General features: G+C 59.3%; 1 protein-coding gene across 2 annotated transcripts; it reads right to left on the bottom strand.

Moving 5' to 3' along the window:
- Nucleotides 1-22418: 22418 nt before the first annotated feature.
- SLX9 (SLX9 ribosome biogenesis factor) lies at nucleotides 22419-51375 on the bottom strand. 2 transcript variants are annotated; one of them, XM_082625541.1, is made up of 6 exons: nucleotides 51122-51375; nucleotides 45970-46078; nucleotides 36228-36296; nucleotides 29203-29338; nucleotides 24368-24436; nucleotides 22419-23347 (listed from the first exon to the last, which is right to left on the bottom strand). In XM_082625541.1, exons 1-6 carry the CDS (start codon nucleotides 51257-51259, stop codon nucleotides 23224-23226), a joined length of 645 nt encoding a protein of 214 aa, XP_082481667.1. In that variant the 5' UTR covers nucleotides 51260-51375; the 3' UTR covers nucleotides 22419-23223. The 2 variants fall into 2 exon arrangements, with proteins under 2 accessions (XP_082481667.1, XP_082481668.1); XM_082625542.1 differs by having other exon boundaries at nucleotides 24368-24433; nucleotides 51122-51367.
- Between the last annotated feature and the right edge of the window lie 2996 nt (nucleotides 51376-54371).

Raw genomic sequence — 54371 nt, 5'->3', positions numbered from 1 at the left:
AGGCGGGAGGAGGGAGCCCGGCCAGGCTCCCACCACGGGGCAGAGGTGGCCTTGAACTGCCTTGAATCCAGGCTCCCAGCTGCTGCTCACGGGAAACTGGGCAAGAAGACACTGCAGATTCCCGCATTTAAAAATCATCTTTATGACTCGTAAATACTAGGGCCGCACCGCTCCCTGGTGCACCCATCCATCCAGAGGGCGTGTGGCTGGGGAGAACCAAGAGGGTTCTGGTTCTGTGACCCTCGCTCTCCCCTCCCAGGAGGCGCTCGGGCAGGCTGGGGTCTGTCCATAGCCCTGCCTGGGCACACAGACATCGGGATGGACAGACACGACTCCTGCTCGTTCCAACATCTCCCAGGCCCCCAAGTGCACCACCTTCCGTGCCGGCCTTGCTGAGACCCACCAGGACTCGCTGATCTGCCTGTCGAGCTCGGAGCCAGAGACCAAGGTCTGGGGTACAGAGCAGCGGCCGTGGGTCCTGACCCCCCAGCTCAGCACCGGCCAGAACCGCCAGCTCCTGCACGGGCGGCTGCTGGCTTCCGAGGCGTCTGCAGGAGGCCAGCCCTCTAGGCCCCCACCTCTAGGAGCCCCCGCCATGCTGTCAGCTGGATCTGGGGCCTCCCCCTCTGCAGAAACTGTGGGGCGGGGGTGGGAGCTCAGGAGACCTGGGTTCCAGGCTCGGCTCAGCCACGTGCTAGCTGCATCCCAGCAAGTCTTGTACCCTCTGCCGGGCCACGTGGACAGGATGACCTCAGAGGCACGACCGGCTCCGAGTGTCCCAGCCCTGACCCACTCGCTCTGGGCTTCCCACCGCCATCTCCGGTGCCAGCCACCCGGCAGAGCTACCGAACCAGGCATCACGAGGTCCCCAAGCCCCGGAGCTTGTGCCGGCTTCCCCTCAGAAAGATGGCTTCTAGAAAGAAGAGCCTGGAGCTGGGATGGTGAGTCCAGGTGCAGAGCCCGCAGGGCTGGCCACTCACGCACGAGCCCAGGACGAGTGGACGGCGCCCAGGGGTTGAACTCGGGCTCCGAGCTGTGGTCACGGGGTCTCTGGTCACAGGAATGTCTGCAGCTCCAGGTTCCAGCTCACTCGGGGTTGGGCTGTCACAGGACCAACCAGCAGACGTGAGCCCCCATCGCTCCACGGGATGTCACAGAAACGGGATCTGACAGGAAGTGGCCTCTTGGCTCCGGCTTCTTCCACTTGGAAAAACGCACTTAAGGTTCGTCTGTGTTGCGCGAAGACCAGCGTGTCCCTTCCCATCCTGCGAACGGTCCCACTGCGTGGACGTGCCACCCACCATCTGCTTACCCACTCACCGGCCGGACACACCCGAGCTCTGTCCAGGTTTTGGTCCTTGCAAAGCAGCTGTGAGCACAAGCTCTCAGCTCACCTGGGCAGATACAGGACCCCTCTGGCTGGAGGGGCTGCAGGGGGGCGCAGAGGGAGGGGTAGGGGGCAGCCGTGCCAGGAGCTTCTGAACAGCCCTGAACAAAGACACCCGGGCAGCTTCGAAGGGGATGGTCACCAGGACACTCCCGTTCAGCCTGCAAAGACAGCCCACCTTGGAAACCAGGCCCCTCACACACACCTGCTGAACTGAGACCCAGAGGGACAGGGAGGGAGGGGCCACAGCCCCCAGCACGTGGCAACAACAGTGGCGGCTCCTTGGGCCTTTCTGGTGCAACGTGGTCACCCTGCTTGTTCTCAGTCCCTGGAAGTTGGAAGATGAAGCACTGAGCCCTCCTCTGCAGAAGGGGGCCCAGGTCCTGAGTCCCCCTCCCTGACCTCCCGCCCTTTCCTCCTCCTGGGATGGCCTGAGCAGAGCTCCCAATAGTGGGGTGCAGGTGGAATGTCCCATCACCCAACAGAGTGCTCAGGGGAGCCTGGAAGTGCCCCTGCAGACCAGGGAGACAGGGGAGCCCTGGGAAAGGCATGGGGGTTGCTCCGGGCAGAGGTCTGCTCCCGTTCCTGGTCTGCTGTCCCATGATGTGAGTACAGGTGAGTACAGCCAATGAAGCCAAAACCTCCGTCTGTCCTATAGGCACGAGCCGTCACCAAGAAGCCTTTCCAGCAGGAGAAACCTCAGGATAGAGGCTCAGGATGTATGAGCACAGGACGTCCCTGTGGTCACGGCAACAGACAAACTTGCTGACTTAAAACAGCAGAAATTTGTTCTCTCACAGTTTTGAGGCCAGAATCCCAAAGTCGCAGTGTGGAGGGGTCCACACCGTCTTCCAAGGCTCCAGGGGAGGATTCTTCCTGCCTCTTTCAGCTTCTGGCGCCTGCCAGCACTCCAGGGCTTTTGTGGCCGCATCCCTCCACCCTTCAAGAGCGGCATCTCCAAATCTCTCTCCACCCCGACATCACGCGGCCTTCTCCTCCATGTGTCACCAAACCCCTGCCTCTCTCATATAAGGACGCTTGTGATGGCATTTAGGGACTGCCCAGATAATCCAGGATAGCCCCTTTATTTTAAAAGCCTTAATTCAACCACGTTTTGCCATATAAGGTAATATTCACAGATTCCAGAAATTAGAGAGTGCATATATCTCTGGGGGGAGCATTTTTTAGCCTAATACACAGGCTTTTCTATTTTCTAAATGGATTACTTCTGTTCTACAGGAAAGACAGAGATGCTTAAAACTTTTGTGATGAGACGTCTCACTGATCTTTTGTACGTTATGTTTTTCCAGGTAATTCTCTTGGGCATCTGAAGGAAGCAGCAGTCTGGCCTGCAGTGACGACCTGTCTGTTATTGTACCGCTAGAACCCCTGGTCTCGTGTCTGACCTTGATGGGGTCACCACGGCTGTTTTACTGCTGGATGTGATGTGGGCTAACGGTTCACGGTGGATTTTCATACTACCTTGAAGGGTGTCTCTCAAAGCCTAATTTTCTAAGATTTTTTTTTTAAGCAGGATTATATTATCAGAATAGGAAGTCGCCTTATTTGGGGAAGATCGCCAGAATGAGTCCTTCACTTGCATAAATGTGAAATGGACACCCACTGAGTGTTTCCTGGAGAAAACTGTAAAATCACCATCAGCTTGACTGCGGATGCTGTACGCCAGTGGGGCCTCACTACTGTCCTATATTTGGAGGACACACATCCGGAGGCCGGTCATCTCGTGAGGGGCAGCCCCTGCCGAGGTAGGTGGGGTGGGTCCTGGGGTGTGAGCGTCAGCCTGGAGGAGGATCACGTGGCCACGGAGCCCACGTGGGGACACCTGGAGGGGGCGAGGAGGTAGGGGCCGGGCCAAAACGGGCGGTCCAGCTGGTCGGCCACAAGCCACCTTGACAGGACCGTACAGGTGGACTGTGCTGAGGCCATATCTGAGCTTTTGGCCCTGCCTTTCCACAAAGAACTTGGAGAAGGATGGGTACACGTCCCCAGAACCAGGGCCCATGACGTCTGCTGTGGCCGCGCTGCACTCGGCCACCCTCTTACCCCACTGCCCACAGGACTGGTGCCGCATGAGCAGGCAGACGGAGGGCCCCCTGTTCCCCCTGCAGCACTGAAGAAAGCAGGTCGGGCTGCTCGGGGAGATTCGATTTCTTGGAAAACATCACAGCAGAGATCTGCTTCCTCTTGCAGAGTTTGCAAATATCACAGAATAATTGGAAATTACCCTTGTCTGGAAAAAATTTCACACAATCAACCCTCTAGCCAAGAACTTTTGGAGAAAGAAGGAAGGAGGGAAAGTCCAGGTCGTGTACATCCAAAGATCCTCAGGCTGGTGACGGAGCTCTGGTTTGATTTCGGTACAGCTTTGAAAACACTGGTGCCTCTGGGCCATGTTCCCCCAAGGTGGGAGCCATGCCTGGCCACCTTCCCAGCTCCTACCTGTGTCCTGGAGTCGAAGTGGGATGGGCCACGTTGCGTCACCAGCAGGCCCCAGATCTCACAACAGCCCCCCTCTCGCACGCTCCCTGCCTGTGCGGATCAGCTGGGGAGTCTCTCTAGGGCCAGAGCCGGACAGAGCGGGACCCTGGTGGGCCACACAAGGGGCTGAATGCCTCTGCACAGAGGTGACGCGCTTTCCCTCGCCGGCCAAAGCAGGCTGGCGGCCACGCCAGAGCAGACAGGAAATGCCGTCCTGGAAGGAGGGATCGCCGGGTGTCTGTGACAGCCCTAATCACTCCCTGCGGAGACCTCTGGAACCCCCTGCCGCCCCCAGAGCGGCGAGCGCAGCAGGGGGTCTGGACCCTGTCCACCAGGACCAGACAGAGTACAGGGGGCCGGGGCTGGGGGTGGCGTGGTTGTGGGATCAGAGCAGCTCAGTTTGAAAGAGCTGGACCACCAGCTGGAGGACTGTCCAGAGGGTCAGGGGGCCGTGGCGGACCCAGGAGAGAGGTGGGGTTCGAGGCTGGGTGGCACCTGGCGGGCAGAGGTTGGGTCTCAGGGAGCGCGCACCTCCTCCCCCCCGCCGGTGGTCGCTTCCCACGTGAAGGATGCTTCTGACCGCTGAGCGGCAGGGGCCTGGTTGACTCAGGAGGAGCCCACATGGCCAGGGCCAGCCCAGAACTGGAACCCGGCCCCCGGGGCTGCGCTCCCAACCCAATCCACCCTCCTTCATGAAAGTCCTCCATGACGACCTTCTGTGGGTGTCACGTGTGGGGAGTACACGCAACCAACATGCAGCTCTGCAGGTACCCGCCAGTCACAGGGCCCGCTGCCAGCTGCAAAGTGTAACCGTGAATGAAAAAGAGAGAGAGCGTTGCCGAAATTCCAACAAGTCCATGGGAAGTTAATTTATCAACGTGCAATTTAGCTGCAGCTTTGCAGAAACACAGCTCAGAACTCACTGGACTGTTACTTCTTGGTTACGTTTCTTCAGTCACCCGAAAACTCCTCACGGCACCTCCCGGCCAGCACAGCGCCAGGCGCAGACCCCCCACCTCCAGGCTCCTGATGGGCACAAGGGCCACAGGCCAGGAGACAGGGCGTCGCCATTCGCCCCGGGGTTCCCCTCCTCCGACCACTGTCCTGGCCTCACCCCACCCCCTGCACGGTGGGGCGTCTTGAGGTCAGCCTGGACCGGAGGCTGCCCTCTCTGCCCGTCCTTTACCTCTCACTGTCCCCAGCTTCAATGGCAAATGGAGACAAGCCCCCCACCGGGGGGGCAAGCACAGTGGCGCCTGTCAGAGGGTTTCCCCCGGGGCTGAGGTCAGCATCGCCTCTCATCAGCTGCCTCGGCACGGCCGAGCCTTGAAGCTGGCACTGGCCGGCAACCCAGAGACCCTCCCGGTCCACCAGCCTGCAGGGTCCCCCACGGTGAGTCTGTCAGTGGGTGTCGGGAAACCCCAGGATGTGAAGACAGAATCAGAAAGCCACGCACAGTGAGGGTCGAGGAGACGGGGTCTCTGCCGTGCAGCTGGGGACGCGCACGAGCTCCCATAACCCGCCTGGATCACACAGGAGAAAGTGGCTGGATGCTGCAGCGTCCTCACACCCACATTCCAACATGTAAGGAAACTGGTTAAAATCCAACAATCCTGTACTTGTAACAATTTAAAAGAAAAGAGCATTTGGGGTGCTTGAAGTCAAGGGAACAACGAGGGTGTCCTCAGGGGCTAAGTAACCCAGCCTGATGAGAATCCAGCTGAAGCGAGGAGGTAACTAACCCGGGACCTGTGTGCCAGGGAGCCGTCTCCTCCTGGGCGGGAGGGGGCCCTGCCCAGAGGCCAGGTGAGAGCCAGGTGAGGCGGGAGGATGGACTGAGAAGGTCCTTCTCAGATGTTAAACAATAAGAAGAAAGTGAGGAAGAGTTAAGGTTTCGTTTTTTAAAAATCTCTGCCCTATATTTTCTGTTGTTGGCTGTTCTGAAGCAGCATTCTCAAAATATGTTCCTCAGACACTGACCCTGTGAGAATTTCCATGAAAATTAAAACACCAATTAGTTTGAGAATCCTGCTGCCCCCCACCCCATCCCCAGAGGGTCAGGGTTCACATTAGCCCATTAAAGGCACTGATAAGTCCTGCTGTAGGGCCTGTGTTCAAACTTGCCTGGCTCTGCGTCCCCCAAACAATTTTGGCCAAAGAACCCCTTTTTCATGTAGTAGCTGATACCGACCCAGAACTCCTAAACCTGACCTTGGGTAAAGTTGCATCAGAGTAACAGCAAGGAGGGTGAGTCAGGCAGGATCTGGCCTCCCGATGACAGCTCCCTTCTGAGCGGAAGGACTTTGAAACTGGGTGATGCCTCTCGGCTCCTCTAGGCTCCAGGCTGGACAGCACCCTTTCTCCCAGTGGACAGCAGCGAACACCGAGCCTGGAAACAGAAGCAGGAGGGACAGTCAGAGGTGGGGAGTCACCCAAACAGCATGAAGTGCAGCTGCAGAAGGGCAGGGCCGGCGGTGGACGGACGGGCGGAGGTGACAGGACGCATGGCCCTGCCCCAGGCTGAGGGGCCTGGAACACCACAGCATGGGGACCACGGGGACAGGCCAGCCTCCGCTGGGCTCCGTCCTGGGCTGGTAAACTCAGCCCGCCCCCCTGTGTGTGAACTCTCCCTTGCCTGGGCTGGGCTCACTGAGCTGCCCGACAGTGGACATGGCTCTCCTGACAGAGGGGAGGGCTGCGAGCACCGACAGGGGTGGGCCATGTGGACCCAGCCCAGGACAGGCCCACAGTCAGGACTCCCCCTCTCCACAGCCCAGCCCCTCCTCTGATCAGATGCTCGGCCTCTGCGACCCCCAAACACCCCTGCAGCCCAGAGATGCCAGCGGCCAGATGGGTGGGTGAGCAGCCAGTGCACCCCAAACCCAAGACTGCCAGTGCCCCTATTATGGGTTGAGCTGTGTCCCTAAAAGCATATGTTGAAGCCCTGACCCCCAGGGCCTCAGAATGGGACTGCATTTGGAAACAGAGCCTTAAAGAGGTAATTAGGTTAAAGTGAGGTCACTAGGGTGGCACCTACTCGGATAGGGACTGGTGTCCTTGGAAGAAGTGGAGAAGACACACAGACACACACAGAGGGATGACCACCTGGGGACACGGGGAGGGGACGGCGTCCACACGCCCAGGAGAGAGGCCTCGGAGGGACAGCCCTGCGACCCCTGGGCCTCAGACCTCCAGCCTCCAGGATTGGGAGAAAATAATTTCAGTCGTTTAAGCTGCCTGAGCTGACTAATCCACACAGCCTTGAACCCTAACTGGCAAGAGACAAAAAGAGCCAAGGGACCTGATTTTCATCATAATAAACACGAAGGACCCCCTGAGTTGCTGTTTCTTGCACGACTTAGCCATTTGGGGTTTCTGCGGGGCGGGGAGGGGCGGGGGCCGTGGACCCTGCGCCCGCTACGCGGCCCCCGCCCCCCAGCCGCTCCCCCGCTCTGTCTTGGGCAAAGCAAACGCTTTCTCCGAGATGCACCCGGCTCGGTACAAAACGGCTCACCAGCCACTCGCCCTGTTCCGGCAGGAGGAGAGGAGGTGGCTGTCACCTCACCAGGCTCCTCACCGTGGTGTCAGTGACGGTGTGGAGACCACAAGGCCCCTGGGAACATCGTAGCCGGGGCTTGGCGGGGGAGGGTGCTGGGGAGGCTTCAGTGCTGTGTGGTCCAGCCCTGGCAGATCAGGGAAACTGAGGCCGAGGGGGGACATCGCCTTTGGGGTGAGCTCACCCCTCCTGAACCCCATCCGCCCCTACAGCCCCCACCCCAGGGAAGCTGAGCAGCACTCAGTGGGGCCGCAGTGGGGCGGGCAGCCCCACATCCCAGAGCCTCAGCACCAGGTCAGGCCCAGCCCTGGGCCAGCTAGTCCCCGCACCACCACCAACCTGCAGGCCTGTGCAGGGCAGCTCCGCCCGGGGGGCAGGGGAAGGTGTGCATGAGGGTGGTCAGGTGTCTCCCACAGCTGCCACCACTGCCCAGAGGGACACCTCTCATGCACTGGCCACGCCCACAGGGGGCTGTAGTAGGGGAGAGCCAGGTGCTAGACCGGCCAGGTCTCTGGAGCTCACAGCCCTGGCTTCGGGAAAGCAGGGCCTTCGACCTCAGAGCAGCTGTGTGGGAACTGCCCAGGGGCCTGGCCTCCGTTCAAGGTGTTGGGACACAGGTGGCGGACCCATCGGGCAGACACGGACTCTGCCAGGCCAGCCGACCCTCGGGCACACGCGGGCCTGAGAGCTGGGTTCAGCCTCCACGGCTGGGCAGCCCCACTGCCGACCCAAGAACAAGGCAGGGTAGCCCTCCGGGTGAAGGGTCCTGTCTGCAGACCCCCAGGGGAGTGGGTCCGGGGCAGCTGCCTCTTCTGGAATCCTCCGGAACAGACCAGAGTGAAGATGCACTGACAGCTAAGCCAGCTAAGGGAGCCACTCAACCGTTCTTTCTGGAAACGTCCAGATTCACAGGCAAACTCCTGCCCACGGGGTGTATGCAGGGGAAGAGTGGGGTGACCCTAGAACGTGGGCCCGGGAGCCGGGGGAGCTGCCCCAAGAGCATGGGACCGTGGGGTGGGGGGCACCGCAGAGAGGTCCTGCTTGGAGTCCAGACAGCGTTACCCGCTGCCCAGGACTCACGTGGGTGGTCAGGGCTGGGCACCGCCCGGGGCGGGCAGGAGGCAGATATAGCCTCATCTGCGGGGGCTGCAGGGGAGCAGGGCCTATATCGGCACCTGGAGCTGTGCTTCCTTCTGATGCGCCAGCAGCACCCAGAGCGCCCGGATGCTGGGGGCTTCCAGCAGCCAGGAGAGGCCAGGGTCCTGCTGCCCACCCAGAGCCGTGGCTTCTGCTGCCTTGGCCTGCCCCTCCTCCCCAGCTTCTAGGGCTTGGCTGGCCTCAGCCCCTCCCCTGCAGGCCCCAGGGGGACCATGGGTTCGGGGCACCGGGAGGGATGTGCCCAAGGCTGGCAGAGGCCGGCAGACCCACTGCTGCAATTCCCTGGTGTCCCCGCCCCAGGCAGGGAATGAGGGGCTCTGGGGTGTCCTGGGGAATCTCCCCACGCGCTCCAGACACAGCTGCTGAGCCAGGGGGCGCAGGACCAGGCCCGCAGGGGTTTTGTCTGTTTGTGGTCACACTGCTCACCCAGGGCTCACGGCACGTCCCTTGAGCAGATGATTCCGGGCGGGGAGGCAGGTGCAAGGGAGGATGCCCCAGCTTCCCGCTCGGAGGCGAGACGCACAGTTACAGCAGCACCTCGTCCAGAATCAAAGGTGTTTCTCCTGCAGGGGCCAGCGCTGAGCCTGTGATGATGCCCTCACCGCAGCGAGCTCCCGAGCTCCTTCCCGGGTCTCAGAGCGGCCGACGGAGAGAACTCACCGCCAGCCCCTCTGCACTGGAGGCTGTGAACCTCGGCCTCCGACAGCCCAGCAGCTCCTGGCCTCACCCCACACCCCTGGAGCCCACAGTCCAGCCTCTCCGGGAGCACCACTGGGTGGGGGGCTTTCCCTCCCCTGCATCCCAGCCAAGGGGTCTCACACCCACATGCATGTGAGAATCACCCAGGAAGAGTGGCTGGGATGTGGATTTCTGTCCCCACCGCAGCCCTGAGGAATCTAGACCTCAGGGCTGGGGCAGCCCGCACGCAGCTGGGAGCCGTGGCCTTGGACAGACGCCAGGGGCCTGAAATCCCCTCCTTCCCCGTGAGTGTGGACTCAGCAGAGAGCGAGGGACCGACGCCCAGTGATCACCCGCCCCCAGGCACGGCAGCCCGTCGCTCACGCCCTCCCCTGCCCGGAGACCCTCTCAGAGCCCTGGCCCTGGGAGTTCAGTGTGTGCAAAGCACCTCCGGGCTTGCAGGCCTGCCCGGCCCCTCGCTCACCCCTCCCCATCTCTGTGTGGAGGGCGGAGCCGACGGTGCCACCTGAGTCCCCTCTCGGGCGCTGTCCCCTGGCTGCTTCAACCTGCCGAGGGCTGCGGCCTCAGCAGATGGCCTGGAGCTGACGGGGGGCGGTCTGTCAGAACAGTGGCTCACATGCAAACTGCGAAAAGATGCAACTCCAATAAGCAGAGAGTGCTGCGTGGGCACGGGCCTCCTCTTGGCTCTCCAGCAGGACTGAGGTTTAGAAGGAAAACTGTGGTTTTCTGAAGAATGTCCTATGTGAGTCCTACAGGGCTGAGGTCAGGACCCCCTGCCGCCTGCAGGACATCGTCTTCCTCCGAGCGCCCACCCGCCCTCCTCCCTGCAGGGCGGGGTCCAGGGAGGAGGCCACAGACCCACCTCTGAGGGCAAGGCCCCTCAGCCCGCATCAGGGCCTGGAGGGATGATGGAGATGGAGGCACCTCTAATGAGCTGGTCTGGGGAGCAGGTAGGTACCTGAGGCAGAGGCCGTGGCCTCTGGGCAGGGGGGGCTCCGTCCCCACCAGAGCCTCCAGGCCCCCGTGCTTCAGCAGCCCCGGCCCCGCCCAGAAGGCCCCAGGACACAGAAGCAGCGCCCCGTGAAGCCCTCTCTTCCCAACTGGCAGAGCCCCCATCCCTGCTGCTCTGGGCCTGGCTGTGGGGTTGTGCCCCCAGCGCCCAGACAGCAGCCCCAAGTCTGCAGGCTGCCATGTGCAGGCCCTGGCCGCCGTCCCGGGTGTGGCCACCAGCAGGTTCTTGTTTTCCTTCCTCTCCTGGGAGATGGGCTATTCCTGCTGCTTCCAGAAAGTGTGTTTGTTATCCGGTTCCTGGAAACACCGTCTGATTAAACAGGCTCCATCCAGGCCTACCAGTCAGAGGCTGTGTTGCCCATGGCCCACCATGAGTCTGAGGGAGGTCTGCCCTCCAGGCTGGGACCAGGCTCTAAATGGGGGGATCCCCCCTCAGAGCAGATAACGGCGTGGCTCCTCGGGCATCAGCTGGCTGCAGAATCTTCCTCTGCAGGCCATCACCTCCCAAGCACATGGACGCCTGGGCCCAGGAGTTCAAGTTCAAGAACAAGCACATGCACAGGCACACGGGCATGCACACATGCAAGGTGCACACACGTGAGCCCACACACACGTGAACACACCATGCACCCATGTTTGGACACACACACATACAAATAAACATATGCACGGGTGCACACAGACACATACATGGAGGCCCCAGTCTCAGCACCAGGGTGCTGTTGTAGGGATATTGGCTTAACACCTAATAAATAATTGAGCAGAAATGTAAATCATTAATAAAGTCTCATAAACAAAAGTCAAGTGGGGGGCTTCCCTGGTGGCGCAGTGGTTCAGAGTCCGCCTGCCGATGCAGGGGACACGGGTTCGTGCCCCGGTCTGGGAAGATCCCACATGCCGTGGAGCGGCTGGGCCCGTGAGCCATGGCTGCTGAGCCTGCGCGTCCGGAGCCTGTGCTTCGCAACGGGAGAGGCCACAACAATGAGAGGCCCACATACCGCAAAAAAAAAAAAAAAAAAAAAAAAGTCAAGTGGGAATTCTGTTTACAACATGCAGGAATGCAGAATTACTGACAAAACGCCTCCTCCAGCACCCAGCGCCCCCGGGACGGACAGCTGTCCCCGGTCAAGCCCTTCCTCTCCCCAGATGCCGAGCCTTCACACCCCAAAGCCCGCAGCCTTGGGGACACACGCCAAGACCAGGCCCCTGCGCTCGGGCAGACAGGGACACTTAGGGAGGGACCGGGTTTCCCCTGGGCCAGTCACTGGCTGGCCAAGGCTCCCGCCAGATGGTGCCTCAGGACCCCCAAGACTCTTCATCTAAGGCTGGGAAACCGCGTCCCAGCCCCGAGGTCCTCCGGAGGCAGGGCGGTGGGCAGAGTCCAGTGCTCGGGCCTCATGACAACACGCCGCCTCACACCTCTTCAAAGGACATGGCCAACAGGGGCTGCACGCTTCACTCAATGCGCTTGGGTCCTGTTGCCCGTTGGCGTCCAGTGGAGGCTGATGATTGGGTTTTGTAACCTAAGTAGTAGCTGCCAGGGGTGAGGATTTGACACACTCACAGGGGCTGAGACAGGTGTGAAGGATGGGACACATGTGGGGGACAGGACAGGTGTGAGGGAGGGGACACGTGTGAGGGACAAGACAGGTGTGGGGGATGGAACAGTTGTGAGGGATGGAAAAGGTGTGAGGAATGGGACAGGTGTAAGGGATGGGACAGGTGTGGGGATGGGACAGGTGTGAGGGATGGAACAGGTGGGGGGACGGGACAGGTGTGGGGATGGGACAGGTGTGGGGACAGACAGGTGTGAGGGATGGGACAGGTGTGGGGACGGGACAGGTGTGGGGATGGACAGGTGGGGACGGGACAGGTGTGGGGACGGGACAGGTGTGGGATGGGACAGGTGGGGGACGGGACAGGTGGGGGACGGGACAGGTGGGGGTGGGACAGGTGTGAGGGATGGGACAGGTGTGAGGGATGGGACAGGTGTGAGAGACGGGACAGGTGGGGGACAGGACTGGTGAGGGACGGGACAGGTGGGGAGAGGTTCAGGTGTGAGGGACGGGACAGGTGTGGGGACGGGACAGGTGTGGGGATGGGACAGGTGGGGGACGGGACAGGTGGGGGAGGGGAGAGGTGGGGGTGGGACAGCTGGGGGATGGAACAGGTGTGGGGATGGGACAGGTGTGGGGATGGGACAGGTGGGGGACGGGACATGTGGGGGTGGGACAGTTGGAGGGACGGGACAGGTGGGGGATGGGACAGGTGTGGGGATGGGACAGGTGTGGGGATGGGAGAGGTGTGGGGACGGGACACGTGTGGGCACGGGACAGGTGTGGGGACGGGTCAGGTGTGGGGATGGGACAGGTGTGAGGATGGGACAGGTGGGAGATGGGACAGGTGAGGGATGGGACAGGTTTGGGGGTCGGGAGGGCAGGAGGGGAGGGGGTGCAGAGCCCGCCTGGATTCTGGACCCTCGGGGCAGGGTTGGGATCCAGTAAAACTTCCTTGGGTCCCAGGAGAGTAGCTGGAAAGGGCAGTGGAAGGTGGGGGGAGCATGATGCTTGAGGCCAGGATGAAGTCCCAGGGGACATCAGCAAGCACAGGGGCCTAGGGTCACGCGTGAGGGTGACGCCCTGAACAGGCTGGGCCCCTCAGTGGGCTTGTGGCAGGAAGGAGATGGGAAGGGGCTAGCCAGGGGCCAGAGGGCTTGGGGCCGACAGGAGCAGGGTCCTGTGCGAGCCGTGGGACGGGGCCTGGCAGGGCTGGGGCGTGCGGAGCCTGCAGGGCAGCAGGCTCGGGGGAGGGGCAGGTCGGCCTCTGCTGCCTGGGGTGGAGCGTCGGCTGTGGTGGGACGGGGCGGGAGATCTGATCGCCCAAGCAGAACCCCGGCGTATGAGTTACCTGTCACTGCCTCACAAATTACCCCAAACGCAGCGGCTTCACCCGGCCAGCTCGCCGGGTCTCCGCGGTTTCGGGCTGCACCGCCCGAAGGCTGGAAGCCGGAGGGTCCACTTCCAGGAGAGACATTGGCTGCAGCCTCCTGGTGCGCCTGCCCGGGGCTGCCCATCTCCTCCCGTCGTGCAGGGGCCGCGCGGCCTACCAGACCCCGGGCGTGGACAGGGCTGCGTGGCTGTCAGTCCTGAGGACTTCCGTGCTGCGGGGCCACGCCAGCAGGCTCTGGTGAGCTGGTACCCGGGCCTCAGCCTCCACTCGGTGCACGAGGGGCCCCAGCCTCCCTGAGCCTCGGCACCCTCCCCCGTCACACAGGACAGCAGTGGCACCTACATCGTGGGGTTGGCAGGACTCCAGGAGACAACGTGTGGACGACACTCAGCCCAGAGCTGGCCGCCACTGAGGGTGGAGAATGCCCTGATGCCACTTGTATTAACACCCATCGGCCGCGACTCCAGGGACTGGCTGTGGAAAACGCTCGACGGTAGTTCGTCCCCTTTCAGCCGCGGTGAGCGGGGGCACCGCGGTGGCCTTTGGACTTGGGGGCCGCAGAGTCTAACGGCAGCCGAAGTGCTCGCGAGGGCTCGAGTGTGATACCTCCAGGCTGAAGTCTCATTTTTCAGGATGCGCAAAGGGCCAACCAAACCAAAATATTATTACAAGGCTAAGTCCTGTTTTACAGCTGCCTTTAATATATGACCGTCTTGTTTTAGTTTCGTCCAAACAACTTTCCCTTCGCCCCGAGCAGCTGCGTGTCTTTCTGCTCGCAGCTCTGGAGCCAGGCGGAAGCAAAGGGCAGCGCTGTGACAGGAGCCACAGCAGGGACACGGGGTCCCTCGGCCGAGGTGTCGCACCACGACGCTCCAGGGCTCCAGAGAGACCCCTGCTTTCTCTGGAAGGGGGGTGGGGGGGATCAGCTAAGCGAGTTCAGTTCTGGGGGTTGGGGGGAGGAGAGTGGTGCCTGGTTTCCTTCAGGACTGGGGGCCCTCTGTTTGGGGGCTGCTGTGTTGCCATGGACGCCTGACGTCTGTGGTCGGCTGTCCTGGGCAGGATGGGGAAGGGGGGCCCGGGGCTCGCCCTGGCGTGGCTATGGCGGGGCCTCTTGGGCACCAGCCCTGGGCTCAGGGCCCCGGCCCAGCGGGCCCTGGACAAGGTGCAAGTGGCCCTTCCCGGCCCTCAGGCCCCGCTGTGGCTCCTCAGGCCTCCAGACACCCGGACACTGGGGGCTCTGGCTCTCTTTCCAAAGCGCTGGGGGATCACTTGGCCGTGGGAAACGACCGACCCCTTTGGGGCCGCCAGGGCCCGTGGCCCCTGCTCCATCCTGGGAGCCCGGCTCCCTGCGCCTTGGTCGAATATTTCTCCTTATAGAAAGGGCAGGACAAGCCAAGAACCCGCACCCCACTGTCTACCCCCCGACCCCAGCATCTGGGAGAGCTCCCCGCCGACGCAGCGGTCCCAGGGGGAGTGAGGGGGGAGCCACTTTCCTGACAGCCGCCCCGAGGGGGACCCCCAGGTCATCCAGACGCCTCCACAAGCAACTCCCAGGGGACATTTAAGGCTTATTGATTCTATTGTTTCTCTGTTTGCCAAACCAGCCACTTCTTTTCTCTTTTTTCACATATTCCTGCAGCTTTGTTGGGCTTCGGGCTTTGTCTTATTTTTCTTCTCCACAGTCTGGAATTGAATGCTTAGTTCATGTATTTTTTTTTTTTTTTTTTTTTTTTTTTTTGCGGTATGCGGGCCTCTCACTGTTGTGGCCTCCCCCGTTGCGGAGCACAGGCTCCGGATGCGCAGGCCCAGCGGCCATGGCTCACGGGCCCAGCCGCTCCGCGGCATATGGGATCCTCCCAGACCGGGGCACGAACCCGTATCCCCTGCATCGGCAGGCGGACTCTCAACCACTGCGCCACCAGGGAGGCCCCAGTTCATGTATTTTTTATGCTCTCTTGTGTATAATGAAAACACAGTGGAAAGTTCTCCACCGAGTGCATTTCTGGCCGCCTTCTAGAAGCTGCACTGGGGAGCGTCTTCTGTGCTAGGCTTTTCCAGACCTCCCGTCGGGCCACATGGCTTCCTCTGAGGCCCGAGTCACTCTGGAGAACACGTGCTTCTTTTCCAAGTTGTTACACTCACCTCACTGTGACTTAGAGGTTAATTTCAGCTCCACTGCGTGTGTCAGAGAACTCGTCACGTGTCCAGCAGAGTTTATTGAGTGTCCCACGTCCCAGGCAGCTCCAGAGGGGAAATGAAAAGGAACAGCTGGTACCATGTCGGTGTGAAAACCACCACGGGAGACTCTTCTTTTGTTGTTATTCCCTGGAAGCACATCTGATTTGCTGTTTCTTTCCTGCAGAAAATTCTTATTTCTCAGTATTTCTGGCCGACTTGCCGATGGCAGCCTGCCCTGACCTCAGCACAGACAGGGCGACTCGTTTCTACTCCTCGGTCTCCCGAGGGTGGGGGTGGGGGTGGGGGGACAGGAAGAAGACGTATCAGTCACAAGGCGCCGGTTCTGCTGCTGTGACAAACACTCTCAGAGGTCAGCGGCTCCACGATCACGGTTCGTCTCTCGCTGGCACAGCAAGTCCCCCTGAGTCAGCGGGCTCTGCCCCATGTCGTCCTCACGCAGGACCGGGCTGGGGGACCGGCCACCGTCCGCAGCACTGCTGGTCACCACGCAGCCTGGCGCATGGGGCGCATGGGGCCCTGACTCTGGAAGCTGCCCCCGAAGTGGTGCGTGTTACGTGCACTCACTGTTGTGTCCAGATCAGGCTGGGGGCTGTGCCCGACCCCAGAGAAGCAGAGGGCGCAGGCCCATGGCAAGCCAGGGGAGGACCAGGCTCTGTGCTCGGCCTTGGGACTAGCCACAGGGGTCTCCACCACAGAGACAAGGACAGGAAGGGGGCGGGCGCCTTACCTGCACCCCGGTCACTAGGAGCTGCTTCTGGACGGTCCGCAGAGGCAGGGTTTGAGGCCCCATCGTGCTGGGAGGAGGTGGTGATTGATTAGTAATGTCTGTCCCGGTGGGGGCGGGGCACGGGTGCCTGCTTTGCACTGGACGTGGAAACATTCCTTGCGAAGCAGGTTTTGTCACATGATGACAAGGAGACACCAGCAGGCTCCAGAGGCCAGGCAGGAGGGGTGGGCCCATCTGGTCAGGGACCTCAGGGGACCCCAGAGCAGGTGGAGGTCCCAGCCCAGCTATCTGCTCCTTCTGGGGTGTTGGGACCAGGACACCAGCCGGACAACAGGACATCCGAGGGGCAGGCCAGGGTGCAGTCCTGCTGGAGCCAATGTGTCCTGTGCAGGATCCCACCCCAGGAGGAGTTCAGGGTGTGGGCTGGACAGGACGAGGACCAGGACAAAGCCTCGCCTGGGATTCCAAGGGGTCCTGCAGCGGAAGGGGCCTGGGGCCCGGCCTCCTCCCTCTGGGGGGCATGGGAGCAGGGTGGGGTCCAGCCTTGAGGTTGGAAACACCCCCTTCCCCCTCCAGCAGGAGGAAGCTCATGGACACCGTGGACCTTCCTGGGGACCTGAAGGAAAGTCTCCAGGAAAAGCTGCAGGCCCCTCATTTGTGAGCAGAGTGGACACAGCACAGCCAGGGACCCCTGAGCCAGGCTGTGACCCCAGGAATGCAAAGCCGTGCAGCACGTGGAAAACTAATCGCACCATCTGCCCCCGCAGCAGGAAGAGTAATAACAAAACACGTGACTGAAAGGAGCCAAGAAGGAATTCAAGAAAACTCAGCATCTCCCCTCAATAGAGGCGCTCAAGGGTCAGGAACCATAGGTGTCCTTCCTACTCTGAGAGGGCCGTGCTGGAGAGCAAACACCTGCCTTGTACCTGCAGACTTCGTTCCTAAAAGCACACTCGCATGCACATACATGTACGTATGCGTGCACACACGCAGGCATGAGCACACGTGTAAACACAGGTGTGTATGCACACACGCTCACACTCACACATTCACCCCACGGCCGGCAGGTCGGCATCACAGGGCCTGACGCCCCACCCCGTCGGAGCCGGTGGTCTCTGGGTGCAGGAGTTGGGGTGGGGGCTGCCAGCCTAGCCCCACGGGAGCTGCCCTTTCCAGGGTGCTGCCTTTCTTCCCTGTTCTCCTTCGTTTAATCCCAGTCGTAATAATAACCCCAATCATGCTTGTTCAGGATTCGGGCTGCACGGCCCAGGGCTCCAGGACTCCCACTGGGCTGGTATAAGGGGATGAGGTTGTCCTGTCCTGAACGTGGGGCCCCCAGGCACCGGGAGGGTGGGGACATGGCGCCGGATGTGGCAGGGTGTCCAGACGGCATCACTCACCCAAGTCTCGCATCCACTTGTGGGCTTATTTTTTCCCATCTACACAGACCGAGGACCCAGGGCCTGAGTGACAGCCAGGACGCCCAGCCCCTGGCCCCAGCCGTCCTGTCCAGTGTGCGTGTGGCCCCCAGTCTTTACGGACAAACTCAATCATCTGCTGTAGATGCAACACAGGTGCCTGCTTTTAAACACGTTCTCCGCCAGAATAGGAGCAAACCCACCCCCCCAATTGTCAAGCACTGTTAGAGAAAAGAGGATTAAATTTTACATTGCACACTTGACCCTTACAATGTAGCTTACGTTCACATATTATGAAACAAAATTAAATATTTAAGAAGCAGCCCCTAAAAATCAAAGGAAGCAGGTGAAGCTGGCTGTGTATCCAGCTGACAGCAGTTAGACCGAGGAGGTGTCCCAAGTGACTTCAGAACCCAGTGAAGCGACTCCAGCAAACCACGGAGGAAACAGGACATTCGTGGGACCCGGGAGGCGGGACCCCCGAGGGATGACGGCTAATGATACTCAGACATGCGGCCCCAAAGCAGGGAGAGCTGAGGGGTGGGCAGGGATCTGCTGGGTCAAGTCTCTAAGCTTCTCCGGGAAGAGCCTGGGACCAGGGGCAGGTGGGCCCCGAAAGGACCTCTGACCCGGCTCTGGGAAAGGGGCCCCAGAGCCCACTCAGGGGACAGGAGGAGGCAGGTCCGCCCGGGGGGCAGCGGGCAGTCTCCACAGAAGAGGTGGCCTTGCAGGGGCTCGGGAGGCCAGCCCAGCAGGCAGACGTTCCTGTAGCCGGGCAGGAAAGCCCAATGGCACCGTCGCAGTGACCAGTGCCCAGAGGGCCTGTGGGTGAGCAGAGGCCTGGGCCACGGGCTGGGGTTGGGACAGGGCCTTTGGGAAGACAGCCGGGCTGCCGAGTGGGGCTGGGCAAGGACAGGGCAGTGCCCGGCTCTTCCCCAGGACATGGCCCCGGCCAGCAGCAGCAGGGGTGTCTGCAGGCCCCCATCAGAATGTCCCAGACCTGCCCCATGTCCAAACCTGAACTCACCTCTCAGCGCAAAACTGAGCAGGGAGTTTGGGGCACGTGGCCCTGGAGCAGGAACAGCCAAGGGTCACAGCAGTTATTGCCCCACACTCCCCGCCAACATCACCCACCAGTCGGGACCTTGTCCAAGCAGGGTTGGGGGCCCGCGGGGCCCAGCTGCCCACCTGGCCTGCAGCGTCCTCCGGCTGCCTGTGGCCGAGCAGCACACGACGTCTAAACTCAGGAGCCCTGTGGCAGAGCAGCCCCCTAAGTGGGGCCCCCTGAGCAGCACCCTGAGAGCCTCCACCACCCCCCAAGAGCCCCCCGTCACCCCCCTGCTCTTTTCCGAAAAATGGGGACCCCGCCTACTCCCAGGGCTGGGTCCGCCCACGACAAGGGGCCCTTGCCCAGCCCCGGCGCCTGGGGTCTCCCCACTCCCACCCGGCATCCCGCACCCTCGCCACACCAGGACCCGTCACAGCTCTGCAGGGCCGGGGCTCAAAGCACACCCTCCGCCGCCTGCTCATCCCCGAGCATCTCGCCCTTGGACATCTGACCTTCACCTGGTCCAGGGGTCAGGCTCCTAGCGGGGAGCCCTCCTGCCCGCCCAGCTGACAGCCGCTGCCCTGCTGACCACTTCCCCCACCCGCTTCCACGCGCTCAGCACAGGTATAAAGAAAGCACCTGCTGCCCCTGCTGGGCCTGCGGGCAGCTCGCAGACACCCTGGCAACAAGGGCCTGGCGAGGGGACACAGGCTGCTCCTTGATGTCCAGAGAGAGGCACCAGCCACCTGCCCAATGCACCCCGACAGGAAGACGTGCCCGAACGGCGTGGAGGACTCCGATGTGGACAGCCCTGCTTCCCCGAGGCCACCGGGCGGGTGTGGGACGTGCAGGGGCTGGCCTGGCCCCCAACCCGCCATGTGCCCCCAGAGCAGACTGGGCCACAGCCCTGGGACGGCCCCCTCCTGAGAGCTGCTTCTTGGTGGGACGCCACCTCCGTTCTGAGGACCCCTCCTGGGCCTGGAGGGGACACCATGGGCACCCTGCCTTGTCCAGCCTGGGCTGTGGAACGGGCACTTCCACACAAGTGCTCCCGTGCAGTCCCGTGCCTGGCCATCACCACCCCTAGGATGGGCAACTTCCCTCCCGGACGCTGGTGACAAATCCCCCAGAGAGACTGCAGGGTTTGGCGCTGAGGCCAAAGGCAGGGGCACGTGGTCAGGGACTGGCGGCCTCCCCAAGGGCCAGAGGGCAGGAGGCCCGCTCTCCACAGCAGAGGCTGTCCCTGCCTGCCCAGCCTCCCTGGAACCTGGGGAGGGGACGTAACCCAGCCCTGGCCAATGAGATGGGACCGGACATCCCCGGGTGGGCCTCTGAGGAGGACTTAAAACGGGAGCAGGGCAGGTTTCCCGTCCCTCTTGCTGTTTGCCCTCTGCCCCTCCCCCTTTCCCTGGCTGGAATGTGATGGTTGGGGCGCTGGCAGTTGTTTTAGCACAAAGATGAGGAGACACAGTGGAGCCTGGGCTGCTGACAGCACCCTGAAGACCTGGTCTGCCTGTTCCCAGATCCTCGCCGTGCAAGGGACAACTCTCCCCCGTTTTAAGCACAATCGGCCACGATGACTTGGGCTTCCTGTTACGAGCAGCCTGTGGTAGGGACTAGCAGATGACCACGGCACCCCTCTCCTCCTCCCAGGCGTCAGCTAGACAGCATCCCCAGCCTGCTCTGCAGTCATCCGGGAGCCAGTGCAAACTGCCCTTGCGGGCTGCCGCCCAGCCTGACGCCTCCAGGACCCCACCCATGCAGATGCAGAGCCAGGAGGGGCCTGCCTGCCCTTGGGGTGTGAGTTCAGCTGGCACGGAGCTGATGACCCGTCGCTCACACCTGCCACCGTGCCCCTGCCTCCTCCTCCGGTGGGCCCCAGGCAAGCCCGGACTGGGCTTACGGGACAGTTGTTCCTGCCCTACTGGACACAGCTCCCTGTGTGGAGGGGTCTCCTCTCCCTCTGGTGGGGTGACTCGGGCCGGCCACAGATTAGGCCAGAAAGGGTTGGCTGAATGAGACGGAGCTGGAGGTGGGCCCTGCCAGGGGACGGGGACGAGGACGAGGGCACATCAGGGAGGCAGAGGGAGGGCTGGCCCGCCCGTCCCCGCAGGAGCCCTGCAGCCAGAGGGCCGACCTGCGCCTGGTTCTCTAATTAAACATCGCTAGTGATTAGACTGCTCCCAACCCAGGAGAGACGCTGACTTGGGAATAACTACCGCTGTGCTAAAAACCAGATGCCGAGGCAGGAGGAGGACGCTGGCGGGGGGCAGCGTCCTGGGGCCCGTTCCTCCCGGGGCACCCGAGCCCTGCGCTGTGGCTCGGCTGGTGCTGACCTGAATTGAGGGCAAGGTCAAGGTGTAAGTGGGGGTCACAGGGCAGCCAGAAGCTCTGGGTTCCCGAGAGCCCCGCGCCGGCTGTGGGGAGGCTCCCCGTCTCCAGGCCTCAGTTTCCCTCTGGAGAGAAGGTCCCAGGACCTCTTCAGGGGGCGGGACCAGGGGGACAGGAGGACAAGGCTCCAGGCCCAGCAGGAGGCCCTACAACCCAGCAGCCTCTGTGGCACCAGAAGAAACATTTGGATTCAGAAACATCAATAGAAGTAATCACAGACTTTCTCCCCAGAATCTTAAAATTAAGATTTCTTAACCTTCAGGAGGACTCAAGAAGCACAAGCCCACGTCAGGAATATGCCTGCCATCACCATTCCACCTACGGTGTTTGAACAGCTTTGGAAGAGGCAGCACAGGGCGTGGAAGCCGCTGCCGTGCAGCCCCGCCGGCCCCCACCCTCCCGACCCTGGGGACCCTGAAGGCCCCTCAGCACCACGACCTCGGCCAGGACGCGTCACCAGTGTTATCGCTGCACGAGGAACATGCCAGAAGCAGCACGTCTGGAGTCTGGGCAAACCTGGCTGCGAGCGCCACAGGACCTGGCTCCCCAGGAGACGCGTCTGTGCCTTGTCCCCCTCCCTGCCCCACCCAGCGGATGCCCACTCAAGACAAATCTGGTGACACCCAACGCCAGGCACAAACAGGGTCGGGCCCGCCGACGACTCGGTGCGGGTGGGCGGCCACGGGGAACCCCACGCGGGACCCTCTGGACAAAGCCAGGAGCAGACGCGCAGGGTCCTCCGTCAATAACCCCGAGGTCCGAGGGCGTGGCCCCCACGCAAGCCACCCTCCAGTCCCCCGGGCTCCTAGGCCTTCCACCTCCCACCCGCTGGGCCCTTCCTCCCCTCGCCCGCCCTGAACCCCACCCAGCACGGCGGCAGAGGAAGGATTTGCTGGGGCCCCAGAGCGACCCTGACCCTCTACCCAGAACACCACGACCCACATCCTCCCTCTCTCAGGGCTCTGCTGTCCCCAGCCTCAAGTCCCCTCTCCCAGCTGCTCCCATCCTACCCCCCAGCCTCCAGGCAAGCAGCAGGCACCCCCTGCTGCGTGTGGACCAATGTCACCTCTTCCCTGGGGACCGCGCCCCACCCGCTTCCCCAAAGGGCAGTGCTCGACCCTCCCGCGCGCAGCTCCTGGCTTCCTGAGACTGGTACCTGCTGCTCTGGCCGCCCGGTGACACCCCTGCCCCGGACACTCTGCCTTCCCCACGCCCCTCAGGGGGCTCCTCCTCCAGCCCCACACTCCCTCCCGCAGGCCCAGCCCAGAGCCCCTCAAAGGCCCTGCCAGGCGGGCACCACAGCCCAGGCCCACGAGCCCTGCGAGCCTTCTCCTGCTGTTTGCATTTAAAATGCACACAAAAACCATGGAACCGTTTGTCACTTAACTTTATTACCAGATAATCCAAGTTCATTCTGCAAAGATTAAAACCAGACAGGGCTGTGAACGTGGAAGTCCCCCCGGCTCCGAGACCACAGCCAGCAGGCTCCCAGGCTGGCGGGGTCTCTCCCACCCGCCCTCCTGCTTTCACCACCCCACCTGCGCCGGCCTGATGTCAGGGCTCTTTGTTGGGGGGAGGGTGGCGTCCCCACACGCTTGCAACTTCTCAGGCCACTTTCCAGGGCGAGGCCCGAGTCTGCCGTGGTGGACGGCGGCGCCAAGCTGGCACCGCACCCCCATCCTCCCTCCCCCCACCACTCCCAGCGCAGCGGAGAGGGAAGCTCCTGGCATCCGGGCAGAGGTTGGGGGCCCTGACCGAGGGCATCTGGAGAAGGGGGCAGAGCCATGCCCAGCCATGGTCAGCCTGGAGCCACTGGAGCACCAGGAAGCTAGAAGGTTTTTCTCTTAAAATAATACACAACGTGCAGTCACTGTTGACAAACTCAGACAAAAGAGAAAAGCGTGAAGAATGCCAGCCGAGTGGCCACACCACCTCCTGGGTGGCCGGCACCGAGCTCCATGGACATCCTGGATTCTTCCAGCACCTTTTTTATTGCAAAAATAAATGGGTAGTCACAACACTACCATGTCAACTGCCTGTCTCACTTCGGTAGACCCGCCTGGGCCGAGGACAGCAGCCCCGTCGCTTAGGGGCTGGTGGAGCAGGGCGACAATAGCAGAGTTGGCCCCCTGGGCACCTCCTCGTGGGCGTCCCCGGAGCCCAGGCACGCCCCGCGCCGCGTCAGGACTGCCCACCGCCCTCCAGCCGCATCTGCTGGGCCAGCTGCCGCCCGATGGCCTGCAGGGGGCTGGCTCTGTAGGCCGGGCTGGCCAGCAGCTCCCGAAACCGTGTCCTTTCTTCCTCGCTGAAAGAATGGAGAGCAGAGGTCAGCAAACCCCATGCCCTCGGTGGGGGGCTGGGGATGAGCCGTCAGCACCCCCAGGACCAGCCTTGGCTCGGCCAGCCTGCAGGGACACCAGCAAAGGGTGGTCCAGGACCAGGATGAGGGGTGGGGAGTGAGTAAGGCTGTGCGCTGTGAAGTTCTGCTTGGAGCGTCTGGGGTGGGGGGTGGGGGCAGGCCGAGGGGGGTCTGAGGCCCGACAGGGGCTTTGGGCAGGACAAGAGTGGCTGCCCAGGGGCCTCCTCGTGGTCACAAAGGCCTCTCATCCCGGACTGTGACAGGGAGCGGCTATCAAAGGCAGCAGGGCAGGCGCCCTGCACACACGAGGCCTCACATAGGCGGGACCTCCAGCAGGAACCGGGCACAGGAGCTCCGGGCCCCACGGTGGCCATGGCGATGGGGATGCTACAGTGGGCCCGCCCCTCCGCAGCAGAGTCCACTGCGGGGCTGCCACTCTGCGCCTGTCCCTACAGCCAGCCGGCCCCCGTCTGGAGCCGCACGGGCCCACAGCCCAGCATGGCCACGGATGGCCTGGCCAGAACCTCAGGGCAGCAGCTCCAGCACAATCCCACATGAGTCCATCGTGGCACCACGGTGGGGACGGCCCTGGCCTTGGGCGGGAAGGATGCGTGGAGGGCCCGGCCATGCTCTGCCCCCACAGGGATGTGACCGCGGGCAAGGCCAAACCACACTGGGCCCCAGCTGTCTGTGCTGCGAACGGGGAGACTCTGGACCCCACTGGATGACTGACTGCCCAGCCACATGTCCACACACGCAAGACGCCTAGGATCTGGGCCCCGAGAGCCAGCAGCTGCTCCCCTCACTGCCCTGGGGGAAGGGGCTTCCTGGCCCCTGGAGACAGGCTGGGCCCAGAGCTGGCCCTGGCTGAGCTGTCCCCGGCACCCGAGGGACTGGGGTCGGGGGACGTGGCCCGACGCCTGACAGTCCCGGGGGTGGGCCGTGCGGTGGCGGGGCCGTACTCACAGGAGCTGGAACCTCTGCGCCGCACTCATCCGGCTCAGCTGGGCTGCCCGGGGCCCGATGGCCGCCCTGCTGGGGACATGGAGAAGACAGTCAGGAGAGCACGTGCCCACCTGGACCTCTGCCAGAGCACCCGACTCAGGCCACGGTCCATAGTGCACACAGGGCTCGCCTCCCGCGTGAGCCTGGGGGCACGTGCGGCCTCAAGGTGCCACACAGCGGGAGGGACCCAGCAGGGGCGGGAGGGACCCAGCTGGGGCGGTACGGCCCAGAAAACCCGGGAATCCTGGGCCGACACCTAAATTTAGCCTCCAGACTGGGAGCCCTCATCGTGTATTCAAGTCTCTTCGTAAGTTATGAATGAAAGGCGTTTCTCGTCTCCGCTCCCCACGTCCCGGCCGCTCTGGGGGTGCTCCGTGCCACTCCAGGCCAGCCTCGGTCCCAGAACACTGCGGCCCTGTTCCTTCGACCACTGACACTCTCTGTGTCCACCCGGGAGCAGGTCCCCCGCCGACCACCCAGAGCTCCCGGGAGGCCCCACCCTTGCCGAACCGGTGGGCCCGGGCTCCCTTCCCCCAGCCAGCACCCCCAGGAGGCGGCCACGCGCTGGGGGATCAGGAGGCCTTGGGCCTCCACCCCCGTCTAGCACAAGGTAAGAAGGCTTCCCACGGCCGAGGGCACCAAGGTGTGAACACATACCCAGGAGTCCCCTCGGGGCCCAGGGTCCAGGTGCGGCCAAGCACAGTGCAGTGCGGGCACGGTGGGGGGGCGAGGAAGGGCAGGACCCTCGCCCGAGCCTCAGGGCACGTCCAGGGCCCGTCAGGCAACTCACAGGGGAAGGCAGGACCCTCCCCAGTGGTGTTTTCCACTGTGGACAGACACAGGCGGGGTGGATTCCCCGAGGCCGCGGGCTTGAAGGGAACTGACCCCCAGCACTCACCCCAGCGGCCCGGGGCAGGGGCTTTCACACCCGACGCCAGCCCGTCCCGCCCGCCCGCTCTGGAGTCCCCCCGGGGAGGGCCCCAGCTCACTTACGGCAGCCAGGCCTGGCTCTGGCCGCACGGCCGAGTCCGGTGGACAGTGGGCAGAGACCTTCCTGCCAGGACCAACTGCAGCTCAGAGGACACTGCCCGCTGCCAAAGTGTCCGCAGAGGTGCCTGGGCTGGAAGAGGACCCCAGCCCTGTCTGCCCTGGGAGGAACCTCAGGGAAGCTGCTCCACCTCGAAGCCTGTTTCCCCAACTGTAAGAAAGGCCAGTGCGTTCTTGACAGGCTCTCTTCAGCCGGCACTGAGCGCCCAGGTGCGCCCAGGTGCCTCCCAGTTTTGAGGCTCTTGTGCCACCCCCTGCCCCTCCCCCTCTGACATGAATGAGCCCATGTATCACACCCAGCCCAAGGGGACGGGGGCCCAAAACCAAGCACCAGCGGGCGAACCCCGGAGGTCCCAGGGGCCGAGTGAGCCCTGCTGACGTCGGGTCCAGGCTCCATGCATGAGGCCCTCCACCTTCGTCCGCTACGACCTTTGGGCCGCAGAGGATCGACTTCCTTGGGAGTCTAATCTTCCCTGATGAGCGCGGCCCATTGGCAGCGGCACTGCCCACTCACTGGCTCTGGCCTCAGGGGCCCCGCAGGCTCTCCAGGGGGCCTTGGTGCCCGGTCAGTGCTGGGCGGAGCCCACCCGGAGTGTGGGGAACACCTGGACCCGCTGGGCCCACTCAGAGCCTCGGGCTCTCCCTGCACTGCCCTGCCAGGCCACCCAGGTTTGGGACAGGCTGGGAGCAGCCCAAGGCTTCAGTCAGGGTGTCCCAGATGGCGACTGGGGACGGAGGCCTTGCACTCGGGATCTGGGTTCCCAGGCACAAGGCTGCCCCCCAACACATTCCACCCAACTCGGATGCCTGGGGGCATGTCCTGAAGTCACCTATCAGCTGGGCCATTCGTGCAACCTACTGCTTTTAACAGGCACCCCTGGCGTGAGGTGCCCTGAAGGGCACCGCCTTCTCCCAGCTCCAGGAAACCCTGCCCTTGTGAAGGCACAGAAGAGGCCAAACACCTTGTGGAGCAAACATCGCAGGGCTGGGTCTGCTCTAGGAGCTGAAAGACTGAGGGTTGATGACATGGGGACCCCAACCTTGTGAATGGGGCTGGGGGCTCCCAGCCAGGCGTCACTTGGCTAGAAGGCCACAAAAATCGAGTGAAGGGACCACAGGCAAAGCTTGCCGGCCTGCTCGCCCATGCCCCCCAGGGGTGGAGACTGGTAGGGGTCCCTGCACATCCTGGGCAAGACCTCTGTGCTGCCCCTACAGGGAGGGAAGACTGGAACACTCCCAGGCCCTCCCCATGGTCTCCTCCCCTGGCTGATTTTTTTTTTTTTTGCAGTATGCGGGCCTCTCACTGTTGTGGCCTCTCCCGTTGCGGAGCACAGGCTCCGGACGCGCAGGCTCAGCGGCCATGGCCCACAGGCCCAGCCGCTCTGCGGCATGTGGGATCTTCCCGGACCGGGGCATGAACCCGTGTCCCCTGCATCGGCAGGCGGACTCTCAACCACTGCGCCACCAGGGAAGCCCTCCCCTGGCTGATTTTAATCTGTATTCTTCTCCGTAATGAACTGTAACTGAGGGTAATGGCCTTCTGTGAGGATCATCAAACCTAAGAGTGGTCTTGGGGACCCCAGACTTGTCGGTCGGCATGAAAAATGAGGATGGACTTGCAGACTGTTCCCCGAATTTCACAGGAACACACCTGGGTCAGGACACACACCTATGTCCCTGCTGTCAGCTGAGAGGACCTAGAAGCAACCACACCCCAGCCGCGGTCAGCACACCAGTGAGTGCCCAGATCTTGGTTTCTTACACCACTTCCAACAGAAGGGACCCGGGCTCCCTGGAGAAACGCCGACTCTCGGACAGGAGCAGGAAATGCCCGGGATGAGCCTGGAGCACCTTGTGCCAGAGAGGAAGGAAAGTGCTCGGAAACAAAACACAACAGCCTCCACAGATGGGTGTGTCGGGGGGACAGCGGAGCCAACTGAGGGAGCTGCCAGGGGCCAGAGCTGGAGCCGGTTCAGCAACAGAGCAAAGTTGTACTGGATCATGGTCCGAAGTATAAAATAAATACCCACGGGTCCAAATGGACGTAAATGAGTGATTGATACAGAAACGGGGGAAGAGGGAATCTGCTCTGCGGGAGAATCCACGTGGTTCTGCAGACACTCCGTCCTCGGGGAGGGCAGGGGAGCGTCCCCCCTCCTTGGGTGCGGGGTGTGCACGGCGACCTCCTTCCAGAGGACAGGGGGGAAGGGGGAGCAGCTGCACAGCGGAGAGACCTGACAGACACACCTGTGCCAGGTGACCAAGGTCAGCGTCCACGGTGCAGGTTACGTGACAGCACGCACCCCGGAGGGGACGTGATGAGAAGGGCCCTTCCCCTCTGTGGTCTTCACTGAGGGACGTCCTGAAAAACGCCTGACTGGTCCTCAAAACGGTCAAGGTCATTAAAGACAAGAGGTCTGAGAGACTGCCACAGCCCAGAGGAGCTCTGAGGGGACACAATGACTACGTGTCACATGGGGTCCTGGATGTGGTCCTGGGACAGCAGAAGGACACCAAGGAAAACTGAGCAAGTCTGAATAAACTGTGAGCTTTTAGTCGATTATTATTTTAAGCTTATTACTTACAAATCAGTGTTGGTTCCTTAATTGTGACAAACGCACACGCTGACGTAAGACGTCACAGAGAGGAAGCCGCGTGTGAGTTACACTGGGACTGTTGGTATTATCTCCGTCATTTTTCTATTTATATTCAAACACTGTTCTAAAATAATGTTTACTTAAACGAACAGCTCCCCAGTGCCAAGAGGCACTAGAGGGGGAATCGGTGACCCCGGTCGCCCGGAGGCTGGGGCTGGGAGAGCAGCTGAGCCCCCGCAGCCCCACGCGGTCCTCCTCGGGCTGCTGGCCGCCGTGTGTACATGGCTCTCTCCCCTCGGGGAGCCCCGAGCACATTTTTCAGATGAGAAAACTAAAAGCAGGGAGAGGATGCTTGACCGGGTCACATTTTTGTTCAAGAACCAGGAATGGAATGTGCATTTTGGGTTCTGGTTCCGTCGCCAAATCTCAGCTCTGCTGGCCACTCCTCATCTGGACCTGATGTTCTGGGCGCTTCCATCCCGGAACCGGCCTGGACCGACCATCTGGCTCTGCAGCCAAGAGGCCCTGAGCGTGTCCCCTGCCAACCCTGGATCTTTCCTCCTCAGAGGGGAATTCAGTAGGAGAAAGAATTATTTCAAAAAGGCAAAATGAGAGACAACACAGTAAATGATGGCGGTCCGGCAACTGTGACAGAACAGAAAGGCCCTCCAATTGCTGCCTGTTCGTCCTAAAGCCGAGGTCGTGGTCACACCTGCGCTGGCGCCTCCCGGCCATGCCAGGCGGCCTCACCCTTGCTCGGAAACGGCAGCCCGGGCACAGCAGAGGGACGCACTCTCCTACAGCACACAGGACTCGCGGAGGCAGGAAGGGCCCCAGGAGGACGGCCAGTCCGGGGAGGGAGGCGGCAAAGGCAGCAGCTGCGGCTCCCGGGAGACAAGCAGGAGAGCACGGAGCCCGGCGGCGGCCCGGCTGAGCCGCTCTGGCCACACGGCGGAAGAGCAACAGTGCTGCCCACGTGCCACCGGGCACCCGCCCCCAAGGAGGCCCCAGGGCCCCTAGCTCATGGCTGGGCCTGGGACAAGGGTGTCCAAGTCAAGACGGGCCTCTGCGGGGTCAGTGCCCGGCCTGGCCACCCACCTGCTTGTCCTCCCACCCTGGACAAGGCGGCGGCCCCGTGGCCAGGACACTCACCGCCGGCCACCTGTCTCCAGCTCCAGCAGCTCGGGCAGGGCGTCCCTCAGGGGCTGCAGGTCCCCTACCACCACCGTGGCCCTGCGCCTCCGCTCCGCCTTGCGATTCTGCTCCGCCAGCCTTGTGGCTTCGATCTCTGAGGGAGAGGGATAAGGGGTCAGCGAGAGGGGACCCAGGAGGACAAGCGCGCGGCCGCCACCCTCAGCGACAGAGGGTCCCGACTCCCAGTCCGCAGAGCCCGAGCTCGGCCGGGACCCCGGGGCGGGCTGACTCCCAGCGGTCTGCTCCCCTTAATCCCGAAGGTGGCTGTCGAATTACAGGCTGATGAGGAGACGGGCTGCAGGCGGGGGAGCTGCCCCTGAGAAGGCCAGGCCGGCCGCGGGAGTGGGGTGGGAGGAGGGAGGGGCCGCACAGTCAGAGGAGCCGGCCCCCTCCCACTCTGCTTCCCTTGTGCCTCCTAGGGACACACACGCCCAGGAAGGAGAAAGAGGTCCCCACGGGATACGTCTGCAGGCAGGAGGGTCCCCAACAAGGGAACAGGGTGAGAGTGGCCAGGTCCAAAGCAAGAGGAAACATGCACCGCAAGGTCTCAAGGGGGCTCCTGCACTGGTGGGGGGGCCTGGGAAGAGGGGTATGGGCACTGGGACAGACCCTGGGGAGGGGACGGTGGGGCCCGGGGGTCCAGGGTGCCAAGCAGAGGGCAGGGCACGGACGAGCTGCCGGGGTGAGGTTGTGCCGGCCGGCAGGGCTGCAGCCTCTACAGAGAAGGGGTTCGGCAGGGCCTGGACAGGGAAGTGGCCTCAGGATCTGACTTTCATTTTAAAATATATGTATTTCAAAATTGCGAAAAAAAAAAAAAAAAAAGCAAAAACAAAGCTTTCATTTGGGGCTTCCCTGGTGGCGCAGTGGTTGAGAGTCCGCCTGCCGATGCAGGGGACGCGGGTTCGTGCCCCAGTCCGGGAAGATCCCACATGTCGCGGAGCAGCTGGGCCCGTGAGCCATGGCCGCTGAGCCTGCGCGTCCGGAGCCTGTGCTCCGCAACGGGAGAGGCCACAACAGTGAGAAGCCTGCGTACCGCAAAAAAAAAAAAAAAAAAAAAAATTGCTAATAAAACACGTACTCAAATGCATTATTTCCACAGTGTGGCTCGTGGAAAACGCCAGCTCACTAGCTTGTGTGCAGACCTTGCTCCAGGGAAACTGCCTGAACCTGTGACAATTGATTTGTTGATTGTTCTGCATTAGATTCCTTAAAAAAAAAAAAGGCTCTGCTACTAAAAAACTTGGAAATGAGGCTCTGATGTGATAGATTTGGGACAATCAGACTGGAGCCTGAGAGGCTCTCCTGCCTCCCAACTGCACGAGGTTTCTTGGGCTATAAATAACCAGGCTGCAGACTCTGAATCACATCTAAAAAGGGAACTGAGAGCACCTTCCTGACAAGCAGCCGATAGACTCATAGCCCAGCCGACAGAGGCCTGGAGATGCCAGCAGAGAAGCGTCAGCCAGCGGCCCAGGCAGGCCCGACGTGGGGCATCTCCCTCCTGATGGGCTGTGAGTCTGCAACCGGCCCTTCAGGCACTGTGGCCACCCGGCCACCCCTCGGGGCAGGTGCAGGAGGCGATGGCGGTGGGCACGGCACCCAGAAGGGCGGTGATGACACCAGGCATGGGGCAGGTCAGGAGGACAGGGCCCTGGACAGGGGCCCACGAGTGAGGATCCTCAGGACAGCCCACCGATTATCAGTACAAAGAACGTGCATGCACTCGGCTTGGCCCGGTCCACCCAAGCCCCAGGAGGTGTATGTGAGAAGTGAGGGAGGTGTGGTGACCCTTAACAGGCATTTCCAAAAGAGAACACTTTCTGGAAACAGAAGCTGCTTGGGAGGCCTGGCAGGAGCAGCTCGTCCCCAAGTTCGCAGTCCAGCCTCGAAGGCCCGCGCTGCCCAGAGAAGCTCGGAAAGGCCCACCCGGACAAGCCAAGTCAGGGACACACCCACCCCAGTTGCATCCAGACTGGGAGAGTCCAGGGGACCCTCAACTCACCCCAAAGAGCTGAGCTCTGGGGAAGAAGACCGCCCGTCCTCCCGGGTCCTCCTGCCCTGGGCCCCGGGCCACTCCTCCATGCCAGGGATATCAGGATGTATAGGGTGACAATTCAGTACCCTCCATGCTGACAGGATAGACAATCTACTCAGTACCTCATCAAGCCGGGTGACCCTTCCCAGAGAGCCCTGGCTCCCAGGAGGGCTGAGGCAGAAGCGGGGGGTCAGGGGGGTTCAGGCAGGGGAAGGGACAGGGTGGCTCCCTCCCTGGCTGGCCGGCCCGGCGCCCAAGCTGGGGGACCAGGCGAGCAAAGCAGGCCCAGCGCACAGGAGAATGGAGGTGAATGCCAGCGAATCGAAGCCAGAGCATTTTAGGTTAAAGACGCGTGGGGCCCACCTAGGACGCATCGAAGCATGCAAGGACAGCACAACACAGGGACACGTGCCAGGTGGTCACTGCAGTTGCTGCTTCAAAGGGAAAGGCTACAGTCACCACAAGAAGTGCCCAGAGACTCTGACAGAATTCACTCTCCGCTCAGGATAAAGATTACAATGAAACCAAGAACAGAAGGAACTTCCTTAATTTGAGAGAGATTATCTACCAGAAATTCCTCATCTTGTGTACATCAGACAGACTGATGAAGCAGGCCACAGAAGGGATGGCAGAGTCCCCCGCCAACCTGGCCAGGCGGCTCCGAGCGCGGCTCCCACACCGGCCTCAAGTCTGACGCAGCTCCAACTCCAACAGGGCCTGTAACTGAACCTGGGATCTAATTCCAAACCTTATTTTTTAAAAACACTAAATGTGTAAGAATAGCCAAAACATTTTTGAAAAAGAACAAGAAACAAGAGAGCTGGCCTACTGGATATTGGAGAAAATTATGAAACGAGGGAAATTCCGACAAGGAGGCGTCAGGGAGGTGGGAACTCGAAGAGCAGGCTTTGCGACCAGCCATCCTGGGTAAAGGGGGGGTGGTCCCTCCCTCCCGCTACTCCTAAAAATTACCTGTGCAAGAACTGAACACTACAAATAAGACAATTTCACTGGCGTGTGGGATGCTGAACGTGGGAAATTTTTATGGGCTGAAACCTGTGTTTCTATGTGGTGCCCAGGAGGGCAGAGGCACCAGATCCCTGCAGGCCCATCCATCCTGGTCATTCTCTCCTTGATTCCTTGCCCACATTTGCTAACCTGTAAGCAAATGAAGGGAAGTTCCTTATAAACAGGGCCTGAAACAGAGCTCGCGTGAGGACCACTAGCTTTATGCCCCATCACGGCCTGGGGTTACTGACTCTGAGCAAAGCAGGCTCACGGGACAGTGACCATGGCCCAGTCCTCAGCCCGTGGAGACTGGGACCAATTCTCACCCCTTCTAGTAACGCCACAAAGGTTCCAGCCACTGCAGGAGGATGAGAAGACGACATAAAACAGAGTTTGGAAAGAAAGTGGTAAAACTGTCTCTATTTTAGTAGCATGATCATTTATGCAGAAAATTCTAAGGAATCCACAGGATAACTACCAGAACTAACACAATTTTAGCAAGACCAGAGGATACAAAATTAATAATGATTCATAAATAATTAATTAATAATAATATAATAAATAGCAGAAAACTGGAAAATGAAACTTTTGTGAATTTTATTTATAACAGCTTGTAAAACTGTAAAACAGCAATAAGCTTATGCAAAAAAAAAAAATCTAAGACTTCTACTCTAAAAACCACGTAACACTGATGACAGAAATTAAGGAAAATGTAAATAAAAGGGGAGAGGTACCACGTTCATGGATAAAGACCCAATATTGTTAAAACGGCAAAATTATCCTGAACTGATCTACAGACTCAAAGCAACCCCTGTCATTGCAGTAATAGGTTCTGTTGGTGGTGGTGACGTTCAAGAAATTGACAAGCCTGTGATAAAATTCATATGGAAATGCTATGAACCTGGACCATCCAAAGCAGTCTTGAAACAGAGGACCTGGGACACAGGACTTCCCTTATCTGACCCCAAGACCTGCTTCACAGCTGCAGCAATTGAGACAGCCTGGTACTGAGAGGCTATCTGACTTTTCACAAAGACACGAAGACAACTGATGAGGAAAGAAAAGTCTTTACAACAAATTGTGCTGGAACTGGGAAAAAAAAAAAAAAAAAAAGAAGAAGAAGAAGAAAAACCTGAACCAGGACTTCACACCATAGACAAACATTAATTCAAGATGGATTACAAACCTAAACGAAAAAGCCAAAACCGTAAAGTTTTTAGAAGAGTAGGATTTATCCGCCTGACTTGGGACTGGGCCATTTTTTTAAACAAGACACACACGCACACTAACCCCGTAAGGAAAAAAGACAAATCAGCCTCCTCAAAATTAAACTTCTGTTCATCAAAAAAAAAAACCTGTTAAGAAATTAAATAGGCAAGTCACAGTCTGTGAGAAAATTATTTGCAAAACACACCTGACAAGACTGGTCTCCAGGACAGAGGAACTCCTTGAGCTCAATAATAAAGAGCCCAGCAAGAGCCTCATGAAACAGACCCTGGGCCTCAGAGGGCGCCCCAACGGGCAGCAGCACGTGAAAACGCCCATTCACCATGACAACGGGCACCTCACGCTCAGCAGCTAGGACTGCAGGGACAGACGTGCCGGCACAGCCGGGGAGCAACCACAACTCTCCCACGTTGCTGGGGGGGGGGGGGCGTAAACGTACAACCACAGTAGAGAAACGTCTGGCAGTTGCTTATAAAACTAAACATACACCTGCCCTATGACCCAGCATTCCATTCCAAGTATTTACCCAAGAGAAATGAAAACATATGTCCACAAAAAGACTTGTAGAGAATGTGCATAGCAGCCTTATACACAGCAACTAAAAAGAGAAAACAGACCAGGTGTCCATCCATAGGAAAGTGGACACCAAACGGTACGTCCACATAAAGAAACACTTCTCAGCAACAGAAGGGTGCAGACTACGGCTACACGAAGCACGGATGAGCCCAATGCCAAGCTGAGCAGAAGAACCCAGACACAAAAAGAGCACATCCTACATGACTCCTTTAATACAATGTCTAGAGCAGTAAAACCTAAACTATGACCTGAAGAAGACCAGATGGTGGCTACCTCTGGGGGAGTCGGGACTGGGAAGGGGCACGGGGCACTTCTGGGTGATGGTGATGGTCTGCACCTTGAAAGGGATTCTGGTTGTACAGGTGTAGGCATTTGTCATAAATCACTGAACAGCACACTTAAGATTTGCATTTCATTGCATGTAAATTTTACCTCAAAATAAAAACTAAAAAGAACCATAAACAAATATTGAACTCCAGCGGAATTATTTGGGAGAAAGTGTGCTGAAGTCTGTAATTTACTTTGGAACACGTAGCTAAAACATGGGTTGGTGTTTGGACAGACAGATGGGATGGACAGATGAACAGGCATGTGATAAAGAAATGAGGTGCTCACTGTAAAATGTGGATGGTGGGCATAAGGACACCACTGTAAAATTCTTCCTACTTATCCGTACAAAGCTTTTCGTAATAAAATACTAAGTAAAATCAACTTCGGAGACGCAGCTAAAGCTATATTCAGAGGCTGACGTACAGCCTTTCATTCCTAAACAAAACATACAAAAATAAATACATCACTAAAACAAACCTAAAGAAACCAAGAAAGGGGTACTAAAAAAACAGAAACTAACAATTTGGAAAAAAAAGAAGAGTAGAAGTGACAACTAAATACAAGAATTCTTGGCATGGAAGAAACAAAATTAACCAGAAATTAGAGAAGAGGATACAAATAAAGAATGATAACAGGATATTAAATAATGAGAAGCCAACAACTCTGCTAATAAATGTTGAAATCTGATTAGATTAGATGTTTTTATAGGAAAATGAGTGACCAAGATTAACTCAAGTAGTTAAAAAAAGACCAACCGTCATGGAAGAAAACTTAAACGTCATCAAAAAATTGTAGCCCAGGAACGTTCAGGGCCCCAGTGCTCCCGGCCTATTAACTTTTCCAAATCATTTTACAAAGAATATTTTGCACAACTCCATGCTAGGGACTGTGAAAAAGAAGATGGATGAATGAATCATTTCCTTAAGAAACATCCAAAAAGTGAAAGAAAACTTAAAATTAACAATTGTGGAAGAAACTGATAAATTTCTCTAAAAAATTAAAAGCATACAGTTTCTTTAAAACCTTCAAGGAAAAAATAACGCAGATCATGTTCTAACTGCATGAGAACATAAAGAAAAAACCATTTCAAATAAATTTTAAAAGTCAGCAAAACACTAAAAAGACAACTGTAAGAAAAAAATTTCAAAACAATCTTCACAAGAAAATCTTTAGAAAAAATCAGCAGATATTCAGCATCATGAAATGTAAGTATCTTTTCCAAGCAAAATTAATAAGAAGAAATCCACCCCACAGACAGGTGCTCAGAAAGGAGGGAGCCACCACACCCCGCAGAGCAGAGGCCCGGGGTCCCCGACCCCACCAGGTGGGTGAAGAGCTGCCTATGCTGGGGACCCCGTACTGTCACACACCCGGAGAAGGGCCTGGAGGGACACACGCAGACCCAGAAAGTGGGAAATTTCGTAGGTATTATAAAACACCCGACCCGCACGCACTCCCTTTGCGATGTTTTCCACGGGAGAAGCAGCTTCCTGCGACGTTCCCGGTGGGGGAGGTTGGGGTTGAGGCAAGGCCTTGCGGACCCTTGCACGGGTGACAGGGCCAGCCCCTTCCCCGCGGGGCCGCCTGCTTGTCACATCGCAGGCCCCCTCCTCCAGGGCCCCAGGCCACCCAAAGTGGGCTCCGAGCCAGCCCGGGACAAGGCCCCACCAGGGACAGGGCCCCACCAGGGACAAGGCTCCACCAGGGATAAAGCCCCACCAGGGACAAGGCCCCACCAGGGACAAGGCTCCACCAGGGATAAAGCCCCACCAGGGACAAGGCCCCACCAGGGACAAGAGGAGCTTACTCTGCAGCCACCTCTCGCGCCTCAGCTTCAGCTTCTCCTTCTTGGGCAAAACAGCCTTGGCCTTGGCACCTGCGGACAGAGAACACGGGGTGAGCAGGACAAAGCCAGGAGCCCAAGGTGTGCACACAGGTGTAGCTATTCAGGGTGCCCGACCATCGCGCCTGGCCCCGGCTGCGGGACACCAGGCCCCCCAGGCAGGGCCGCAGCACACCAGGCAGAGCGACTCCAGACTGCCCCACTCACTGGGCCTTAGCTGGTTTCTCCAGAGGTAACGCGGCTTAAGCCCAGGCCACGTTCCACCCGGGGCGCATTCTGTTCAGGATTCGACTGTCCCGCAGGTTCCCGAGCTGGTACAACACACCCACGGCGTCTAAGGAGAAGCAGCGCAGAGACAGCTCCGCCAGGGCGGCGCTCCTGGTCAGCTGGACTCGTCAGCTCAGGATCCCCTGTAGACGCCCATACCCCGTGACTCCCACGGGGATCTAATCCCTTTCCCAAGGGTCAGATCCCACACGCTGCGGCCGTGCCTGGAGCTGGCCTGCTTTCCTCCCCACTCACCCCGACCTCCCAGCCCAGCAGGAAGGGGAGGCGCAGGGCCGCCAGTCACCCGGGGCCAGGTCGGCGGGCTGCTCGGGATGCCGGCGGGTCTGCAGGAGGGTGACGGGAGGGAGGGGCTGCATGGCAGGCGCCCCGCAGGCGTCAGCGCCGTGGGGCTGTGGGTGAGGGAGGGGATGTCCCCGGGCCGGCGCGGGGCCCAACCGCCATTGGGGTGAGGGCGGCACGTCTGGGGCGGGAGCCTGAGCAAGGGCAGCAGCGGCAGGAGACAGCAGAGGCGCCTCCCACGGGAGCCCCGGACCCACTCTCAAAGGTCCAGGGAGAAGTCTTCTCTGCCTTACTTCTGATTCTGAAATAATTCCAAAAGAAAAGAGTCTACGACCCGCGGAGACTGACAGAACCGTAAGTGCACGCGGCACGTGAACAAGGGGCAGGCTGGCACGCAGGCGGGACCCTCCCCGCGCCACCCAGGACCCCTGCCCAGCAGCCCAGGAAATGGGGCCCGGCACGCCGACCCTGTGAGGCCCAGGGGATTGGGGAAGCTTCAGTCCCGCGGAGACTGCAAGCCCGAAGACGGAGGAGCCTCCGGCCCAGGGCGGCCAACAGACGCTGCCCCCAGGGGCACGGGAGGGAACAGGCACTGCGGGGCCAGGGCGCCTCAGGTCTGCTCACCTCAGCATCCCACCAGGGACCCCGAGGGCACCTGGAGGCTCTAAAAGCCCAACAAGCCCAACCCCCAAGGGCTGGCAAAGCCCTTCAATGGGACAGTGAGGGGCCAGCGGGCCAGGTGGACCAGCCTTAAGAAGAAGGCGGTATCTGGGCAGGGCCGCCACGTCCCCAGGGCTGCGGTCAGGGCTGAGTGAGGGCAGCGCTCTGTCATGTCTCTGGACGTCTCCAGGGCTGTAGACAGACATGTATGTCCAGCCAAAGGAAGAGGGCCTGGCTCCATAGCGGCTTTAATGGAAGTTTTCAAACTCACAGGAGAGAGGGCCCTGCGAAGGACCCTTGAGTGTCCCTGACAGCATCCAGTCGACCCTGGTACTTCAAGCCAACCCTAGACGGGCCAGCGCCCATCCTCCGACTCTGGGACAGCAGCCACATGTAGGTGCCCCAGGTGTCTGAGCCACAGCCCTGTGACAGGGTCCCGCCTGCGGACCTGCTGCCAAGCACCAAGTGCAAGTGCACGACACACCGCGAGGCCAAACAACTGAAACATCAGAGCCTGGAGCAGAGAAAAGTTTGTTGCAGGGCCAAGCAAGGAGACGGGGGGGTTGTGCTCAAAAACCCCCAAACTGCCCGAAAGCCTTCAGCAAAACATTTTTAAAGGCCAGGGGACGGAGGCGGGTGGCAGGGAATGTGATCAGCTGGTGCACAGTTCTCTAACCGATTGATGGTGAGGTAACAGGGTGGTTAACATCAGGCACCAGAAGGGCTGGGGGCTACGTGCTCAGGATCATCAAGTGGTTAATTTCTTCCACTTAGTGGTGGTTTTTAGCATCTGAAAAACTCAGGAAATACGCTCAAGATACTATTATCTGGGCACTTCAGAAAGGAGCTACAGCAGAGGCTGTGAGCAAGGGGTCTGCCCCCCCTCCACGAAGGCCCCAAGGGGTCCCGCTCAGTTACAGACACACCCCGTGAGAACGGGCCATCCACGCTGGATGGGGCACACTCAGGGGGACACTGGCCAGCACCAAGAAGGCAGCGGTACCACGTCGAGCCTGTCCCGTCCGCTCCCTCCTGAAGCCTGTGTACCACTTCTCTCCATCCCAGCACCAAGCCCCCTCGGACTCAGCCCTGGACAGGCCAAAGACCACAGTGTCCCCCCTCAGAGGAAGGTTCTGGAATGGCAGGAGAGGCGAGGACAGAGAAGGTGCTCAGGCCACCCCACCTGGTAACAGAGGAGGAGCACCTGCCGGTGACCAGGACTGGCTTCACTGACCTGAGAACACAATTCCAGAAATCGCCACCCCCACGCAGGTGGCTTGGGGGGGAGCACTTGTCCCTCCTCGTGGCCAGGAGGGTGTCCTGGTCAGTGTGTGGAGCACAGGACAGAGGCACTCTATGCACCTCGTGAGAGACAACCAGGGCTAATACCAGGCCAACATCCCCCCAGCGGGGCCCCAGCTTCACTGAGCTGCCCACATGAGGGGCCCCGTCTAGACAAAGAGCAGCCTGTGGCCCCTTCCCGGGTGGCATCAGCCCCACCCAGGTCAGGGAGCATCTGCGCGCCGGGATGGGTCACAGACACACAGTCCATGTGGGGACACAGGAACAGCTTTTACTTGTATTGTTACTTCTCTCTTTTCTACAATGTGCACATCCTGCCTTTTCAACTATGAAATGTTTTTTACAAAAGTAATTTTAGCAGGAGGCTGGTCCCTAATTTTCAAGTCTCTGCCAGGGGTGCGCTGCGCTGCAAGGAGGGGCCCCGTGGCCATTCAGTGTGGACGACTCGGCATCCACCCAAGCGCTGGCTCAGCTGCCGTGGAGCCAGGAGCTCGGACAGGAGCCCAGAGCTATCGTGGAGCACAGGCCAGTAGAGCGCCTGCCCTGCCAGCGCCGCAAGCAAGCGCTCCCAGGGTCTGGACCCTGGCCCAGACCAAGATCTGGGGCCTCGGCCCACCTGAGGCCTCCTGCACCCATGACCCGAACGCCAGCAGCACAGCGCAGCTGGGGCAGGGATACACAACACACCTATCATGTCACAGCTCCAAGGGTCAGTGTGAGCCACAGCAGGGTACAGGCCCCACCTGTCATGCTGTCACTGGCCAGTGCCCAGGGTAGACTCAGGTGGGTCAGTGTCCACCGGTGTCTGCCCTCAGAAGAATGAAGGGGGAACACCAGGGGGGGCCAGGTAGCTGCTCTGTGGGACTGAGGGCCCAAGGTCCCACCTGTCAGCGGGAGGAGGACCACACCCGACTCTATAGCTGGGCCACCGGGGTGCCACACAGAAGGGGGATGGTAACGCTGGGAGCAGAGGTCCAGGCTGAGGCTCTGAGAGGGAAGCACCGAGAGAGGTCCTGGGGCTGGGCAGGGAGACCCCTTGTCTGTAGGGATGCTCCAGCCACTGGCAGGGGACACGGGGCTGCTGGGCCACTCCCATTGCCCACCCTGAGCCCAATATCCTGGCATGGGCACTTAGCAAACGTTCACCCCACTACACGGACTTCGCTTTTGCCCACAAAGACACCTCCTAAGCCCACCTGGCCTCCCCCGACGCAGGAGTTCAGCCACCCCTGCACCGGCACTGGTGGGACGGGCACGGGGCTGTCACTGCTCAGCCCAGCGCAGGGCAGTGGGGCAGCGGGCGGAGGGCGAGTGTTATCATGCGATTTCTTCTGTGCTATAATTCCTACTCATCCCACACGTGAGCTGTGAAGACACGTTAGGTGGTTCAAAATGGAGCCATGGTGGCCAACAAGAACCTCCGCGGCAGCTGTTTTGAAACGTCCGCTGCAGGACCGCGAGCGTCTTAGTGATGAGCTGAGAGCGTTACCCTAGATGAGGAGCTTGACGGGGCGCGGACGTCACTGAGACAGAAGAAACAACCGATAAAGCCCAGGCCCCCTTCCCGGGACAAACGCTGTTCCTTAGAGAGACCCCCGAGCCCAGCGACTGGAACCGACTCCACGCTGCCGAGAGCTGCTCCAGAGACGCTGCCTGAGGCCCTCCCGCTCAGCCGCCGGGGACCTGCTGCCGGCCAAGACGCCACCTCCTGCCCGAAGACTCCGGCAGTGGTCCGGCACCTCTCCTCTCTGACTACCTGTGTCCGGTGCTGTGTGCCATAAGCCGAGTGTCTGTCCACCTCTACCCCCGCGATTCTGACCTGCCCTTCCTGCTGGGCCCTGCAACAAAACAGCACAAGGACTGGGGTGCAGGGTGCGCTGCGGGACACTGGGGTCCCTGTGCACCCAGCTCCTCGGCACCTTGGGCCCATCCACACACGCCTCCTCACAAGGCCACGCTGCGGCCAAATCCCCTGCACTTCCCACCAGCCGAGAGCCCGTCCAGAGCTGGAAGAAGGCGCTGGGAAACACCCCGTCCTGCAAGGAGGAGGAGCCGGCCCAAGGGCCCCAACCCTTCCCTCTCCAAACCCTGCAGGCAGGCTCCTCCGTGCCCTTCCCTGCTTCCGTGTGTCCAAAAGAACGGGCGCAACGCAGGCAGAGCGAGGTGAGAAGAGCCCAGCAGTGGGGCCCTTCCCGTCCCCCAGCTGCCAGCAGGCCCAGACCAGGGGCCCATGCCTGCCATCCTCTGGTCGAGCACACAGAGCTCAGGCCCCGCTAGTCAAGGTAGCCCTGGAGACAGTGGGCACCCCTCCCAGGGCCTCCCCCCACGGCCAGGAGGCAAGCGCCCGGGCAGCACACGGGGTGCTCAGAGCCTGAGGCCACAGAGGACGGCGGGCGCCACGCACCACGGCCAAGACCAGGAAGGCACCCTCCAGCTCCCAGACCCGCAAATGCCGCTGCCCACCGGAGACCTCCAGGACTCTCCTCAGTGGCCTCAAGAGGCCAGGGAGGCCAAGGGGAGAGTGAACCACCGCTGGCCAAAGTGGGTCTCCACGGAGCAGCAGTTCCCTCCAGGCTCTGACCCTTCCTGTTCCTGTTACACTCGGGCCGGGTGGAGATGAGTAAAGCTTAGTAAAGCTCGAAGTGGATTATTCTGTCAAAGCCCTGGCATCACAGCCCTGGGGTCACAGCCCTGGTGTCACAGACCTGACTTGAAAGGCGGGGCAAGTCCCTCAATGGGGAGCTGCATCAGAAGTCCCTAAAGACAGCCTCTGGGAAGCGCTCGGGTCCGTCTGCGCCCCAAGGTCAGCCCTCCCAAGCCTCCTCTCCTCCTCCAGGCAGGACCCGCTCCAGGTCTGGGCTCAGCCTGAAGACGAGACGCAGCTCTGCTGCCCTCTGCTGAGCACCTGCCTCGGAGGAAACCGAGTTCCGGAGGAAACCGCAGCGGTCTGCCAGCGGGGGGGAGCTCAGGCCGCAAGGAAAGGGAAGGTCAGGGCAGAGCTCTCTGCCTGGGTGGGGGGAGGGGGCGTCTCAGCAGCACAGCCCACGGGACATGAAGGCGGGTGACCCCAAGGCCAAGTCCCTCCACTGGGGCCTCGAGGCCTGCTCGTCCACTCACCACGGTCACTTCCCCAACCTCTTCCACCCAGAGCCCCTGCAGACGTGCTGCCACCGCCACCTCCTCCCTCCTGTCCTTCTGCTCCCGTGTCCCTAACCAAGCCCGTCCTCCAACCACTCACGTCCCCGTTTGAGTTCAGGGGCCAGGGGCCTCCCTGGTGGCGCAGTGGTTGAGAGTCCGCCTGCCGATGCAGGGGATACGGGTTCGTGCCCCGGTCTGGGAGGATCCCATATGCCGCGGAGCGGCTGGGCCCGTGAGCCATGGCCGCTGGGCCTGCACATCCGGAGCCTGTGCTCCGCAACGGGAGAGGCCACAACAGTGAGAGGCCCGTGTACAGCAAAAAAAAAAAAAAAAAAAAAAAAAAAAGAGTTCAGGGGCCAGGACTGCCCAGCCCAGGGTACAGGCGGAGGACTGGCAACAGCGCAGGTGCTTTACCTGAGCACGGAGTGGGCTTGTTTCCCGCAGCACCACAGCACAAAGAACACAGAACTGGAGGGTGGTGCCCTGTGTGGGGGCAGGATGCTGGAGCCCGGGGGCGGCCCCGACCTCCACCCGCCCTCCAGTCCGGATGCGGAGGAGCTGAGGCCGCTCCCGTGCAGGTGCCAATCCGTGGGCCGCGGGCCTGACCCTCAGGGCGAAGCTGAGTTCTGCTGCTGGTCGGGGGCGGGGAGGCCCATCACTGCAGAGCCCAGTGGTCCCCCCACAGGAAGCTCAGAGCCCCTGCCTGGAATCAGAAGGAAAACTGGGGGGCAGACCTGGCTCCTAGGCCAGCAGGCCTTCCGGAGGCTCCCCATGGAAGCTAAAGAGATGCCGCCAGCAAGCCCTGCCCCCGCCAGGGTTGACCAGGCCCCACTGCGTCCAGGCTGCAGGGGAGGGTGTGAGCGCAGGTCTGCACTGGGAGGGGAGTCCAGCAGACATGTGTCCACCCCGGGGCGGGGAGCGGGGGGACCCACACCCGGGCTCCTCTGGGACCACACGGACCACACGGGCACAGTGACAGGGACGCGGGGAGCAGTGCTATTTGCGCCTCAGCCCGGGGCAAGGACGTGCTCATCCAGGCAGACACGCGCCCTCGCCGCCACGGCCCAGCAGGTCACTGAGCAGAGCTGAGTCACCGGATGCCACTTTCCACGTGACCTGCCTCTGGCCACCGGTCCCAGCTCAAACCCAGGGGAGCCACGAGGCCCACAGTCCAAGAGATCCAGGGCACTGCCCAGGAGGCAGGTCTGAGGAACCCCAAAGCACAAGAGCAGCTGGAGAGGGAGGCGTGAAAGACACCTGCCACCGGGAGCCAGGGCACCTCAGCCAGCAGAGGGCCTCGCTCAACGGGACCCGTGGCCGACTGCTCCTCCAGTATCACCGGGCACTTACGGAAGCCAGGCCCAGGTGCCGTTCCCCACTTTCCACGTTTCCCGACTCATCTGAGCCCCAGAGCAGGCGGCACCGAAGACGCAAGGACCAGCATCACCCGGTTACAGGGGAGCAGCCGAGGGCCAGCGAGCCAGGGGCCGCGCCCGAGCCCCCAGCTGCAAGGCTCCGGAGCGCATGCCCCACAGCCACCGCCAGCGCTGGGCCGCACCCACTCCCTCCAGCCCCCCGGGACCTGAGGCTCTCACAGCTCTGCCAGCCGCAAGGCCGCAGAGCTCCCAGCAGCCAGCGCTCTGTGCCCCAGAGCCCGGGCCCTCTCCTTCTGCAAATTCTCTTTAATTTTCTGTATATTATGACACTCCGACATCCTTAATAAAAACAAAACAAAACACCTTTCTGGCTGGAGACAGACTGCTTCCTGGGGGCTGGCCAGTCCCCATCTTCTCTCTCCTGGCCACCCTGCTGCTTTCCCGCGGGGCCCTGTACGCCGCGCCCTGGCCTCTGGGGCCTGTGAGCGTGACGAGCCTTTTTCTCAGCTGCTCTTTCTCCTGCACGGTCACAGCCCACAGGCCGCCTCAGAAAAGAAAAGAAACCCTTCTTCCTTCCTCCTCTCCCTGTCCCCCCTCCACACCCTGTGGTTTTCAGGCCACACCACCCAGATTTTCAGTGCCCCCTCTGCTGGGAAGTGACATCTGCTTGTTCTGGTTGGCCGTGCTCTCCGGGCAGCCAATGCTGTCCGAGGCGGCCTGGAATTTTGTAAAACCCCTCAGATTGAGTACGAAGGCTCAGGGGTAACTGAGTTCTGCCTGCCGCCCGCTGAGACAGTCCCGCAAATCAGGACCGCAAGGGCTGATCAGGAGATCTGGATGACAGCCCATCACAGCTCAGGACCGAGAGGAGATGGGGGTTCTTATGCTCCTACAGCCACGAGGCAGGACCCACTAGGCCCTGGGCCAGTGTCCTGAACCTGGCAGCATCGGAGACCCCTGGAGGGGGTGTGGAAACAAGGTTCCGCAGGTCTGGGATGGGACCCCAGGGACGCTGGTGCTGGCCAGAAAAGCCATCAAAACTGCCCGGTACACAAACCGTAAGAGGACCAATGAACACACAGAAAGTTGTTTGATTATGTGGGTCACCAAAGGGACCTGAGTGGCCATGGCTCCGGCCCCCCCAGGCACACCCTGCCCGCCCAAACGAAGGCAAGTCCCTGCGGCACCCCCCACGGGAAAGCACTCAGGCAGGTCACGCAGCCAGAGCTGCGACGTGCTCTGCAGAATCCATCCCAAGAAACAGCAGGAGAGTCTGAGGGCCGAGAATACGGTACCCGCAAACACACCACTTTGGATGTCAGGATTACTTTGGGCTGGAGGCAAACAGAATCAGCAGGTGCAGAAAGAAGCCATTCAGAACTTCCCTATCTGACTAAAAACAGAAAATTCTGAATTGAGGACTGCCATGCATCCCCTCTTCCGAGGAAGTCTCATGGCCATGAGGACACCAGAGCCGGCACCACATGCACCTGCATGAACCTTCCTCCATGTAGTCACCCCCCGCCCCCCGATTTGCCCTTGAAAGCCCACAGCATCACTGCTCTTTGCTAAGATGCTACAGAGGCCCAAGTTCTCACCACCACTTTGAGTTACTCATCACTGAGGTTTCTCCCATGTGATGTGACCTGCACACAGTAGTAATTTGTTTTTCTCTTGTTAATCTCTCTTTGTTAGTCTAACTTGCAGGGTCCTAGCCAAGAACCTAGGAGGGTAGAGGGGAGAAGGCTTCCCTCCCTACAGCTTCAACATACAAGGAAGGGCAAGGAGATTCCGATAATCTCCCCAGTGAAATAAAAAAAAATCCAAAGCAACGATGCAAACAACATGACCTCCTGGGAGATGCTTGATGGAAGCCATACCTGTGAAATAACTACAGCTTACCACTGCAACAGCTGATAACAAACTGTAGATGGAAACCCAGAAAAATTATGCCAAAAACCTAGAAGCCCTGCCCTGGAGGCCAGAGTGCTCCCCACAGGGCTACAGACGCTTTTATTCTCAATGGCTCATCCGTAAACGTGCAGCTCACATATGCAGCATGAAGCTTCTCTCCAGAGACTGGTGGCAGTGTGGCCACCCAGGGCAGGAGAGCCGCTCCTCACCTCCAGGAGCAGCCCAGACGGGACGCTGGAGCTAGGAACACCACAAAGCCCCACGTGGGGGAGGTGCAGTAGGAAAAAGACCCCCCCACATGACAAGCACGTGAAGAAGGGGAGCGGGGGCTGCAATGCACCCTTGTTCCCACCTGGTTTTCACTGAGGCTATCACGAAGATGGGAGATTCTTTTACTTCGTTTATCTGAAATAAGGAATTACCACTGATCTGTTTAGGTGTGATAATGGCCTTGTAGGCGCGTTTATGTCTCTTTTTCTAAGAGCTCTTAAAAATACTTACTAAAGAATTCTTGAGGGAAATGCTGTTTGTTTCAAAATAACCCAGTACTGTGTGCGCTGAAAACAGAGGATGGGCAGACGGACTGTCTTTATACCATCTTCTGCTTAGTACATCCTTAAAACTGTCCACTAATAAAACAACCTCTTCGAAGCGTACAGGCGCACCTGCAATCTGCTCTGGGCTGTGCCTGCGAGCACGGGGAAGCGGGCCTGGCGCCCGCCCCTAAGGTCTGTCCCGCTGGCTCTCACCTCTCCTGACGGAGGCGCTGCTCCTTGCGTCCACGTCCAGCTTCTGCACCAAGGCGCTGGGGTCTATCGTGGTCCCGGCAAACACACTGGCATTCATGAAAGCCCACTCCTGAAGTGGAAACAGAGGAGACCTAAGACCTGCTCTGTGGCTTCAGAGACCCCCTCGGCGAGGGCCGGACCCCGGCTTTTCCAGAGCGGGAGCTGGCGAGGAGCCCGAGACCCCCCCAGCTCGAGCCCCAGAGCTCTCAAGCCACACCCTTTCTGCAGCCCCAGCTCACCACCCAGGCCTGGATCCTGGTTGCGGGACCCTCTGAGACCAGATGCAGGATCAGTAATGATTACGAATGACACCCTCAACACTCAGGAGCCCTTGTGAGAGGAACCAGGTTTCCCCCCAAACCTCCCACCTTCCTACTGTCCCTCCCGTTTCACAGCCACTGTTCCACCTCAGCAATCTCACTGTTTCCCACCCCCATTCATCCCACATCAAGATTTCAAAATCCTCCAGGTCACACGGCCCATCACACTGTGCTAACCCAGACCCCGCCTCCCAGGCCTGGCCAGCTCATTCGGGTCCAAGCTCCAAGACAGGGGCCTTGGAAGGGGCGTCAATAACATGGGGGCTTAGGCACAACCTCTGAGCAGACACTGGCTGGGCAGCAAGCCGCCCTGGCCCGGGGGCGGCTTCCAGGAAGCGGCGCCATGGCAGGCTGGAGGTGGTGTGAGCTCAAGGCTGCACTGGCTCAGGAGTGGCCAGAGAGAATGGCAAAGCCACTAGTCCCTGTGAAGGCGGGTCAAAACATCAGCTCCCTGAACTATGACAGGAGCCTCCCAGACACACACATGTATCCAGCGGTAAAGGGCAAAGATCTCTGTGGCCATGGGGGCTTAAGCACCGTCTGACCAGTAAGAGGCTTGTGCTGACCCAGGCTGCCAGGCTGAAAGATAAAGACAAGAAAAAACAGGGGCAGGGAGATGGGAGGCCGTGCACTGGCGGAGAGTGGACCCTGAGTCACACGGTAGCCTGGAGCCAGGCCAGTGAGCAAGTAAACGACCAGGTAAACAGCATCAAGCCCCCACAGTGCCACCAGGCACTGCCTAAGACATCCGGTTTTCAACAACAACAGAGCAGGACCTGTGCAAAGAAACTGGGAAGCAAGACCTAGGCAACAGAAGCTGCTTCTGAGGGGCCCACGTGTTGGACTTGGCAAAGGCCTCATAGCGGCCACTGTAAATATGCTCAGGACTAAAAGAGACGCTGTCTAAAGAACTACAGGGAAGTATGATGACAACATCTCATCAAACAGAGAACATCAGTAAAAAGACAGAAGTCATTCAAAACTAGAATTCTTAAATATGCTACAAGGATACACTGCACAACACAGGGAATACAGCCAATATTTTATAGTAACTATAAATGGAATATAACCTTTAAAAATTGTGAATCACTATGTTGTACCCCTGTAACTTATATAACATTGTACATCAACTATATCTCAATTTTTTAAAAACAGAAAAAAATAAATTAAATTACAGCCATCAATTCGGTGTGGCATTGGCATAAGGATATACAAACAGATCAACAGAACATATTAGAGTCCATAAATAGACCCACACATATATGGTCAATTGATTTTTGACAAAAGTTCCAAGAGAATTTAATGGAGAACTCCAATGAATTACGTGGAAACAAAATATTTATATGGGGAAAAAAATGATTCTCAACCCCTACTGCATACCATAACAAAATATATATATATGTTTTTTATAATATATATAAGTAAACAAAATTCTGGAGTAAAAAAGTACATTAATCAAAATGAAGAATTTGGGGCTTCCCTGGTGGCGCAGTGGTTGAGTGTCTGACTGCTAATGCAGGGGACACGGGTTCGAGCCCTGGTCTGGGAGGATCCCACATGCCGCGGAGCAACCCGGCCCATGAGCCACAACTGCTGAGCCTGCGCATCTGAAGCCTGTGCTCTGCAACAAGAGAGGCCGCGATAGTGAGAGGCCTGCGCACCGCGATGAAGAGTGGCCCCCGCTTGCCGCAACTAGAGAAAGCCCTCGCACAGAAACAAAGACCCAACACAGCAAAAATATATTAATTAATTAATAAACTCCTACCCCCAACATCTTCTTTAAAAAAAAAAAAGCGAAGAATTTCACTACAGAGATTCAAAAGTAAATCTAAGCTGGCAGAGGAAAAAAATCAGTGAATATGAAAAAGGATCAACAGAAATTGTACCATATGAAGAAAAGATGGAAAAAGAATGGAGCTTCACAGAAAAAAATGAATAGAAATAACCTTACACAACAACCTTGGAGAAAAACAAACAGAGCCTCAGAGCACCATTCAGCATGCCAACCTATGTACATGTAACAGAAGTACCAGAAGAAGAGAGACAGAACAGGGCAGAAAAAGTATTCGAAGAAATTATGTCTGAACACTTGCCAAAGTTGATGGAAAACCCTAACCTATACGTCCAAACTCAATGAACTTCAAGTAGGATAAACAAACTCCAAACAGAACAAGCACAGAGATCTACACCAAGACACGTCATAGTCAAAATGTTTAAAGGCAAAGAGAAAATCTGGAAAGCAGCAAAAAATGACTCATCACATACAAGGGAACCCCAATAAGATTAACAGCTGACTTCTCATGAGAAACAATGGAGGCCAGAAGGCAGTGGGATAACATAAAAGTGGTGAAAGACTATAGTCAACCAAGAATCTTATATCCAACAAAACTATCCTTCAAAGATGATGGTAAAACAAAGACAGTCCCAGATAAACTAAAGCTGAGAGAATCTGTTGCTAGTAGACCTGCCTTGTAAGAAACACTAATAAAGTTTTTTAGGCTGGAAGCAAATGATACCAGCTTGCATACACAACGATAACAACACAACAAGGGAATAAGAGGGAATGGAGTTAAACGGCAGTGAAGATTCCGTCTTTCACTTGAATTAAGATGTAAATACTGATGCACCTCAGGAGCCCTATGTCAACCAGCAAAGGACATCCACTGACAAAAAGTCTCTCCATGACCAAACTCTGCTCAGGCTCCCCTAAGCTTTTCAACTAAACCTTGACTTTTCACAACACCAAAAGCACAAAGAACAAGAGAAAACAAGATAAACTGGACCTCGTCAAAATTAAAAACTTTGTGCTTCAAGGACAATATCAAGAAAGTAAAAAGACAACCCACAGGAGTGAAAAAAACATTTGCAAACCATATGTATCGGATAAGGGTTTACTATCCAGAATATATAAAGAACTCGGACAATTCAACAAAAAGACAATCAACATAATTTTTAAATGGGCAAAGGACTTGAATAGACATTTCTCCAAAGATATACAGTCAACAAGCCCATGAAAAAAATCCTCAACATTATTCATTAGCCTTTAGGGAAATGCAAATCAAAACAATGAAATACCACCTCACATCCAGCAGGATGGCTATAATCAAAAAGACAGACAATAACAAGTGTTGGTGAGGATGTGGAGAAATTGGAACCCTCATTTATTGCTGGTGGGACTCTAAAATGGCGCAGCGATTGTGGAAAGTAATCTGGCAATTCCTCAAAAAGTTCAGCATAGAGTTCCATACATCCTAGCAATTCCACTCCATGCATCCACAGAAAAATTTGTACACAACAGTATTATCATGATAGCCAAAAATCTGAAACAACCTAACTATCCAACTTATGAATGGATAAATAAAATGTGACATGGTCTGGTATACCCATACAATGGAATATTTTTCAGCCATAAAAAGGATAAAGACAACAAAGAAACGAATGCTACAAAAACAGTACTATAAGGATGAACTGCAAAAGCATGCCCAGTGAAAGAACCCTGACACAAAAGGCCACATATCGTATAATTCCATTTGTATGAAACATCCAGAAGAGGCATATATATACAGAAAGCAGATTCACAGTTGCCAGAATGACTGAATGGCTGATAATAAGTATGGGGTTTCCTTTTAGGGTGATGAAAATGTTCTGAAATCTGTAGTGATGATTGTGCAAATCTGTGAATATACTAAAAAAAACCCATTAAATTGTACACTTTAAATGGGTGCGTTTTATGACATGAATTCTACTCCAATAAAGTTTTTATGAAAACCAGGGCACTGATGCCAGATCCTGGGTTCAAACATCAGCTCCTCCATCAGCAGCTGAATGTCCTTGGTAATTTATTTAAACTCTCAGTTTTTTCCTCACTTCAGCAAAGTGAGGGTTGGGGCTGTTATGAAAAAGTAAAGTGCCTGGCACACAGCAAGTGCTTAACAAACATGGCTGTTCTCTTTAGCATTACCGATCCAAAGCCACAGTCCCCACAAGCCAGCAAGATTTTGTCCACTGTCCAGGTGCTAGCCCCTGGGTTACAAACACCAGTAAATGCTTCCAGGAAGCTCCAGGGTCAGTACCTGGATAAACAAAACATGGTCTAACCAAACAGTGGAACACTGTCCCACCACAAAAAGGAATGAAGCATTGATACACATCATACAACCTGCATGAGCGCTGAAAACGCTATGCTAAGTCCAAGAAGCCAAACGCAAAGGCCACGGCTCCATCCACAGGAAATGTACCGAACAGAGGCAGAAAGACCAGTGGTTGCTTAGGGCTAGGTAAGATGGGGGGACGGGGGGGGGTGCTGCTACAGGGTACAGGGTCTCTTCAGTTTGCTCTTCGTTTTTTTCGTTAATCCTGGGAATTCCCTTTCCTTTCCTCGGAGCACAGCTACGATGCATAGGAATTTTTGCCATTTTCGCGCAGCATTTCTACACGTGGGGATGGGAGGTTTCTGGTCCTCACTCGCAGAACTCCAAACGCGGAGCAAGTCAACGCCTCCCAGGCCGTCGCGCACTTGAGCAGCCGAGCCTCGGGGTCCACGGAGGCCACGACACTTCGCGGACCAGGAAGGCCCGCAGGCCGCGCGGTAAACTCAACCGAGTCCCAGGGCAGTCCCAGGGTCGCGGGGACCCTTCGGGGGCGACGAGGGGGCGCCCACAAAGCACGCGGGACTAGAGCCGGCCCGGGACCCCCGAGGCCGCAAAGTGTGGAGCCCCGACCCCGGCCCGCGGCCCCCTTCCCCCACCCGCAGCTCTTCCCCACTCCCACGGCCCGCGGTGTCCCCAGCTTACCTTCCCCCCGATTCCGCCAGCCGAGGCCTGCAGAGAGGCCGCCTCCCGGGCAGGGGGCGCGGGGCCGGGCGCGGCCTCCCCCGTGGGCCTCACGGCAGCCTTGTGCACCCGGGACCGCAGGCCCCTCACTTTCCCCATGTCAGCGGCGGAGACCCACAACCGGCCGGAAGCCGAAGAGCACACGCGGCACAGGCTGCCGGAAGCTGGTCCTTCGCTCTGGCGGCCCGGCGGAAACAAGAGCCGCTGTGGCTGGAGTCCGCGATCCTGCCCGCGCCGGCCGCGAGGCGCCAGAGAAGAGTGGGGCGGGGCCGAAGAGGGGCGGGGCTGCGGTGTGGGGGCGGGGTCGAGCTCCTCGTCCCGCCTTTGGCTCCGCCCCGCCTCCTGGGGCAGGTGTGGCTAATTGCTGGAATCACGCAATTCTCCCTGTGATCTGGAGAACGACGGTTACATCTCTGGAGGGGATCAAGTTTGTTGAAATACACGAGTGTGTTTGCTTGTGCCTGTCAAAAACGCCCTGCGGGGAGTAAGAGAATCGGAGGACTGGGAACCCCTAAAGGAAACCCCATACTTATTAAAACACCTCAGAGGCATCAGGCCAGGATTTATAGGGGCGATTTCACAGAACGGATCTGGGCTGGGGCCAGAGAGAAAGGTCCCTGGAAGAAACCCCAGAAGCCAGCTCTCAGGCTCGGCACCCCGACTCTGTCAGTGGCCCTGCTATCACCACCGCCTGCCCAGGGCCAGGTTGGGTGTCTGACCAGCGGCTGCCAGACCAGCTTCCTTTGGCTAGAACCTGTTTCCTGGCTGTGACCCAGACTAGTGGAACTTCTGGGAAGGCTTTCTGGAGCATGGAGAAGGCCAAGCCCACCACCCACTCGTGTCCCCACTCATCTGGTGGCACCTACAACTTCTTTAAGGGGTGTCACGAGTCATTCTCTGGTTCCACCAGACCTAAGGAGAACACAGAGGTAATGACTGCTGGGTACACGTGCTGCCAGGGTGCATGCAGACACAGCACTAACTCAGCTGGCATCCAGGAATGACCTCCTGGAAGCAGGCGCAGAGGCACTCGGCAGCATTCCAGAAGCAGCTCTCTTCTGTCGGCCCCAGCATCACTGGGCCTGATCTTCCACACACTTGGATACTCTGCATCCAGCTAGCCTCACTTCCTGAGCCGTCTGCGGTAGGTAGACCTGGGCTTGCCTCCTGCCCTGGGGACCTGCTCCCTTGCCTGACCCCCAGTGAGCTGGGCCCCTGGCCAGCTCCAAAGGCCTGCAGGGCAGCCTCCATTTCAGGGTTTGCTTTTTGCATTTTCTGTACAGCCCATGCTATCTCAATAGAAGGAAAAGAACCTCCAACTGCTGCAAAATGGATCTGTTATGAGTTTTTTAAATCCTGGGGCCCGTTCCCTCTCTTTCCCTTCATCCCTCTGCGTGACCAGGCCACACCCTGCTACGCTGACACTTTCATCTGCAGCCCCGACCTCTCTCTGGATCTCCACCTGAAATTGAGAGAACCTTAAAATGGAATTCTTGGTTCCCATCCCAACCTGCCCCAACTACCCGGGCAGTATATTCCCCTTCAGAAGAAATGGCATGGGCACTCACACAGCCGCCCAAGCCCCAAACCGAGGTGCCACCTTGGCTAGCGTCCCCTCTCCCTGTCACATCCAACCCAAGAGCCACCTTATCACTCCCTCCAAATTCCACCCCCACCTGGGCTCCTGCACTGGCCTCCTCACTGGAGGCCCTTACCTCCCCAGAGGGGCCACGGCCATGATCGCCCTGGAAAGGCTACCCCTGGCTTTGGCCTCCAGGGGAGGAGTCCTCCCTCAGCGGGTCTGTCCTTCCCAGCGCTCAGCCGTGTCTGCTCAGCCGTGTCGCCTCTGTCCCATGTGCCGCCCGCCTCCCTGCGGGACCTCGCGGCCTTCGTGGTCTCTGGACAGGCCACGCCCCCCGCGCTGGAGGCGCGAGTTAATTCTTCCGTCGCGCGAGGGCGCCCGCGGCCCGCGTGAGTTTCTCTGGCGGCGCTGGGGCGCAGGCGCGGGCGTGCTGGGGATCCCAGCGCGGGCCCTTCCCCGGACCCCGAGCGCCTTCAGCTTCCGCAGGGCGCGGACCTCCTCGCGGGTCCGGGGGCCCCAGGAAGTCGTGGAAGGATGGTTTCCTGGAGAGCCTCGGGGCAAACACCCCGCCGCCCATCCCAGTCCACCCGGTCCCTCGAGGCCCTTCGCAAGGACTTCCGGAGGACGCCCCCGCTCTCTGCTCTCCCAAACCCCACAAGGCTGCGCGTTAGAGCGGACGGCAACCTGCGAACAGCGGGGCTGCAGACCCCCGGCTCTGAGCCCCTGCTGCTCCCAGCGCCCGCGGCTCCTTGCGGCGTGGGCGCCGCCCTGGCCAGTGACCGGGCTGGGACGTGGAGCCCCAGGGCCCACTGCATCCCAGCCCTGACTAACCCTGGGCCAAGCCCTGACCCCACGCTCTCCATGTGCCCACTGTCAGGACTTCCTTCCTGGGGTGGTCCTGGGGCTGCACCAGCCTCCCGCGTACAGCCCCCGGCCCGGTGAACCCGGCCCCGGATAAGCCTTCCTTAGCCCTCCTCAGCCCCAGGAAGGCGTCCTATCAGCCCCCTCCCTGGCCACACTCCTCTCCCCTCGGCCCCTGCCGGGCCTGAGTCTAGGTCTCGGGAGCCCCCGGGCCTCTCCCCGGAGAGGAGGCCCGGTTCACGCGCCCCCGGCGAGGTGGCCAGGCTTGGAGGTGACTTGGGCAAGGTAGGAGCCTCAGTTTCCCCATCTCTACACTGGGTTGCCGCAGGGGTTCTTTGAGGACTGACAGGTAAGCACCAGGAAGCCCCTGCGGGCAGCCGGTGCTCAGATTCCAGTGGCAGCAAGTCGGTAGGGAAGCAAAGCCGGCAGTCTGGCGGCTCAGGGGCGGGCCGTCGGGGTGTCAGCGTCAGCACCAGGCAGGGTGCCCCCTGGCAGGCGGAGGTTCGGCGCGCGGGCCTTGGGGCGTCTGAGCCGGGCAGGGGCAAAGAAAAGTCCTCAATGTGAGGACCTTCCTGCCCCGCCCTGCTGCCCCGGGGCGATGGGTGGGGAGGCGGCTCCCCTCCCTCTGCAATTCTGCGGGCGCGCCCCGAGGACCCCTAAGGAAGCGGCTCCGGGAAGGACGCCCTCGCCAGACTCCAGGGCGTGCGGCTGGGACCTGCCCCAGCCTCGCGATCGAGTGGGCTCCGTCCACCGGCTACGGATTGGGAG

This window comes from Mesoplodon mirus (genome assembly GCF_964341445.2).
Source record: "Mesoplodon mirus genome assembly, chromosome: 6".
In the NCBI taxonomy this organism is placed as follows: Eukaryota; Metazoa; Chordata; class Mammalia; order Artiodactyla; family Ziphiidae; genus Mesoplodon; species Mesoplodon mirus.
Note: the sequence above shows the minus strand (reverse complement) of the source record. Positions and strands in the feature narration are given on the sequence as shown.

Bases quoted from the DNA above. Each gene is read 5' to 3' on its own strand.
- SLX9 (XM_082625541.1), bottom strand. From the start codon at position 51,259: ATGGGGAAAGTGAGGGGCCTGCGGTCCCGGGTGCACAAGGCTGCCGTG. The intron at 24,437-29,202 runs GTGAGTGTCCTG...CCATGTCCCCAG, and splicing joins CTGGAGACAGGTGGCCGGCG to CAGGGCGGCCATCGGGCCCC. The intron at 23,348-24,367 runs GTGAGTACGGCC...CCATTCTTTCAG, and splicing joins GCGCAGAGGTTCCAGCTCCT to CGAGGAAGAAAGGACACGGT.